This window comes from Pinus tabuliformis, chromosome 6 (genome assembly GCF_031772625.1).
Source record: "Pinus tabuliformis cultivar Carrire ecotype Pingquan chromosome 6, CPIR1, whole genome shotgun sequence".
NCBI classification, from domain to species: Eukaryota; Viridiplantae; Streptophyta; class Pinopsida; order Pinales; family Pinaceae; genus Pinus; species Pinus tabuliformis.
This window is the reverse complement of record NC_142292.1, coordinates 626845822-626917910: the sequence shown is the minus strand read 5'-3', so window position 1 is coordinate 626917910 and position 72089 is coordinate 626845822.

Here is a 72089-nt window from a genome sequence, read left to right as displayed (position 1 = left end):
ACACGTTCTCAGTTTGATAGAGCCTCTTCTTTACTGGCTCAAGCTTTAGCGAATTATGATCCTGACACCTTTGTAGAAGCTTCAGGCCATCGAGATTGGGACGCAGCTATGAATGAAGAATATCGTTCATTATTGGCAAACGATACATGGGATCTTGTTCCTCTACCAAAGGGACAAAAACTTGTTAGATGCAAATGGGTTTACAGAACCAAGTATGGACCAGATGGAAAATTTGATAAAAATAAAGCTCGTCTTGTTGCTAAGGGTTTTTCACAAGTTGAAGGCATTGACTATACTAAAATCTTCTCCCCTGTTGCCAAAATGAACTCTATCCGCCTCGATCTTTCCCTTGCTGCCTCTTTCAAATGGGAAGTCCATCAGATGGATGTTAAATCTGCCTTCTTGCATGGGGACTTGCATGAAGAAATCTATATGGAACAACCTATTGGCTTTATACAAACAAACTCTAGCCTTGTATGTCAGCTTAGAAAATCCCTTTATGGTCTCAAGCAAGCTCCTTGGGCTTGGTATGCCAAAATGGATAGCTTTCTTTTGGAAACTAGCTATTCTAGGTGTCATTCTGACAATACTGTCTACACCAACCAAGTGGGCAAGTCTCTTATCATTCTTGTTCTTTATGTTGATGATCTTATCCTTACTGCTAGTGATCCCAACCTTATAAACCATGTGAAGTCCAGCCTTAAAAAGAAGTTTGAAATGACAGACTTAGGAAACTTGCATTATTTTCTTGGTCTTCAAGTCTTGCGATCCAAGGAAGGTATTTCCCTTTCCTAGTCCAAGTATGTCTGTGATCTTCTATGCCATTTTCACATGGAAGACTGTAAGCCAACCCCTTCTCCCATTCAGTCTGGAGCCAAACTTTCAGTCACTTGTACTTCCCTGAAGTTGATGCTACCTTATACCGTCAACTTGTAGGAAAACTTTTATATCTGACCCATACTCATCCTGACCTTTCCTTTGTTGTTGGCCTTATTGCTCGGTTTATGCAAAACCCACATGAAAGTCATTAGAAAGTAGCTAAAAGAATACTTCGTTATGTTCGAGGTACAGTTCAGTTTGGGATTCATTACAGTGCAGAGGCCTCTACTCTATTGGTTGGTTTCACTGATTTTGATTGGGCCGGTGACCCTGATGATCAGAAGTCTACTGCAGGTTATGTGTTCACTCTTGGTTCAGGACCTATTACATGGGCTTGCAAGAAAAAAAGTGCCATTTCGCTTTCTTCAGCAGAAGCAGAGTATCGTGGTGCCGTAGAAGCTAGTAAGGAAGCCTTGTGGCTTCGACAGATCCTATCAGAGTTTGGCTTTCAGCAGTAGCATCCGACTACACTTTGGTGTGATAATCAAAGTGCCATTCAACTATGCAAAGATCCAGTCCAACATCAACGTAGCAAACACATTGAACTTCACATGCACTTCATTCAGAAAGCTCATTCACGACCATGTTCTTGAAGTGCAATATTGTTCAACAAATGATCAAGTTGCAGACATCTTTACAAAGGCTCTCACAGAGGTGAAGTTTACTAAACTTCGATTTATGGTTGGAATTCAGGAAGTTGTCAATAAGGGGGGATAGGCTCTAGTGCCTCCTTCCTTCTCCTATTGTGTCATATTTGTACATCCTTCAATCCTATCCCAAGTTGTTCTTAAGGGGGGATGTTAGGATATTTCGACACATAAGAAATAGCTAAGTATAACTTGGTCTAATGTAGAGTTAGGTAAAGTGTGTTTCTTTATTATGTACTTTTGTAACTTACAATTTGACGGTCACGATATGTAGTGATCCGATGGTTCATTCTCTCCTCGGTATTACCGACACTTGATCCGTGGCTTAACACCCGATTGGTTCATGATCTCTATTTAAAGAGCATGGAGGGTCATTTGTAGGGTAACCTTTCCTAAGAGAAGCTTATGTAAATTTTCGTTCTTTTATTAATAAATTGCCTGAAGTGGCCGCATTGGCTCAGGCTGTAAACTGTTTCCCTCTTAGAGGGTTTTAACCACATCAACAACACTGGTGTATTGATTTGTGATCTATTTGTGAGCGGTGTCCTTCGGTGTTCTGTCTGAGGAACTTACCCTATAAATTCCTATATAAAGATCCACCTTCTGAAATTTTCATATTAAATAAATGTTGCATAAGAAATACCTTATTTGAGGCCGAGGGATTTTCATATAGTTTGGCCAATGTCAACATTAAACCCTCTGCTGTTGTTTCCTTTGAAATATTAAATGCTACCGACACCGCTAGGCACAGTTGTATTGTTCCAAGTGTCTTTCTATCGAGAATATCCGATTCTGTGTTTGTCATACTCGTCGGCTTCTTTGCCTTTCCGCTCAATGGTTGGTACAAATCTCTCTGATACAGATAATCTTCCATCTGCATCTTCCACAGCTGGTAGTTTTGGCCGTTAAATTTTTCGACCCTAAACCTACCATCTTCCGCCATTTCTCCCACTCAAACCAGGAACCCTTCTCTCCTGCGAGTTTATCAGCCAAACAGACCTTCGACTTTGATACCAGTTGTTAGAAAATTAGATATTATAGAGCAATTGAACACATAAAATATTGCAGAAATATAAACACAGAAAACGCATAAAACAATACAGACACAAATATATGTGGTTCACCCAATTTGGGCTATGTCCACAGAGAAACAGTTTGTCCTTCATATTATCCGACAAACTGAAGAGATACAACCTACAAAAGATCCGCTGTAATTCCCTCTTCTCTATCGCTCAATCTCCTCTCTCTTCTCGCTCAGAATACAGATCTACATAGAGGCAATACAATTTCCACATATATAGTGAGGGGTTGCCTTCTAGGGAAAAAAACCCTAAATTAAACTTAACTTCTACCGTTAGATCTCCACCTAATGAACGACCCAGATTGACTACGAAATTACAACATTTTACAAGGCAATTTTACATCTATTTTTAGCTTCCCCTGATCGCCCACCAGGGGGGGGGCTCCCAAAGGTCGTAGCCGCCCCCCCTGGACCCCCCTGTAGTGCAAATATTACGGGTGGCATTGCCACCCCATTATGAATTGGGGTCCAATGCGGCGATGCCTTTGAATAAAGAAGATAATCAGGCTCCACACCCAACAATAAGAACTTCATTGATTTCTGTGCAAGAGAAGGGATCAAAAGAGAATGGACAACACCTTATAATCCAGAACAAAATGGAGTCAAAGAAAGGAAGAACAGAACTATTATTGGAGCAACAAAGGCAATGTTATATGATCAAAATCTACCCAAGCTTTTATAGGCAGAAGCATGCAACATGGTTGTACACATTCAGAACAGGACTCCTCACAGGGCTTTAGGAAAGAAGACACCAGAGGGAGTTTTGATGAGAAAGAAGCCAGAAGTAAGTCACCTCCGGATATTCAAAAGTGTAGCTTACTACCATATATTCCAGAAGAGAAGCAGAGCAAGTTAGAGCAGACTGTCAAAGTTGGGTATCTAGTAGGTTACAAAGAGACTTCAAAGGCGTTTCAGATCTACATTCTGAGCAGAAGAAAGATTGTAGCAAGGCAGGATGCGAAGTTCATGGAAGATAGAGCCTTCAAAAAATACCGTGAGATGTCATTTGAAGAACAGGATGAGGATCCTCCTTTAGTCCAGCAACAGGGATCAGATCTGGCAAGAAGACAAGCATCTGGTTTAAGCACGGTAACCAGTATTAGCATCTCCTTAAGAGAAGAGGATCCAGGATTGTCACAGCAGGTACAAGAAGAGGAACAAATGGAACCTCCCACCACCAGTGGAAGAACTAGCCGAGAAGTACGACAAACTCTAAGGGACGCAGAGGAATTCTTCGAAGCTCCTAGAGCCAAGAAAAGGCATCATAGACAACCTGACAGGTACCAAGCATTGGTAGCTCAACTCAAAGAACCCTCTAATTTTCAAGAAGCCGTACAAGACTAGGTTTGGGTGGATTCCATGGCAGAAGAGTACAGTTTTATCATGACAAATGATGTCTGGGAAATTGTACCAAGACCAGAGAACAAATCAGTTGTAGGTTCGAGATGGATCTACAAGATCAAGTATGCTGCAGATGGCAGCGTACATAAGTACAAGGCTAGGTTTGTTAGCCTCCCTTGTTGTATTCTTCTTAGCAATGTGTGGTACTACATGTTCTTTGACCCCGTCTAGGATCATGCACTTGGCCTTAGCCTAGTCCTCCTCGTACTTCTTCAACGGATCAACGTCGACCGCCTTAGCAACTACCTTCAAGGCATAGTCCTTGATGCGATTTTTTTCGAGGATGGCCAGGATCCTGGCCTTCCCGATGACAAAATTGGATGCTCCATCCAATCTGTCCTAATCCCTCAACCCACTCATCGCCATCTCTGCTAAAAAATAGAACCTGTTCTCTTCTCCCTCTCCTGTTGTCAATCTAGCAAGACTTGGATCTGGATTTATTTGGCACAAGAAACACTCTAAGGAACAAGCTCCTCTAGACTCCCTCTGAGTCGTGATTTCCTTCATGGAAATCCTCCCGCCAACTGTCGAATCACTTCCTCTCCAATCCTCCTTTGCTACTACAACCCAGATCTAGATTTCTTTGGCCAGAAATATGTCAAGGCAGTGACTCCCTCTACTTCGGCTCTGTCTCTATAGACGCTGTTCTATCCAATTGGAAATAGTGTCCCACCAGCTCCTCAAATCGGAACAATGTCCTACCAACTCCTGCAGTTGCTCCTATGCCTCTGAAACAGTGTTGTCACTCGGGACAATTGCTTCTCTGCAGCAAATTCTTTGGATTTCTCAGCTAGTGTCTTCCATTTCCTATGATTTTCAATGCTCTGATACCATGTGAAAATTTCTGAATCTACACATCAGAAACCCCTACTGCAATTACTGGTTTAACATCTCCTACTTGTTCTTTGCATTAACAAGTTATTTAATTACATAAACATTGATGAAAAACACTATTGCAACCTACACATACATAAAGATCATGAACTGAAATAAACTGAGACAATCACACAATCGTCTCCGGAAAAACCCAATGCGAGAAAACAAGTGTAGCATATAGAGGGTTTGTATTATCAAGCAGATTATTGAATACAACTGGGGTGACAAATGCGGCTCACCCAACAGAGAATAACCCTGGCAAAAGTACCTCTATCTGGAGACAGATATTTCGGCAATCCAACAACTGGATGATCAAACCACAAATGAAAAATGTTGTCCCCAGTGCTGGGCAGCGATGGATGCTCCAAGCTCTGCACTGGAACTGTGTCACCTCCTCTGTAATATTGCTAATTAGCCCCACCTAATTGGAATATTCGATTTTGAAAAATTTTGCATTCTATAATTATTTTGTAAATAAAAAAGTGAGAAAGGGGGACATAACTCACTTTTAGAATAAAAGTCACTTCCTAGTAGCACAACATTGTGACTTAAAGGGAGAGCCAAGGGAGCCAAAAGGGGGATGCAAAAATGGAGCCCACACAGACACATGGAGGGACTGTGCAGGAGCTGAGGAACATGTGGCAAAAGGGGAATCACACAGGAGAAGGTGAGAATTGGGATTGAGAGAGGCAGAAGCTATAAAAGAGAGAGGAGCCCCCTCATTTTGATCATTCGGTTATGTGCATTTGTGATAGTCGTTTTGGCTTAGAGCACGCTGGCTGTTTAGCTAGTCTGCAACACTGTTTAGTGCATTGAGTGTCTCCGTTCGGAGATCTCACCCTTAGCGCTGGGGGACTTCGAGTGCCTACTTGGGCAAGGTATTTTCGTTGGCATTTTAGCAACAGTATCTTCAGCATTTCAACAGTGGTTTTATCAGTGTTCTGGAGGACTGCGCAGCACTGGGAGAGGGACGAAGTTCTTTTTGGGAGCAGTCTGGATTGAGGGTTTGTGGAGGATTTGAGCCGAGGGATTGAGCAAGAGATCTGCTCTTGCATATTGGAGGAATTTGGAAGAGTTCTGGGTCAAGTTTCGGAGGGTTCTATTCAGTGGCAGCGCAGAGCAGTGAGGAACTGCGCAGAACCCCAAGGGGGTGATTTTCGGGGGTCGGCCATTCCAGGAAAGCTTTCTGGATTTTTCTAGGTTTCTTGAGTAGAGTCCGATTCCAGAGTTTCAAATTTTCCTGAGGGGAACAGTCCCAAATGCTCGTTTGATTTCTAACAGCAGCAGCAGCGAAGCAGTTTTCCCAGCAGCTTGGACGCAGATTAGAGAGGGGCCATTCCTTTGCTATTTTGAGTGTATTTCTTCACTTGCCTTGTGCAAGTAGAGGTGCCATCTTCCTGATCAACTCCTGTACTCATTTCATTACTCAGTATAATAAAATGGCTTAGCATTCTCTCTGCATTTCTTGTGAATTTGTTTATTTGATATATATAGTATCATTGTTACTTGTATCTCTGTGAGCATTGTTGGCTGTTATACCACTTGTGTGTTTCTATTATACTCTTAGAGAGAGTCTGGAAAGGGCCAGGTAGCCTCCGGATCTCATCCTCTTTTTAGAGGCGACATATCTGGTAAATGCCCTCGCAGTATATTCCTGATATGGGATATTACAGTGGTATCAGAGCATAGATCTGGCTCATCCTGTGCAGCTAGCAATCTATGACACCGGGGGAGAAACCTTATATCTGTTACAGAGGTTGGAGATACAGAGACGCTGGGCATAGGTTGGAGAATACCTACGAAGAGGGAGACTGTGCTTTGGTGGTGGACGCAAAACAGGAGGAACCTGTGGTGGACGCAGAACAAAGGGAGCCGGTGGTGGACGCAAAGCAGGAGGCTCCAATGGCAAATGATGACGAGAAGAGATTTGCGGATATGATCCTCAAATCAGTGCAGGATCTGTCGAGGCAGATTGAGGTGATGGAGCTGAGATTCACGGCAGTAGATGCTAGACAGCGTGAGAGCCCAAGGGTTTTCCAGGTTGGTGAGGGATCAGGTGCATCCCACCATTTGCCAGAGCAGCGTGATACTACACAGCAGGTGGCCTCACATGCCCCTACACGCTCTACCATGCCCACTTTCTTAGAAGCAGACACGGGGGCCGTAGCCCAACAGGAGGCAGAGCCTGGACACATGGGTGATTATTTTGCAGAGTACCATGCCTATGGGCAGGAATTCAGGGAAGCCCTCTCATTTCGTGATTTTGTTAAGCTCCAGCAAGATAGTAGACCCTGCGAACATCACAGAGGGTACCGACATTATCATGATGGTGACACAACCGTGCAGCGAGTAGATTCCACTTGCCTAAGTTTCATGGCTCATCAAACAGTTCGGCAAGGTCTTGGGTGGAGAAGTTGGACATTTGTTTCCAGCTTAACCAGATGTCGGAGACAGAGGCCATCAAGGTGGCGACATTGCATTTGGATGGTGAGGCCCAAGATTGGTGGTTTCATGGGATGGTTACACTAGGACACTCCATGGTGACGATATATGCCGAGTTCACCAGGAGATTGATGGAGTGATTTGATCGGAGGGATCCAGAGCAGCATTTTGTTGAGCTAACAAGGCTCAGACAGACAGGGAGCCCAGAGACCTACATTGCAAATATCTTGAGGGTCTCAGTGATGGTGCCAAATCTATCCACGACACGAAGGATCTATATGTATTTTGAGGGGTTAGCAGAGCCACTTCGGGGTCTAGTCAGATCCGCTAGACCGACCACCCTTCAGGATGCTATCAGCAGGACCCGGGACCTACAGGATATCTTACCCAGGACCCGGACACCTTACCCACAGAGACAGAATTTCCAGTCTAATGGGAAGGATGTGAGGATTCCACCTCCAAATGGGAATCCTGGATGAGTGCATATTGACGATGATGTCAAGAGGGAGTTGAAGAAGAAGCGGTTGTGCTTCACATGTCAGGAGCCATGGGCACCAGGACATAGATGTGCCGCTAGCAAGGCACATTTCATTGAGGTTTTCTCCGAGAGCAGTGGAGAAGAGGATGATGAGGATGGTGTGGAGGCAGGAGATAGCCATGATGGATAGGGACCTTTGCCACCTCCACTGCCAGCAGCAGGTGGTGCATCTTTTGCACCCACCAGAGGGGCCCTAGTCGCATTGCGAGTAGTTCCCAAGTATCTGACGCTATGTGTACGAGGGACGGTACGTGGCCAGCGAGTGTCAGTTTTGGTTGATAGTGGGGCAACCCACAACTTGATCGATGCACAGATGGTTGAGCGGATAGGCATACAGACAGAGAGCTTCGATGGGTTTTCAATCTTGGTCTCAGGAGATCAGACCATGACGTGTGCTCGATATGTTCCAGAGCTTTCAGTGACGATGGGCACCTACACATTGACTGACCACTCTTCCGTGGTCGATATTCCGAACACCGACATGATACTGGGTGTTCAATGGCTCATCACTCTAGGGAAGGTCATGATGGATTAGAAGACCCTAGAGATGGAGTGGGATGACGAGAAGACAGGGAGGCATGAGAAGATACAGGGACAGCATATGCATTCGCCTCAGATTGTTTTGTCTCATCGGATGGAGGCAGTGTTCCGGAAGGGAGACATAGAGTGGGTAGTAGAGCTACGTGCATAGGAGGCAGGGACTATAGGCCAGGGAGTGCACCGGAGATACAGTCCATCCTTGACCGGTATGCCATAGTATTTGGGGAGATTCTGCCGGGTCAACCACCGGACCGGGTTTTTGAGCACACTATTGAGCTTGAGCAGGGCATACAGGCAGTCATTACTACCCCCTATAGCCATCCCAAGGCCTATCGGGACGAGATAGAGCGGGCCACTCAGGGGTTGCTGGCTCTTGGGCACATCTGACTGAGCACGAGTCCTTTTGCTTCTTTTGTGGTGTTGGTGAAGAAGAAGGACGATACATTGAGGATGTGCATTGACTTCAGGGCCCTGAACAAGAGGACACTGAAGAACAGGTACCCCATACCTAGGATCGATGAGTTGATGGATGAGTTGAGAGGAGCATGGTTCTTCTCAAAGATTGATTTGAGATCAGGATACCAACAGATTCGCGTGAGGGAGCAGGACATTCCCAAGACCGCCTTCAGATGTCACTATGGGCACTTTGAGTTTTTGGTGATGCCCTTCGGGCTAACCAATGCCCTAGCTACATTCCAGTCTTGCATGAATCACATCTTCCATAGTCACTTAAGGAAGTTTGTATTGGTGTTCTTTGATGATGTAATCATTTACAATAGGACGTGGAGGAGCATCTCTAGCATATTGAGACAGTATTACGCATCTTGGAGGAACAACAGTTCTATGCCAAGCTCTCCAAATGTGAGTTCGGGTTGATGGAGATGTTATACTTGGGACACATCATTGGAGTGGATGGAGTGAGGGTCCACGAGGAGAAGATTAGGGCCATCAGAGATTGGCCAGAGCCGAGAAACATGACGGAACTTCGAGGATTCATTGGAATTTGTACTTAGTACCGGAAGTTCGTCAAAGGTTTCTCACAGCTTGTTGCACCCCTGACAGATTTGACGAGGAAGGGGGCATTCAGTTGGTCTGATACAGCGTAGCGAGCCTTTGACAGGCTCAAGGAGGTTATGAGCAGCTGCCCAGTGCTTGCATTGCCAGATTTTACGCAGCCATTTGTTCTGTAGTGTGATGCATCGGGAGAGGGGATTGGCGTAGTATTGATGCAGGGAGGTCACCCTATAGCCTTTGAGAGCCGGAAGCTCCTTCCACACGAAAGGTTGTATTCGATATACGACAAGGAGATGCTGGCCATCATGCATGCATTGGCTAAGTACCGCCAATATTTGGTGGGGAACAGGTTTAGGGTGAGGACTGATCACAACAGCCTCAAGTTCTTTTTGGAGGAGAAGCAGTTGCAGGAGAGGCAGCAGAAATGGATCAGTAAGATCCAAGCATATGACTTTGACATTGAGTATGTCAAGGGTAAGAACAACGTGGTAGCAGATGCCCTTTCACGTAAACCAGCCACGTTGTCTCTTATGAGCTTAGATACAGACTGGAGGGCTCGACTCTTAGTAGCGTACTATAAGGACAGGTTTGCATGTGAGATTCTGGATGGGCAGGTGGCAGATGACAGTTTCAGGGTGATCGATGAGATCATCTATTACAGGGATCAGATCTTCTAGACTGAGGGGTCTCAGCTCAAGAAGAAGATACTCCAGGCATCACATGATTCCTCATTGGCAGGCTATCAGGGTTTTACCAAAACCTACAGGGCCATTAGAGAGAGGTTCTCCTGGAAGGGCCTCAAGGAGGACGTACTCTGGCATATTAGGGAGTGCGATGTTTGCCAACGGAACAAGGGAGAGATGAGCCATCCCGCGGTTTATTGCAACCGCTACTCATTCCGGAGGGGAAATGGGAGAGCATTTCCATGGACTTCATCACAGGATTACCCACGGTACAGGGCAAGGATTGTATCTTTGTCGTCGTTGACCGACTAACAAAGTACATGCATTTCTTTGCCATATCCGCACACTACATAGTAGCACAGGTGGCCGAGCTGTTCTTCAAGGAGATCTTCAGGCTACATGGTCTTCCTAAGACCATCGTCAGTGACAGGGACATCCGTTTCATGGGCGGGTTTTGGCAGGAGCTTTTCCGGTTGGTGGGGACGGAGTTGACTCCAAGTACCATTTATCACCCACAGACGGATGGGCAGACAGAGATAGTTAACAAGTGGCTGGAGGGCTACTTGCGTAACTATGTCAGTGGGCATCAGCGAGCATGGCTGAAGTGGCTGCATCTGGGGGAGTATTGCTACAATACTTCACATCACATATCCATTGGTATGTCACCATTCTATGCCTTATATGGGTATCATCCTTTATCTTTTGTTGACGTTATGTTTGGTGACAGCAGGGCTCCTAGAGCCAAGATTTGGATCCAAGAGAGTCAGGATATCCTCCGAGCTCTCAAGAATAACATGGCTATAGTGCAGAACCAGCAGAAGTTGTATGCCGACAAGGGTCGGGTAGAGAGGCAGTTTGAGGTGGGGGACATGGTCTACCTATGATTACAGCCATACCGACAGTCGTCACTGAAGTAGAAGGGGGATGAAAAGCTCAAGCCCCACTTTTATGGGCCATACAGGGTGATACGCAGGATTGGACAGGTTGCATATGAGTTGGAGCTGCCCCAAGGCAGCAAGATTCATAACATTTTTCATGTATCATGCCTGAAAAAGGCATTGGGGCAGCAGGTAACAGTGACAGATGAGCTACCACCTATGGATGATGAGGGGCATTTGGTATTGCAGCCAAAGGCTATCATTGGTACCAGGGAGAGGCAGCTACGGAGTAGGACGGTCCCGAAATTCTTGGTGAGGTGGAAGAATTTGCCGGATGAGGATGCCACTTGGGAGAATAAGAAGATCTTACATCATCCATCACTTCAGTTGCTTGAGGACAAGCAACATTTTTCCGGGGGAGACTATAATATTCCTAATTAGCCCCAGCTAATTGGAATATTCGATTTTGCCAAATTTTGCCTTCCACAGTTATTTTGTAAATAAAAAAGTGAGAAAGGGGGACATAACTCACTTTTAGAATAAAAGTCACTTCCTAGTAGCACAACGTTGTGACTTAAAGGGAGAGCCAAGGGGGCCAAAAGGGGGACGCAGAAATGGAGCTCACGCAGACACATGGAGGGACTGTGCAGGAGGGGAGCAACACGTGGCAAAAGGGGAATCACGCAGGAGAAGGTGAGCATTGGGATTGAGAGAGGCAGAAGCTATAAAAGAGAGAGGAGCCCCCTCATTTTGATCATTCGGTTATGTGCATTTGTGATAGTCGTTTTGGCTTAGAGCACGCTGGCTGTTTAGCTAGTCTGCAGCACGGTTTAGTGCAGTGTTGATAATATCGGTATCGGGAAAATATCGGCGAGGGTCCGGAAAATATCTTATCGGAAATATCGGCGAAAATATCGGCAAATATCGGCAAGCATAAAAAATGCATAATATATTCATTTTTTTCAGATTTCTAAACATATAAAGCAATAACAACATGAACTAAACACATTGGCACATAAATATGAAGAAAACACTGATATATATGATGTCAAATAGAAATGATACATCAAACTTCAAAGGCGATACCAAATCCTGCTGATCCCTGATAGTGATAAATTGATAATTGTCCAATCAAGGACTCAAACAAAAATTAAAATAACATCAAATATCCTGCTGATCCCTGATAGTGATAATTGTCCAATCAAGGACTCAAACAAAACAACATCACATATATAAAAGTTTAAAAGTATTTCATCATCATGAGTTATAAACTTATATGTAGCAAAAGTTGCAAAACAAATAAAACTAGCAGCTATCTATCTGAGACCATTGGCCTCTCCCTAGCAGCTTTCTTTCTGTCTTGTTCAGCAATTGCTTCACGAGCTTTTTGTATAACCTCTGCACTAGAAACCATACAAGGCATCACATCTGCTGCATCATATGCAGAGAGTTTAGCCAGATGGTATTTCAATCGTGTAATCCCTCCTGACATCTTGGTCCCACACAAGTTGCATGATATATATGCCTGATTTGCCCCACCAACAGCCTCCCCATACTCCCAAAATGGGTCCAAGGCTTTTGGGATATTTGACATTTGTAGTGAACTAATTCAAACCTAGGGCACAAAAAAAACAAAAAATTGGCATTAAATGAGTATAACTATACAGTGCCCAGCAAACACTCAAGAAACTATTTTAATTTTTAAAGCAACATCTTCATGTTCAGAATTTAAACAACAAAAGCAAGCATAAAAAATGCATAATATATTCATTTTTTTCAGATTTTTAAACATATAAAGCAATAACAACATGAAATAAAGTTTAAACACATTGGCACATAAATATGAAGAAAACACTGATATATATGATGTCAAATAGAAATGATATATCAAAGGCGATACCAAATCGTGCTAATCCCTGATAATTGTCCATTCAAGGACTCAAATGTGGAGAACCAATACAAAATAACATCACATATAATAATAAAAGTATCTCATCATCATGAGTTACATGTAGCATAACAAATAAAACTAGCAGCTATCTATCTACTGCCCTCTCCCCCTTTTACGGGAAAACATGATGGGCTGTTTGTCAGGCCTGCCCCTAGTAGTAGAAGGCCCTGACACTGCCTCTGCACCTAATGTCAAATAATGAGTGATAGGCATGGAGCTATGCTCTCCTATATCTATAGCAGATGGTGTTGATGCTGATGCTCTCGCAGTGTCCTCCTCCAGCTCCTCCTGCTCCTCCTCTAAGTGCTGCTGCTCCTCTGACTCCGAGTCCTCCTCTTGCTGCCCCTGCTCTAATGGATCATCTGCCACTGGATCCTCCAACCATGAAGGTGACTCCTCCAATATGGGCTCCTGAGACTCCACCCTCCACGGAGACAATGCATCAATATTGTCTAAGGAAATGGCATCTGGATCCACTGGTGATTCTATTTGCCTCACTCGAAGTCGGATGTTGTAATGCACATACACCAAATCGTTGAGGCGTGCGAACTCCAACCTGTAAGAGTGTCAAAAAAAGTAATGAGTCTTGACTCTCGACTCTTGACACTTGAAGGTCATAAATTAAAAATTAAAAATTACAATAAGTGTAATTGCTCAACTGAAGGCTTGAGTTCAAAGTTATACTTGTTGCGCTTTTTGGCGTGTATTTTCTCAAATACACTCCAATTGCGCTCACCCCTAAAGAGCTACATGTTTGACTCAAGATTCGTATAGCCAAATTTTGCAAATTTGGTACCCTTGCACCATAGCTTCGCCACCAAAGATCTACAACAAAATAATGAAATAAAAAATTCAAAAACTTAAAAGTTAAAAGTTAAAAGTTAAAACATAATTAAATTCAAATTTCTAATTTCTAATGAGTGATGACTTGTCACTTACGTGGCATGAAGAGGGCCCTTTCCTTAATGGCATCATCAAAGCCAAATAGGCCAACACAATCCTGATAATTATGTATCTCGCGGCTGATTTTGCGACGAAGCTCAGAATCAGGTACCATCCTCTCAATACAGGAATGGAGCCCTTCCATCACCTCGCCATCAAAACGAAAATTGCATTTGTATGCAAATGCAGGGTTGAGGAAGAGTGTTGCTGCATGAATGGGTCGATGAAGCATCCCTGTCCACCGACTATCGATCACATCCCATAACATCATCTGCCTATTAAGACCAGCAGAACCCTTGTCTGCATAATAGGAACGAATGGCCTCCTTGGCCCTATCCATGCCCTCATACAAATAAGGCATTGCAGGCTTCTCTCCATCCACCAATCTAAGAACCTTTACTATAGGTTCGCTAACTGCACATGCTTCTTGTACTCCACGCCAAAATGTCTCAGAGTACACCATTTTTTCAATGGCTCTCCCATCAGGTCTCCTGCTGTATCTACAAGCACGCCAATCATCAGACACAAACATTTGCTTCAACTCGAACTGACATCGAAGCAAAGACTGAAGAGTAATAAAGGTTGTGGCAAAACGTGTGATGGCAGGACGCCGCAACTCCTTGTTTTTAGTGAACCTCCTCATAAGGCTAAGAACAAAAGCATGGTTATAAATAAACTTGGGGATGCTCCTAGCCATATCAACTGCCTCCTTGATGAAGGAGAGTTTCCCCATATCCTCAAGCAACAAATCAAGACAATGCGCTGCACATGGAGTCCAGAACAATGTGGGATGCCTCTCCATAAGCATTCTGCCGGCAGACACATAATTAGCTGCATTGTCTGTTACGACTTGCACCACATTCTGCACACCAATCTCCTGAATGAACCCATCTAACAACTCACATATCGTTGCTGCATCTTTGATATGTTCTGATGCATCCAACGATTTAATAAACATGGTACCTTTAGGACAATGTACCAAGAAATTTAGAAGGGTCCTACCCTTCCTATCTGTCCAACCATCAGACATCACTGTGCATCCAGTGACTTCCCATGTCTGTTTCAACTCCGCCAATCTAGAGTTGATGTCCTGTTTTTCTGCTTGAAGAATTGGCCCCCGCAACTCCTCATATGTGGCACTTTTGTACCCTGGGCCCACAACAGCAATAGCATCACACATTGGTTGCCAAAATGGATTGGTTTTTGTGATGCTGAGAGGTAAGTCGCTCCAAAAAATACACCTCCCCATGACTCTATCTGCTTCTTCCTTCTCCTTTTTTTTATAAAGGGATTTTATGCCAGGTTGTGCTCCAGCTCCTGTTCGTGGAACAAAAAATGATGACCTCGCATTCACACTAGCAGTAGCGCTAGCATGTGATGGTGTGCCAGTTGTGGAGCCCCTCCCACTACGGCCAGTAGGGCCACTACCCTGAACATCAAAATCAGGAGAAGATATCCCAAAAGATCTACCTGCACGTTCAGCTTTGTTTCTTTCCGCCTCTTCCTTCTTTCTGTCCTTTTCTTCAATTGCCTCAAGAGCTTTTCGTATAAGCTCCGGACTAGAAACTTGACAAATGCCAACATCATGTCCAGGGAGTCTAGCAAGATGGTATTTCAGTCGTGTAACCCCACCTGTCATCTTGTCCCCACACAATTTGCATGAAAGATATGCACGATTTGTCTCACCATCAGGGATCCCATACTCCCAAAATGGGTCCAAGTTTTTTGGCATATTTGTATTTTGTAGTGGGCTAACTCAAAAGGAAACCTACAGCACCAAAAAAAATTTGGAATTAGTAACTTAATAAGTAATAATAAATATATAATATTATAAGTTTTTATTAAACTTATTATATTTTTAAATTCAAAATTAAATCATATTTTTAAATTTAAATTAAATATAAAAATGAATTTTTTTAATTATTTAATTTTTATTTTGTATTTATAATTTTATAGAACTGTCCAGAGAATTTTTAAAGTATTAAATTAATAACAATAATAAAAACAAAATTTTATTTAAAATAAAATAATTCATTTTTAAAATAAAAAATTACAAATACACCTCCAAAATAAATCTATATTTATTATTTATAATTTTATAATATATATTTTTGAGTTAAAGTTTAACAATTTAAATATATACAGAGCATTAATTTTAACATAAGTCGGTAATAAATTATAATAATAATAAGATTTATTTAGTTTTGAATCTTGATTATGAATAGGTTCACCGTTCTACTGTCTTTTTCAATGGAGATACTTAGATAAAGATTTGCAGCGCCACATATGGCGATTGCAGAAGACTTGCAGTGTCTTTTTTCTCTCGAAATCGTCCTTGAGATACACAGTATTATAAGTTTTTATTAAAAATAAAGACAACGATTACAGACTACAGTCTTCGTGGATTTGTCGACGGTTATATATATTATATATTATAGTGGTAGCGGTGATTAAAATTTAAAACGAAAACTGGTAGCGGATTGCAGAGACTGTAGGTACTAGGGCCACAGACAGCGTGGTAATACGTTAACGGTTATGTAATATCAATATGTATTATGAAGTTTGAACTTTAAACTATATGCATTGTATACACTGCCATACAGTAAACGCAGCCGCACTGAACAGTGAAGAGTGTGAAGAGTCAAGACGATGTCGGATTCAATGTTCATACCTTTTAAGATTTCTTGGCAGCCAAACGGTAAACCCTCCTTCGCAGCACCGACCGGTTCCGTCTCACTCTCCAGCTCGCACGAAAACAGAATGACGGGCATCGAAAACTCAAAAACCTTTTTATAAATCGATAAAACCTAACCTGGCGATATTTACCCTGTTCTCGCGATTTTTGCTAAAATATCGCCGAAATTTCGGAATTCTCGCGAGAAAATGAAAACATGAAAATATCGCGATTTTTCTGTGGCGATATTTCGGCTCAGAGAAAATATCGCGATTTTTGCGAATATCGCCGATTTTTCGGCGATATTATCAACACTGATTTCTGCAGCTCCATTGTATTTTCTTGCACGGATGTAATTCTATTGATGAAAATAATAAAGATTGGTGTCATGTTCAGTTTCTAAATCTTGTTCTCCTCCATAGGTCTTTGATTTTCCTTGGGCTTGGCCATCCAAGGAACCTTAGAGCCCTTTTGTATCATTTTCTTTCCTCATTGCTTATTCACATGCATCTCTAGTTTTTATGTCTTTCTATTTTTGCATTTAGGATTAATAATTTCTTGTTGTAGGATTGAGTTAGATGGTTGATGTAAGTTCTTTTGCAATATCACGAGCATTATTTCATCCTTGGAAAAGTTTTGGAAGTTCATAATAATCATTGAGTTGCTTGGATTAGTCTTCTCATTCCCAAATCTAGATTGTTAGACCTCCTTTTTAGCAAAGAACAGTAAATTTCTGCTATTTTTTAGAGCATGCTAACGAGCTTCAATAGAATTGATTCCACTTGCATTAGATCACAAAAACATTTTAGTTCATAACAAAAATTACTCCATTACATTTGCACTTGATTTGGTTAGGTATTTCTTAGATTCATTAGCTCACTAGTTCTCAAATTTCTAGATTTTCGACTAGTAATGTTTTTTTTATTTTTTTTGCATGGGTTAACATAGGTCTTTTTGAGTGATTCCACTTGGAATAGGGACTTAAGACATCCTAGTTAATAACAAAATTTGTCCCATCCAATTTGGATTTGATTTTCTTGGTCATTAAACCCTCACCAATTTCATCATTTCACAAGGAAACTTCTCCAAGCTTTTTTGAGCGAATCCATCCATCTCCCAACTTTGGTTTTGAGTTCTGAGTGATCCTAGGCATTTTCTCACTCCATTCCACCCATCTACCACCTTCCCTAAGTGTTCCATCACCTCCAACACCTCACATTTTTCTCTCGGCTATATCCTGTAGGTTTCCTGTAATTCCTACAGGATCATCCTGTAGGTTTCTAGTACATCCTGTAGGTTTTCCTAAAACAGCCTGTTTTGAGGCTGAATTGATGGAAAACCTCTAGGAAGTCACCAAAAGCCTCCCAAAGGTCTCCCACACCATCCAACCATCTCCTAACCCTTCCATCCAACCTCCAACATCCTTAAATTCACTTGCCACATCACCAAAGGAAATTAGTTTGCATACTTGATTTTGCATAAAAAGACAAAAAAGCAAAAATAGATTTAGTTCAGTCTCTTTACTTGCACGTTAGTGATGTTTGATGCTTCTTACTTCCATGCTTAGATAGTAGCATTTGGTTCATGATAATTTAGCATTATTGCAAAGCATAGTTTCTTGGCAGTTAATTAGGAAATGGTGTGATTTAGTATTGAATTTCTGTCTCTTTTCTTGTACTCTCTTTCTTGCAATAGGTTAAGGTTCCATTTCGAACATTTCATTTTCTAGAATTAGTTTAGGTTTTGACTTCAGTACATGCACTCCATTACATCATGATAGCAAAGGAAGTGTCACGATTTTCAAAAGCGTGTCGCGAATTTGGGAAACGTGTCCTGTTCATGGTAATGTTAATCTTCATTTTCATCCTTTTACTTAAATTTTTAACATTACCATGAAATGACTCAGGATGTTTGAGAGTGGTTCCGGCCTCATTGGATTTCATATGGAGAAAGTAGAATTTTAGATTTCATTCAAAATCTAGCAGACTTATCAGTTTTTCAGGATTTTAGGATTGGGGGATTGCAACGTTTCCATTGAATTTTGTCATGTATTAGGGTATGGAACTCGTATTTAATCAAGAGCACCAATCCCTCTATGTACCTTGATGTTTGTGACATTGGTTGTCGAACTCCTGTATCGTGACCCTCCTAAAAATGTACGCATCACTCAAACAAAATCTTGACTTGACATGTTATGCTTGTTCTATCTTATGTTAATGCTTAAAGGGTGATATTAATGACAAAGATCCCTATACAGATACAGAGGTAATGACAAAGATACCTCTGGATATTAATGCTTAGAGGGTGATATTAATGACAAAGATCCTGATTTTCCAACAAGACTAAAAAATTAGACATTTCTCGTGGTGGCAAGAGGGCCAAGCATAAGAAATAGATAATAGATTGATATGTATTTGAATTTTGTATGTACTATGCATGCTAATAGCTATAGATGAAGATCTACGTTTGAAATCAATAAATTTGTATCATTAATTAAAATTTGTGTAAGAAATATGATAATATCTAATTTTTAATATATATATATATATATATTTTAAATATATATCTATATATATATATATATATATATATATATAAAATAATAGGTAACGTGTCTTAACGTGTCCTGTTCCAGGGGGTCAGCGTGTCTGAATCCGACACCACGAATCTCGAATCCTACGTGTCCCAAATCCCCGTGTCAGGTGACTTAGAGCGCAAACAGTTTTCCCAGCAGCGTGGATGCAAATCAGAGAGGGGCCATTCCTTTGCTATTCTGAGTATATTTCTTCACTTGCCTTGTGCAAGTAGAGGTGCCATCTTCCTGATCACCTCCTGTACTCATTTTCTTACTCAGTATAATAAAATGTCTTAGCATTCTCTCTGCATTTCTTGTGTATCTGTTTATTTGATATATATAGTATCATTGTTACTTGTATCTCTGTGAGCATTCTCAGCTATTATACCACTTGTGTGTTTCTATTATACTCTTAGACAAAGCCTGGAAAGGGCCAGGTAGCCTCCGAATCTCGCCCTCTTTTTAGAGGCGACATATCTGGTAAATGCCCTCCCAGTCCATCTTTGGTTGGAGTTTGCTTGTATTTGGGGTATATTCCTGATATGGGATATTACATCCTCTAGGAGTTGTGTCACCCTCTCAGTGAGCCTCCATTGCTCAGAAAGTTGATGTTCTGAACTGCTCTCTCTGCCCCACAGACAAACCCCAACGCTGCTTCTAAGGGCCTGCGTCAGCCCCTCTAGCTTCTCTGTCACCCTCTCTGGCCTCTGTTGCACCCTCTCTGCAATTGCGCTCTCTCCTGTTGCTGCTCTACCTCTCTGCTATGTATTCTTCGGCCTTGGACTAAAGTCCATCTACCGAATTTCCCCTCTCCCTGCAACTCAGATCACTTAGCTCGACTTTCTCAGCAAACCATGCCCCAGAAAAATCAAACTCTTTGATCTCTTGGTGTGTCTCCAACTAACCCTCAAACCTCCTCTTATACTTTTTCTATTGATGAATCAACGATCCTGATCTAATCTCTAATAAACGACTAAAATTAAAACAGGCTTGATCCTCGTCACTTAGAACCTTCTCACCCATATTTTTTTTAATACACATTAATATTTTTATTTTCCTAAGTTTGGACTTAGAAACCCATTAAAAATATTAATTATTTTAATAACTCCTCATCCGAGTGGAATTTCTCTAAACGATTTCCAGGTTCTGGAGATCTCATGTGTTCTAGCCCCTCCACCAAATTTCGGAGCTAGAGCCCATCCGATGCTACCCATAATCAACACTCCCTCTTAGCAAGGAATGTGCTCTAGGCTCTAGCAATACTTCCCCATGGAAGATTTACACAGATCCACTGCATCGGTTGTCTGTGCTGCTAATGCTTGGCCTGCTGCCCTTCATCCACTGCACCGCTACTTCTTGTACTACTTCCCATGACTCTGCCACTGCCACTACTACATCTGTACTGCAGCTCTCTCTCAAAATGTTGCATCATGTTGCCCATAGCAGTGCCACTGCTAACTGTTGCACTGCATCTCAGTTGCTGAGAAGTAAGCAGCTGAAACTTCACCCAAAAATTGACATCATGGGTAGTATGGATGCCTCGTGATCCTGAAGCTACCTCTGCTACTAGTCTGTGCTGACCCTCTACTGTCACTGCGCTGATGCAAACTGCTCTGTGCTTCTCACGTTGCTACAACATCCACTGTGCTACCTCAGACTTTGGCACTCTAGCTCTACCACTGTCGCTCCATCAGACCTCCCTCCAACCGACACCCGTCATTATGCTACTGTCCTTAAGGGCTCCCGCAGCTGTATATGATCCAAGAGTTTGGGCACCTCAAGGATCCTGCCCCCATGTAGTCTCTTGACTACAACTCTATATCACCCCACCTCTTCTCCAGAGGCGCATGAGCACTCATAGCACAATCATCATCCTCGCCTTCTCGGTCAGCTTTCAATGGAGCAGCCTTCGATTCAGAACCTTCTCCCTTGCCCTTCTTTCGAGGACACTGAGTGGCATAATGTCCCAGCTCCCCACAGTTGAAGCATCTAATCTTGGTGATGTCTTTCTTCTTCCTCTTCCACTGCACTTGCTGTCCCGACGATGCGAGAGCTGCATCCTCCTCCTCCTCCTTCTTGACTCGGGCTCCCTTGCCGCTACTCCCTGTCTTGGTCATCCTCCTGAGCTCTTCTTGTCAAAGAGATGCCCACATCGCCTCCCAACTGGGCAGAGTCGCTCTGCCCAAGATACTTTGGAAAAAAGTCTCCGAGTCCTTAGTGATTGCATTTAGGGTAGTCATGACCATGAACTTAGGACCTGGTGTAGATCGCTCGAAAGTTAACTCGTCATGAATTCCTTGCAACCTTAGAAGGAAGATATTGATCTCTTATCCCTTCTGCATCTGGTACTGTCTCAGCTAATTTTCTAATAGCATCTTCCGTTGGACATAAGATCCCTGATACAAGGTGGTCAACACCTCCCACATTTCCCTTGTTGTATTCTTCTCAGCAATGTGTGGTACTACATGTTCTTTGACTCCGTCTAGGATCATGCACTTGCCCTTAGGGCCTCCTCATACCTCTTCAATGGATCAACGTAACCGGTTTAGCAACTACTTTCAAGGCATAGTCCTTGATGCGATTTCTTTCTAGGATTGCCAAGATCCTGGCCTTCCCGATGACCAAATTGGATGCTTCATCCAATATGTCTTGATCCCTCAACCCATTCATTGCCATCTCTGCTCAAAACTAAGACTGGTTCTCTTCTCCCTCTCGTGCTATCAATCTAGCAAGACTTGGATCTGGATTTCTTTGGCGCAAGAAACCCTCTTCGGAACAAGCTCCTCTAGACTCCCTCTGAGTCCTGATTTCCTTCACGGAAATCCTCCTGCCAACTATCGAATCACTTCCTCTCCAATCCTCCTTTGCCACTGCAACCAAAATCTATATTTCCTTGGCTAGAAATATGTCAAGGCAGTGACTCCCTCTGCCTCGGCTCTGTCACTATAGACATTGTTCTGTACCAATCGGAAACAACGTCCCACCAGCTCCTCAAATCGAATTTGCTCTGCTCCCTCAGCCCGGAAATTGACTATTTCAAACCTCTCAGGCTCTACGCTAGCCTAGAGAGCTGACGCAATCACTGTGTAGGTTCCTCTCCAGCTCTGCGTCATCCTCTATAGGCTCAAAATGTTGATGCAAGCACTGCGTGAAGCTTTGCGTCACTCCTACAACTGCTCCTATGCCTCTGAAACAGTGTTGTCACTCAAGACAACTGCTTCTCTGCAACAAATTCTCTGGATTTCTCAGCTGGTGTCTTCAGTCTCCTATGATCTGCAATGCTCTGATACCATGTGAAAAATTTTGAATCTACATATCATAAACCCCTACTGCAATTACTGGTTTAACATCTCCTACTTGTTCTTTGCATTAAAAAGTTATTTAATTACATAAACATCGATGAAAAACACTATTGCAACCTATACATATATACAGATCATGAACTAAAATAAACTGAGACAATCACACAAGGGACACCTTTATTTTTGGACAATCGTCCCCAGAAAAACCCAATGCAGGCAAACTAGTGCAGCATATAGAGGGCTCGTATTATTAAGTAGATTCTTGAATACAACTAGGGTGCCAAATGCGGCTCACCCAACAAAGAATAACCTTGGCAAAAGCACCTCTCTTTGGAGACAAATATTTCGGCAATCCAACAACTGGATGATCAAACCACAGATGAAAAATGTTGTCCCCAGTGCTGGGCAGGGACTCCATTAAAAATATTAATTATTTTAATATTTCTCAAACTGTTTAGAATCTGCCCAAACCCTTTCTGGGTATTGGAGATCTCATGTGCCCCAACCTCTCCACCAAATTTCTTGGCTAGAACACATCTAATGCTACACCAAATCAATAGTTTTCAGCAAGGATACTGCCCGACAGATGTGGGAAACATTGGCCACGTTATAAAAAGGATCTTTCGAGCAACAAAAGATGTCCTGGAGCAGAAGATTAGATCCACGCAGATGCAGAAGGGGGAAGGCATTGATCCATTCCTAATGAAGCTTTAGGAGATCCTAGACTCGTTGGTAGCTGCGGGCTCAACACCTCAGCCTACCAAGATGGTGAAGCTGGCCCTGAAATCAGTATAAGAAGAATGGAAAGTGTTTGTCCATAGTATCCTGGGTAAAGAGAGATTGTCGGATTGGGAAGGAATGTGGGCTGCTCTTCAGTAGAAAGAGATGAGGAGAGACTTAGTCAAGTGCAAACTTGATAGTAGAAGCAATAACAGTGTTACGAAGCCAAAGGAGGAGGAAGAGAATGCAACCTTTGCATCTAAGGGGCATTAGGAGCAACGAAAGAAAAAGAAAGATGTTTCGAAGATCAAGTGCTTCCGGCGTGGTGAACTTGGTCACTACGCTACATAGTGTCCTTTCAAGAAGAAGGCCAAAAATGAGAAGCATGATCCAAAGGCTGCATCCGCAAAGATCGAGTTGGAGGTGTTTGCTATGGTTGCCCAGATACCTCTAGGGGAGAGGTGGAGTGATCTAGAACTGTAGTTTGAAAGAACTACAGATGGACAGGATCCTTGAGGAGTCCACCTCTTGGATCAATACCTTGCTACGGGAGCCTAGATCAAAAGTAACAGGATGGACCAATGCCAGTTGGTAAAGAGGAGTGTCGGAGTGACAGTCGCAGTGGCTAGGAATGCCAGAGACTGAGCAACGCAGAGAAGAATTGGCAGCAGTGTAGTAGGCACAGTGCATAGTTAGCAATAACGAGAGGCTTCAGAGGGTCAGCACAGAGACTAGCATCAATCAGAACTCTAACAACAGATGCATCATGCTGAACGCCTGTTCAGTAATTTTGGATGCTTTTCCGTTGCTGATGCAACAACAACAACAGTTGGAGAAGGATGCAGTGCAGATGCAGTGTTGGCAGTGGTAGTGCCAGCAGCAACACAGATGCAGAACTTATTAGGGTTGCAATATAGGTGCAGTGTTGGCAGTGGCAGGGTTAGCAACAGTATAGATGCAACATTTGCACAGTAGTTGATGGGCAGCAATGTCAGACATCATCGGCGCAAAGGGAGATGTTACAAAGAAGGGTGATGCTTCAGCAGGTTGCATTACTAGAGAACATTCCTCACTAATAGGGAGTGTTGATTTATGGTAGCATCAAATGTGATCTTAGCCTCAAAATTTGCGGGGAGGCTAAGCACATGCATTCCACAATACCCATAAATCGTTTTGGGAAATTCCACACAGAGACAGTTTTATTAAAATAATTAACTATTTTTAATGGTGCCTAAGTCTAAGCTTAGGAAATTAAAATAATTAAAAGGTATTAATCAAACTGTGGGTGAAACTTCTAGAAGAAGACGAGGATCAAGCCAAAATGATCAAAGCCATTGATTATAATCTAATTTGGGTCGTTGGTTCTCAACTAGAAGACTATAAGAGGAGGCTTGATGGGCATTTGGAAGACACATCGTGTAAGAGATCAGAGATCAAATTTTGTAAATAAAAAAGTGAGAAAGGGGGACATAACTCACTTTTAGAATAAAAAGTCACTTCCTAGTAGCACAACGTTATGACTTAAAGGGGAGCCAAGGGGGCCAAAGGGGGATGCAGAGATGGATCCCACGCAGACACATGGAGGGACTGCGCAGAAAGGAAAAGAAAACGTGGCAAGAGGGGAATCATGGAGGACGAGGTGAGCCTTGGGATTGAGAGAGGCAAGGGCTATAAAAGAGAGAGGAACCCTCTCATTTGGATCATTCAGATATGAGCATTTGTGATAGTCATTTCGACTTATAGCACGTTGGCTATTTAGTTAGTCTGCAACACTGTTTAGTGCATTGAGTGTCTTTGTTCGGAGATCTCACCCTTAGCCTTGGGGGACTTCGAGTGACTGCTCGGGCAAGGTATTTCTATTGGCATTTCAGCAATAGATTCATCAGTAGTGTTATCAGCGTGTTGTCGCACAGATTGACACGACAACGCTCAGACCGGGCGCTGTCACCCTGATCCCCGATCTCTTCGTTTAAGCCTGTCTCCCACGGCTAAGGGGGGTAGACCCTATAGGAAAATGAGTGACCAACTGTGAACCAGTTGGGTTGGGAGACACGAAAATAAAACAACACTTAATTGATTTAGAAGTTAATGGACCAGTGCCTTGTGAGAGTGATGTTTAAACGATTACTTGCTAGATAATGTAAAATTATAAACCATGAACAGCAATCATTTGTCATCAAATAACCATAAAGATCCTGTAATGACCCAGTCTCAACAAAAGATATTTAGCATTTAAGAAAATTTCGATCAATGTTTTGAACAACCACGCAATTATGAATCATTAACCAAATATCATATGCAGCTAATCTTTAAGATGGTCATTCATGTACAGACTTGTCTAAAATGATAAACATTCATTCAATATCAATAAATTTGAATCTCAGCATGATAATTTCCCAAAAATAACTGAATTTTGGCAAAAATTTCCCACAAAATTTATGCTTTTCAAATATGGCAATTTTTTTTTTTTTTTTATAATAAAACTAAATAAAAGAAACTAAATCTACACTTCAAATATATATATATATATATATATATATATATATATATATATATATATATATATTTATCTATATATATATATATTTATCTATATATATATATATTTTTAATTAATAAAATAAAAAGAAATGAAACTATTTAAAATAAAACTAGAACTCAATCGAAAATAAAAATTAAACTATCTAAACGCAAAAGGGTAAATTAAAATTGAATAACAAAATCATTCCCTACGCTAAACCCTGATCTAGAGAAACCTAACACGTAACTACGTATATCATGATATTGAATTTAAGACAATAAAAAAAAAAAATCTAATGAAACACTTTAATACTAATATCTGAGTTAGCGAAGGAGGAAAAAAAAATCGTAAACCCTGATACTGAACGCGTAGAGCAGTTTCGACCAGAACACAGCTGACGGCGAAAAAAGAAATTGAAATCGATTCGAAGCTTGCTTGCTGAAGGGGACAAAATTTCGACTGAGCTCGGGTTTGGTTTTGTTACCTGGCGTTTGCTGAGTCAAGGAACTGGTACCTGATGCCTACACGCAGTAAACGTACCGTCGTTTTTTTTTAAAGTGATATGCTGCGGCAACGTGGATGGACTTGCTCGCAAATATCTTGCTCGTCAATCATACACAGTCACGCCCTTAGTAAATCGAGACCTGGAGCTGGACGCAGTGAAGGTAGATGGGGTAAACGTTTTGTCCAGCCAATTCACCGGGACAATCAGGCGTTCGATGGAGAGAAACGGTTTTCACGTGAAAGATTTTTTTAATCTATACTTCTCTTTGCCTGTAGATTGCACGCAGTCACGCCCTCAGGAAAATGAAACCGAGACCACAAATCGACGGCATGAAACCTGATCACAAAACTTTCTACTTTCTCGCTCAGAAACCCCTGAAGAAGAACCCTGTACCTGCAATTGCAAGGAAACAAAACCCTAATGAAAACTGTATAAAGCAAAAATTTGAAACCCCAAAAAGCTGATTACTTTACAGATTGTGACCCTTTAACAGCCAGATTTAGCAATAACAGCATTAATATTTTCAGAATATCAGAAACTTCAAATTTGCTGTGAAAAGGCTTAGAAAAATCTCTCATGCAAACTAGAGAAGTAAATTTAAATGATTAACCCAGGGTACAAATTAGCTGGGCTCTGCAAGGAAGAGCCTCTCGGAGTTGGCTGGTTTAGCCTAGAACTTCCCCAAACGCCCACCAATCTTCTTCAGTAAGGGTTTTCTGCACAGCTTGAATCAACCATCAGTAAAGAGAGCAAAAATGATGCTAGATCTCAAAAAGCAATGGAGATACCTGCCATTACTTCAGAGACCCTAACACCACTCAAACCCTAGCAAGTGAACAAGATACTTGTGCTCACAATACTCTAAAAATAAGCTGTTATTAATGGCTGAAAAATAAAATATGCAGAAAATAAAACAGCGCACAGCACTTCCAGAGAGTAACACCAGCAAGATTTGAACCCCAAAGTCTTCTTTTATTAACCAGAAAACAGATTACACAAGAGCTTCTTCAACACAAGACTCACAGATCCAATCATCTCAAATGACTCCTAGCACCCTATTTAAAGGAAAAGATCCCAACGGCTAGTTTGAGTGATCCATGTCGAAATGATCTCGACCGTCGATGAGAATCAAGACATCTCTTAATCTCATCCGTCGATTTATTAAAAAATGATATTTTTCATGCATCCACTCAAAGTATTATTATTTTATTATTTTAGGGTTTTTGCTTTATTTTATAATTTTATTATTATTATTATTATTTTTTTTATAATTTTTTTATTTATTTATTATTATTATTTTTTAATGTTTTTAATTTTTAATTCATTTTAAAATGGATCCTCGAACTTAGCCTTTGGAAAAATCTCCTAGGACCTAGGACTTAAGACTTATGAGGGGATTTGAAACATTTTTCAACCCTCAAGACACTTTACATCATGACTTTTACAATTTACATCTTAAGGGGGAAAACCCCTTTATCATAAACCCTCATAAACCACCCAGTTCTGTGACACAACTATAATCTAGCAGATTAACACACTAGGATTCTCCTAAAATTCTAATGACAAAATCCATCCCGGCTTTGGGGTCAGGCTGAAGGAAAACTCTGCCGATCATGGATCGGTGAGACGAAAAACCTTCCGGGACGTAGATTACCATTAGAAAGTTAGGTCCACCTAGGCAATTTACATACACGACTCATATCTGCTAAGATTATTTACATTTCATATATGCAGACTGGGTTTACAACATAAATCGATCAAGCTGCTGATGACTGCAGGATGGCACGGTCATGTCGATCAAGCGCTACCCCTTTTTGTAAAGAAAAGGGGGTGTATTGCATGGGTAGTTGACCGGTAGTGGTCAACATCTGGCTCTACTTGGGGACACGTTGCTGCACTGTAGGAATGTGAGAATCCAAAATCTGCATCCACGCAACACACAGATAAAAATAAGTAGCGTCCATCCAAAAATCATCATATACATTAAGCACAGGAAAGATAAAAGCTCTTCATTTATTAACTATCTAGTAACATGAAAAGTAAATCTAATCCTAAGACAAAAATGAAATGCTGAAAAGACAAGGAGTAGGGATAGAAATACAATACAAAGGATGCCCCATGGCATCAGATATCATCTTTGAACAACTTGAGCATTTGGCCATTCGCTGGTAAATCAAGTGGTTCGCCATCCAATCTGCTCAAGTGGAATGAGTTTGGTCCAGCGATATCTCGAATAATGTAAGGTCCCAGCCACAAACTGTCAAACTTCTTATGTTTTCCTGGTTTCTCATTCTTGCGATCCCAAAGCAATACCATATCTCCCACCTGCAAAGATCTAGATCGAGAAAATTTATCAAAGCTTTTCTTAATGTTAGATTGATTTTTACATATGGCATCAAAATCTGTCCTACGAGCTTCATCTAACTCGACAATCTGATCTATTCTATTTTGAACAACATCTTTATTAGTAGAAAAATTCTGGAGAAGCTGATAAGCTTGCAACTTCAGGTGCACAGGTAAAGTAACATCCAAGCCATAAACTAATTCAAAGGGAGATTTACATACACGACTCATATCTGCTAAGATTATTTACATTTCATATATGCAACTGGGTTTACAACATAAATCGATCAAGCTGCTGATGACTGCAGGATGGCACGGTCATGTCGATCAAGCGCTACCCCTTTCTGTAAAGAAAAGGGGGTGTACTGCATGGGTAGTTGACCGGTAGTGGTCAACATCTGGCTCTACTTGGGGACACGTTGCTGAACTATAGGAATGTGAGAATCCAGAATCTGCATCCACGCAACACACAGATAAAAATAAGTAGCGTCCATCCAAAAATCATCATATACATTAAGCACAGGAAAGATAAAAGCTCTTCATTTATTAACTATCTAGTAACATGAAAAGTAAATCTAATCCTAAGACAAAAATGAAATGCTGAAAAGACAAGGAGTAGGGATAGAAATACAATACAAAGGATGCCCCATGGCATCAGATATCATCTCTGAACAGCTTGAGCATTTGGCCATTCGCTGGTAAATCAAGTGGTTCGCCATCCAATCTGCTCAAGTGGAATGAGTTTGGTCCAGCTATATCTCGAATAATGTAAGGTCCCAGCCACAAACTGTCAAACTTCTTATGTTTTCCTGGTTTCTCATTCTTGCGATCCCAAAGCAATACCATATCTCCCACCTGCAAAGATCTAGATCGAGAAAATTTATCAAAGCTTTTCTTAATGTTAGATTGATTTTTACATATGGCATCAAAAGCTGTCCTACGAGCTTCATCTAACTCGACAATCTGATCTATTCTATTTTGAACAACATCTTTATTAGTAGAAAAATTCTGGAGAAGCTGATAAGCTTGCAACTTCAGGTGCACAGGTAAAGTAACATCCAAGCCATAAACTAATTCAAAGGGAGATTTACTAGTAACCTTTTTCTTAGTGATTCTATCTGCCCATAAAGCATACTTGATTTTGTTGTCCCAGGATCTCTTATTATCTCCTACTATCTTCTTGATAATGGTTATGAGATTTTTGTTACTTGATTCAGCCAAACCATTACCCTGAGGATAGTAATTTGACGAATGAGATAAGACAATGCCATACTTGAAACAAAAAGATGAAAACTCTAAGGAACTAAAAGCCTTGGCATTGTCAGTAGTGATCTTAGCGGGGACACCAAATCTAGTAATGATGTTATTTTCAATGAAATCCATAATAACCTTTTCAGTGGCATTCTTAGCAGGAATGGCTTCAACCCATTTAGTAAAATAATCCGTAGCAGTCAAAATCCATGAGTAGCCATTGCTAGAATTTTCATGGAACTTCCCTATGAAGTCCAGACCCCAATGCTAAAAAGGTGCCTCTACAATGACAGGTTGTAGAGGAAGGGCAGCAAGCTTCTGTTTCCCAGTGAATAGTTGACAGGCTTGACACGCTCTAACAGACTTGTGCACATCAGGAAAAATCGAAGGCCAATAATAGCCAGCTCTCAGGATTTTGTGGGCGGTAGTTCTAGCAGCATAATGACCACCACAAAATCCTGAATGAAACTCAGAAATTAATTTCTTGGACTCAACGTCATCAACACACCTAAGCACTAAGCCTTCAGGATTTCTCCATCCAAGGCCATCCTTCATAAGGCAATACTTAGTGGCTTTTAGTCTAAGAGCCCTTCTCTTATGAGCAACTAAATGGTTAGGACATGCAAGATTCATCAAGTAATAAACTATGTCCTTATACCACTCATGCTCCGCTAATCTTTGCAACTCTGGCGAAGATAGATCGCTAAGACATAACAAACCAAGAGTCTTTTCATTACCTTCAGTTAACATCTGAGCTAAGCCTTGGCCTTTGATCAACTTGGTGGGTCTGATTTCCAAATCATACTCCTGTATTTTAGTAACCCACCTAGCACGAGTCCCTAAGCAATCGGTTTGAGTTAATATGTCCTTAACAGCAGAATGTGGGACGAAAGCAATGATCTTAGAATAACCCACATAAGTTTTAAAATGCTTAAGAGACTTAACCAGGGCATAGGCCTGCTTTTCCATGGTATTGTACTTCAATTCGGAATTTTGAAATGCTCTACTCATGAAAGCAATAGGCTGCTCGTGACCATCTTTATTCTTTTGAAGTAAGACACAGGCAATGGTATCTTCGGAAGCGAAAGAAAAAATCATGAAATCCTTGGAATAATCAGGACTCACTAAGACAGGAGCTTTTGCGATAGCAGATTTGATTTCTTGGAAAGCCTTTTTGCCGTCTTCTTGCCAAACAAATTTTGCATCTTTTTTCAGAAGACTTTGAATAGGCTTGGCTATTTCTGCGTAATTTGGAATAAATCTTCTAATAAAATTTATCTTTCCAAGGAAAGACTGAAGGGACTTAAGATTATGCGGAAGAGGAATCTTTTGGATTGCTTCAATTCTTTCAGGATCAATCTTGATTCCTTCTTTAGAAATAATATGGCCCAGTAATTTCCCTTTGGTTACCCCAAAAATAGACTTAGCCGGATTCAAAGAAATCCCATACTCTCTACATCTATCGAAGACTTGCCTAAGATGATCTATATGACTGATACCATCTTTAGAGAAAACAGTAAGATCATCTTGGTAAATTTCAATAAACTTCCCGATTAACCCTTTGAAGGCATAATCCATAGCCCTTTGGAAAGTAGCCCCAGCGTTTGTTAATCCAAACGGCATTCTAATGTATTCAAAAATACCCCATGGCGTTGTGAATGTGGTTTTGTGACGATCTTCCTTTTTGACCCATACTTGATTGTACCCAGAAAAACCGTCTAGCAGCGACATCATTCCCGACCCAGTTACTCTTTGCAACAAAGTTTCCATGTTTGGCAAAGGGTAATTATCCTTTTTGCATGCTAGATTAAGGTTCGGAAATCAAAACAAAGTCTTATTGTACTGTTCTTTTTGCTAACAATCACCAAATTCGAACACCATGTCGAATGCCTAGTTTGAGCGATGATCCCTGCTGCAAGCATTTTTGCAAGTTCTTTCTAGACCAAGGGGGCTAACTTAAGATTAATTTGCATAAGTTTCTGACGAAAGGGCTTAGCATTTTCATCTTTTAGGGGAATAGTATGTTCCATAACATCCTCCCTATAGCCCTTTAATTCATCATAAGAAAAAGCTAAAACATCTCGATATTCGCGAAGTAAATTAGTTAACTTCTTTCTTTCCTCCAAACTAGTACCTTTACCAATTTTAACCATTTTCGGGTTTTCAGAAGTACCAATATTAATCTCGAGATATTCGCTTGGGTCCATCTTGTTTTCTTCTTTCAGCTTCGTAGCATCATGCCGATCAAAATGTTGCTCTAGAGCAACCACATTCCTAGGAGTAGGATTTATGATATGCTCATGATTTAAAACTCCCTCCTCCTCAGAAACTATCCGGAAATCCTCAAACTCATCTAAACTATTAAGGAAACGAATGACTTGTTTTTCGTCATTAAAAACTTGCCAATGCTCTGAGTTGTCTAGAACAGATGGTCTGAATATTACTTCCATTTTAATCTTATCATTAATTAGTTCATCCGACAACTGGAAAGTAGTAGCAGCCACGGCAAGTTCATCCGCCAAACTATTTTGCTCTCTTGGAATTGCTTCGAGGTCAAGGGCATCAAAATGCCCCATAGTATCCCACACAGCATTTCTGTAGTTTCTTAATCTTTGATTTCTGCATGTGAATTTATTCTTAAGCTGCATGATAACCAAATCAGAATCTCCTTTAATGCTAAGCAATCTAACCCTCAAGGACTTGGCCAATTCAAGACCCAACAATATAGCCTCATATTCAGCGACATTGTTGGTTGCCTCAAATTCTAATCGATAGGAAAACTTGAAAATGTGACCAAGGGGAGATTTAAGCACTATTCCTGCACCTTTACCAGCCCTAGATGATGCACCATCAAAGTACATATACCAAACTTTATCCTTGAGACCCCTAATCTTATCATCGGGAGGAATTATAAAATTAGACATGATGGCATAGTTCCCAATGTCAGATTGCTCTTTGATTATTTCGTTATGAGGTCTCCTAGGATCTTCAACATGAAATTTTCTTTCGGGCTCTCTATTTAGTCTTACAAAACCATCACCACTAGGAGAAGGAATCATGGCATATGACCAATTCATTTGAATACTTCCTCCTAGATCAGAGGCCCACTTTCTAGATAACAGCATACCCCAGGCATCAGGCACATCCACAACAACAATATCCATGATAACCATGATGTCTGGGTAAACTGAAAGATGAACTTGCAAATCTTTGATTAAACCATGTACTTCGATTTTCTTAGAATCCATGGCGCATATGTTATAATAGGGTCTAGAAACTCTTAAGTTAAGCTGTTCCATGACCCTTTTAGTCATTACACAAGCAGATGCACCAGAATCCAAAATGCAATTATTCAATTTATACCCATTAACTAATAAGGTGATGAAGAAAGGCTGGTGATCTTTGTTATCAGCATCTAAGCTTTGCAGATATATGGGAGCATCATGATAGCCAACTTCCCAAGTCTTATGTTGAGAAGTATTGACTTGAGGACCTTGAATCGCTTTTAGTAACTTGTCTCTTTGGGAAGGGATTTTAGCAATCTCGGAGACAGGAACCCAGATTTTAGCATTGTTATACGAACTTCCCAAATCGACATCTATTCCAGAGTTTACACCAAGGTAAAAGTTCGAAGGGGCATTTGATTCCCACTTTGATCTTTATCCTTTCTCTGATAGGTCAAACCCTTATCTCTAGCAATTTCCAAGATTTTCTCAGGAGAGGGTTTTTCACCATATAACCTAGCCAAAATATCATCTTCGTTTTCAAGGTTATTTATACTAAAAGCTGATGAAAGATTTACAACATCACGACTCCTTTCCTTGACCTCTATCCAATCATCCATAGACAAAGGAAACTTGCTGCCTACTACATTAATTTGATCACCTGTTCCAAACATTCCATTATCTAAAATTCTTCTAACAATGGGACAAGTGGCCTCTTCATGAAGAGCATCACAAACCCGACAGTAAGGAGGAGCATTATCAACCAAATTAGTCAGCGGATTAGGAGGTCTCTGCTCACTAGTTTGACCCTTCCTTTGCCAATTGTTATTTCTATTATTATTGTTTCGAGGTTGAAAATTCTGTGTTTGCGATCTTTCCATTTGAATCAACCTATTCTGCAAAGTGGTTATCTCCTTATTATGATTAATTTCCATAGTTTCAATTTTTTGAAGCAATTTGAGAACAAGCTCACTTTTAGGCTCTTGGACTGCTTTTCCCTTAGGTTCTTTTAGTTTCGTAGCAGCTCTATCGAAACCTGGGATCTCAAACTTTCCAGATGCGGCCTTGTCCTTTTCAAGTTCTATAGCTAAGGATTGGCAATCTCTATAATCATTAAGTTTAGCACGCCTTAATTCATAAGATGGTTCAGGACTAAAGGCATCAATGTAAAAATCTTGGAGAGTTTTATCTGTAGGTTTATAGTCTTGAGGTAATTCTCTAACAATACCGTTAAACCTTTTATTAAATTCTTCAACATTTTCATCCTCTCTCTTTTTTATTAGGCTAAGAGCTTTTACGAGGTGTCTTCCTTCTCTCTTATCTCCATATTTTTCTTTAAATGCATTAATGATTGACTGTAAGGAGTTAAATGAATTCTGAGGTTTTTTTGCAAACCAATCATAAGCATCGCCTCCTAGAGTTAAGATGAAAAGAGTCATTCTGACATCTTCATGATCAAAATCAGCAGATCTTGCGTACTTAGCCATCCATATGCTAAAATCTCGCAAATGAGAGTTAGCACTAATCGCATTATTTCCTTGAAAATTAGGCAATTTATTGATCCCAACAGATGGAATATCGTTGGGATATCCTGGAATGTTAGAAAAATCACAAGGGGCATACATATCCATGATGTTGTGCCTAGCTTAACCTTTAAATAACAAATGGATATCAGAGAGGGCTTCTTGTCCAAGGTCTACAAGAAGTGTACGAGAAGCGAGTTTGTGTAATCGTATCCTGAGGACCTTTTCAGGATCAGGAGTAGGGTTGCACAGACTGCTTGGATGTCTTCTAGTGTACACTCTTGAAGATAATATATGAAGTGGAGTCGCCACCTGAACAAGAAGTAAAACACGAAATAGCTTGAGATGAAAGAACCAAGGACAGAAAAACTCTATCCCCGGCAACGGCGCCAAAAAATGTTGTCGCACAGATTGACATGACAATGCTCAGACCAGGGGCTGTCACCTTGATCCTCGATCTCTCCGTTTAAGCCTATCTCCCACGGCTAAGGGGGGTAGACCCTATAGGAAAATGAGTGACCAACTGTGAACCAGTTGGGTTGGGAGACGCGAAAAGAAAACAACACTTATTTGATTTAGAAGTTAATGTACCAGTGCCTTGTGAGAGTGATGTTTAAACGATTACTTGCTAGATAATGTAAAATTATAAACCATGAACAGCAATCATTTGTCATCAAATAACCATAAAGATCCTATAATGACCCAGTCTCAACAAAAGATATTTAGCATTTAAGAAAATTTCGATCAATGTTTTGAACAACCACGCAATTATGAATCATTAACCAAATATCATATGCAGCTAATCTTTAAGATGGTCATTCATGTACAGACTTGTCTAAAATGATAAACATTCATTCAATATCAATAAATTTGAATCTCAGCATGATAATTTCCCAAAAATAACTGAATTTTGGCAAAAATTTCCCACAAAATTTATGCTTTTCAAATATGGCAATTTTTTTTTTTTAATAAAACTAAATAAAAGAAACTAAATCTACACTTCAAAAATATATATATATTTATATATATTTAATTAATAAAATAAAAAAATGAAACTATTTAAAATAAAACTAGAACTCAATCGAAAATAAAAATTAAACTATCTAAACGCAAAAGGGTAAATTAAAATTGAATAACAAAATCATTCCCTAAGCTAAGCCCTGATCTAGAGAAACCTAACACGTAACTACGTATATCATGATATTGAATTTAAGACAATAAAAAAAATAAATCTAATGAAATACTTTAATACTAATATCTGAGTTAGCGAAGGAGGAAAAAAGAAAATCGTAAACCCTGATACTAAACGCGTAGAGCAGTTTCGACCAGAACACAGCTGACGGCGAAAAAAGAAATTGAAATCGATTCGAAGCTTGCTTGCTGAAGGGGACAAAATTTCTACTAAGCTCGGGTTTGGTTTTGTTACCTGGCGTTTGCTGAGTCAAGGAACTGGTACCTGATGCCTACACGCAGTAAAGTACCGTCGTTTTTTTTTAAAGTGATATGCTGCGGCAGCGTGGATGGACTTGCTCGCAAATATCTTGCCCGTCGATCATACACAGTCACGCCCTTAGTAAATCGAGACCTGGAGCTGGACGCAGTGAAGGTAGATGGGGTAAACGTTTTGTCCAGCCAATGCACCGGGACAATCAGGCGTTCGATGGAGAGAAACGGTTTTCACATGAAAGATTTTTTTAATCTATACTTCTCTTTGCCTGTAGATCGCATGCAGTCACGCCCTCAGGAAAATGAAACCGAGACCACAAATCGACGGCATGAAACCTGATCACAAAACTTTCTACTTTCTCGCTCAGAAACCCCTGAAGAAGAACCCTGTACCTGCAATTGTAAGGAAACAAAACCCTAATGAAAACTGTATAAAGCAAAAATTTGAAACCCCAAAAAGCTAATTAATTTACAGATTGTGACCCTTTAACAGCCAGATTTAGCAATAACAGCATTAATATTTTCAGAGTATCAGAAACTTCAAATTTGCTGTGAAAAGGCTTAGAAAAATCTCTCATGCAAACTAGAGAAGTAAATTTAAATGATTAACCCAGGGTACAAATTAGCTGGGCTCTGCAAGGAAGAGCCTGTGGGAGTTGGCTGGTTCAGCCTAGAACTTCCCCAAACGCCCACCAATCTTCTTCAGTAAGGGTTTTCTGCACAGCTTGAATCAACCATCAGTAAAGAGAGCAAAAATGATGCTAGATTTCAAAAAGCAATGGAGATACCTGCCATTACTTCAGAAACCCTAACACCACTCAAACCCTAGCAAGTGAACAAGATACCCGTGCTCACAATACTCTAAAAATACGCTGTTATTAATGGCTGAAAAATAAAATATGCAGAAAATAAAACAGCTCACAGCACTTCCAGAGAGTAACACCAACAAGATTTGAACCCCAAAGTCTTCTTTTATTAACCAGAAAACAGATTACACAAGAGCTTCTTCAGCACAAGACTCACAGATCCAATCATCTCAAATGACTCCTAGCACCCTATTTAAAGGAAAAGATCCCAACGGCTAATTCGAGTGATCCATGTCGAAATGATCTCGACCGTCGATGAGAATCAAGACATCTCTTAATCTCATCTGTCGATTTATTAAAAAATGATATTTTGCATGCATTCACTCAAAGTATTATTATTTTATTATTTTAGGGTTTTTGCTTTATTTTATAATTTTATTATTATTATTATTATTTTTTTTATAATTTATTTATTTATTTATTATTATTATTTTTTAATTTTTTTAATTTTTAATTCATTTTAAAATGGATCCTCGAACTTAGCCTTTGGAAAAATCTCCTAGGACCTAGGACTTAAGACTTATGAGGGGATTTAAAACATTTTTCAACCCTCAAGACACTTTACATCATGACTTTTACAATTTACATCTTAAGGGGGAAAACCCCTTTATCATAGACCCTCATAAACCACCCAGTTCTGCGACACAACTATAATCTAGCAGATTAACACACTAGGATTCTCCTAAAATTCTAATGACAAAATCCATCCCGGCTTTGGGGTCAGGCTGAAGGAAAACTCTGCCGATCACGGATCGGTGAGACGAAAAACCTTCCGGGACGTAGATTACCATTAGAAAGTTAGGTCCACCTAGGCAATTTACATACACGACTCATATCTGCTAAGATTATTTACATTTCATATATGCAGACTAGGTTTACAACATAAATCGATCAAGTTGCTGATGACTGCCGGATGGCACGGTCATGTCGATCAAGCGCTACCCCTTTTTGTAAAGAAAAAGGGGATGTACTGCATGGGTAGTTGACCGGTAGTGGTCAACACAGCGTTTGGAGGACTGCGCAACACTGAGAGAGGGACACAGTTCTGGAGGACTGCGCAGCACTGAGAGAGGGATGCAGTTCTAGGTTGAGGATTTGCAGTGGGATTTGTGTTGGGAGATAGAGCAGGGGATCAGCCCTTGCATATGGAGAGTTTTTGGCAGGGGTTTCAGGCATATTTCTGGAGGGTTTCATTCAGTGGCAGCGCAGAGCACTGAGAGACTGCGCAAAACCCCAAGGGGGTGATTTTCGAAGGTCGGCCATTTCAGAAACGCTTTCTGGGCTTTTATGGGTTTCTTGACTAGAGTCCGATTCCAAAGTTTCAGCCATTTCTGAGGAGGGGAGCAGCTCCAAATCCTCATTTGATTTCTAGCAGCAGCAATAGCACAACAGTTCTCCAGCAGCTGGGACGCAGTTCAGAGAGGAGCCATTCTTTTGTTATTCTAAGTGTATTTTTTCACTTGCCTTGTGCAATTCGAGGTGCCATCTTCCTGATCACCTCCTGTACTCATTCTATTACTCAGTATAATAAAATGGCTTAGCATTCTCTCTGCATTTCTTGAGTATCTGCTTATGGTTTTATTGTTATACGTTGCATCATTATTTGTATCTCTTTGAGCATTCTTGGCTATTATACCACTTGGGTGTTTCTCTTATACTCTTAGACAGAGTTTGGAGAGGGCCAGGTAGCCTTCGGATCTTGTCCTCTTTTTAGAGGCGACATATCTGGTAAATTCCCTCCCAATCCATCTCCGGTTGGAGTTTTCTTGAGTTTGGGGCATATTCTTGATAAGGGATATTACAGTGGTATCGGAGCATAGATCTGGCTCAGCCTGTTGAGCTAGCAATCTATGACACTGGGGAAAAACTTTATATCTGTTACAGAGGTTGGAGATACAGAGACTCTGGGCATAGGTTGGAGAACACTTACGGAGAGCGAGACTGTGTTCCGGTTGTAGACGCAGAACAGGAGGAGCTTGTGGTGGACGCAGAGCAGGGGGCTCTAATGGCAGATGATGACGGGAAGAGATTTACGGATATGCTCCTCAAATCAGTGCAGGATCTGTCGAGGCAGATTAAGGTGATGGGGCAGAGATTCACAGCAGTAGAGGCCAGACAGCGTGAGAGCCCACCGGTTTTCCAGGTTGGTGAGGGATTGGGCGCATCCCACCATTTGCCAGAGCAGCGTGATACTGCACAGCAGCAGGTGGCCTCACATGCCCCTACACGCTCTACCATGCCCACTTTCTTACGAGCAGACACCGGGTTCGTAGCCCAGCAGGAGGCAGAGCCCGGACATATGGGCGATTATTTTGCAGAGTACCAGGCCTATGGGCAGGGGTTCAGGGAAGCCCTCTCATTCAGAGATTTTGCTCAGCTCCAGCGGGATAGCAGACCCTGCAACCATCACAGAGGGTACCGGCATTACCATGATCGTGACACCCACCGTGCAGCAAGTAGATTCCACCGTGCAGTTCGGCAAAGTCTTGGGTGGAGAAGCTGGACATTTATTGCCAGCTTAACCAGATGTCGGAGACAGAGGCCATCAAGGTGGCAACATTGCATTTGGATGGTGAGGCCCAGGATTGGTGGTTTCATGGGATGGTTACACTCAGGCACTCTACAGTGACGACATATGCTGATTTTACCAGGAGATTGATGGAGCGATTTGACCAGAGGGATCCAGAGCAGCATTTTTTTGAATTGACGAGGCTCAGATAGACAGAGAGCCCAGAGACCTACATTGCAGATTTCTTGAGGGTCTTCGTGATGGTGTCAGTTCTATCCACGACGTGGAGGGTCTATATGTATGTTGAGGAGTTAGCAGAGCCACTTTGGGGTCTAGTCCGATCCGTTAGACCAGCCACACTCCAGGATGCTATCAGCAGGACCGGGACTTACAGGATGTCTTACCCAGGACCCAGACACCTTACCCCAGAGACAAATTTTCCAGTCTAAAGGGAAGGACGTGAGGATTCCACCTCCAAAGGGGAATCCAGGGCGAGTACACCTTGATGATGATGCTAGGAGGGAGTTGAAGAAGAATGCTTCACATGTCAGGAGCCGTGGGCACCGGGACATAGATGTGCCAGGAGTTCAGGGAACTCATTCAGAGATTTTGCTCAGCTATAGCAGACAACCATCACAGAGGGTTTACCATGATCGTGACACCCACCGTGCAGCAAGTAGAGTTCGGAGTCTTGGGTGGAGAAGCTGGACATTTATTGCCAGCTTAACCAGATGTCGGAGACAGAGGCCATCAAGGTGGCAACATTGCATTTGGATGGTCCATGGGATGGTTACACTCAGGCACTCTACAGTGACGACATATGCTGATTTTACAGGAGATTGATGGAGGATTTGACCAGAGGGATCCAGGCAGCATTTTTTTGAATTGACGAGGCTCAGATAGACAGAGAGCCCAGAGACCTCAGATTTCTTGAGGGTCTTCGTGATGGTGTCAGTTCTATCCACGACGTGGAGGGTCTATATGTATGTTGAGGAGTTAGCAGAGCCACTTTGGGGTCTAGTCCGATCCGTTAGACCAGCCACACTCCAGGATGCTATCAGCAGGACCCGGGACTTACAGGATGTCTTACCCAGGACCCAGACACCTTACCCCCAGAGACAAATTTTCCAGTCTAAAGGGAAGGACGTGAGGATTCCACCTCCAAAGGGGAATCCAGGGCGAGTACACCTTGATGATGATGCTAGGAGGGAGTTGAAGAAGAAGCGGTTGTGCTTCACATGTCAGGAGCCGTGGGCACCGGGACATAGATGTGCTGCTGGCAAAGCACATTTTATTGAGGTCTTCTCTGAGAGCAGTGGAGAAGAGGATGATGAGGATGATGGGGAGGCAAGAGATAGCCATGCCGTACAAGGACCTTTACCACCTCCACCACCAGTGGTAGGAGATGCATCATTTGCACCCACCGCGGGGGCCCTTGCAGCATTGCGAGGAGTTCCCAAGTATTTGACGCTATGTGTACGAGGGACAATGCGTGGCCAGCGGGTATTAGTTTTTGTCGACAGTGTGGCGACCCACAACTTCATCAGTGCACAGATGGTTGAGCGGAGAGGTATACAGACAAAGAGCTTTGATGGGTTTTCAGTTTTGGTCCTAGGAGATCAAACCATGATGTGTGCTCATTATGTTCCAGAGCTTTCAGTGACGATGGGCACCTACACTTTGATTGACCACTTTTTCGTGGTCGATATTCCGAACACCAACATGATATTGGGTGTTCAGTGGCTTATCACTCTAGGTAAGGTCACGGTAGATTGGAGGACCCTAGAGATGGAGTGGGATGATGAGAAGACAGGGAGGCATGAGAAGATACGGGGACAGCACACGTATCCGCCTCAGACTGTTTCGGCGGATGGAGGCAGTCTTCCGAAAGGGAGATAAGAGTGGGCAGTGGAGCTGCGTGCATTAGAGGCAGTATCTATAGGGCAGACGATACATCCAGAGATGCACTCTATCCTTGATCGGTATGCCATAGTGTTTGGGGAGATTCTACCAGGACAGCCATCGGATCGGGGGTTTGAGCACACCATCGACCTAGAGCAGGGCATACAGGTAGTGATCACTACCCCCTATAGGCACCCCAAGGCCTATCGGGATGAGATTGAGAGGGCTATCCAGGAGTTGCTGGCTCTTGGGCACATTCGACCGAGCACAAGTCCTTTTGCTTCTTCTGTGGTGTTGGTGAAGAAGAAGAACGGTACATTGAGGATGTGCATTGACTAAAAGGCCTTGAACAAGAAGACCCTGAAGAACAGATACCCCATACCCAGGATCGATGCGCTGATGGACGAGTTGAGAGGGGCACGTTTCTTCTCAAAGATTGATTTGAGATCGGGGTACCATCAGATTCGTGTGAGGGAGCAGGACATTCCCAAGACCGCCTTCGGGTGTCACTATGGGCACTTTGAGTTCTTGGTGATGCCTTTTGGGCTAACCAACACCCCAGCTACATTTCAGTCCTTCATGAATCACATCTTCCGTAGTCACTTGAGGAAGTTTGTGTTGGTATTCTTCGATGATATTTTCATTTACAACAGGACTTGGGAGGAGCATCTCTAGCACAATGAGACAATATTGCGTATCTTACAGGAGCAACAGTTCTGTGCCAAACTCTCCAAGTGTGAGTTTGGGTTGACGAAGATGTTATATTTGGGACACACCATAGGGGTGGACGGAGTGAGTGTCCACGAGGAGAAGATCAGGGCTATCAGAGAATGGCCGGAGCTGAGAAACGTGACGGAACTTCGAGGATTCATTGGCATTTGTACTTACTACCGGAAGTTCGTCAAAGGTTTCTCACAGCTTGCTGTACCCCTGACAGATTTGACGAGGAAGGGGGCATTCAGTTGGTCGGACACAGTGCAGCGAGCCTTTGACAGGGTCAAGGAGGTTATGAGCAGCTACCCAGTGCTTGCATTGCCAGATTTTACGCATCCAATTGTTTTGGAGTGTGATGCGTCAGGAGAGGGGATTGGCGCAGTATTGATGCAGGGAAGTCACCCTATAGCCTTTGAGAGCCGGAAGCTCCTTCCGCACGAGAGGTTGTATTCTATATACGACAAGGAGATGATGGCCATCATGCATGCATTGGCTAAGTACCGACAGTATTTGGTGGGTAACAGGTTTAGGGTGAGGACTGATCACAACAACCTCAAGTTCTTTTTGGAACTGAAGCAGCTATAGGAGAGGCAGCAGAAGTGGATCAGTAAGATCCAAGCATATGACTTTGACATTGAGTATGTCAAGGGTAAAAACAACGTGGTAGCAGATGCCCTTTCTCGTAGACCAGCCACGTTGTCTCTTATGAGCTTAGATACAGACTGGAGGGCTCGACTCATAGTAGAATACTCCAAGGACAGGTTTGCATGGGAGGTTCTGGATGGGCAGGTGGCAGATGACAGGTACAGGGTTGTCGATGAGATCATCTATTACAAGGACCGGATCTTCTTGACTGAGGGGTCTCAGCTCAAGAAGAAGATACTCTAGGCATCACATGATTCACCTTTGGCAGGACATCAGGGGTTTACCAAAACCTATAGGGCCTTTAAAGAGAGGTTCTCATGGAAGGGCCTCAAGGAAGACGTACTCCAGCACATCCGGGAGTGCGATGTTTCCTAGAGGAACAAGGGAGAGATGAGCCATCCTGCGGGTTTATTGCAACCTCTTCCCATTCTGGAAGGGAAATGGGAGAGTATTTCGATGGACTTCATCACAAGATTGCCCATGGTACAGAGCAAGGATTGTATCTTTGTCGTCGTTGATCGACTGACAAAGTACGCACATTTTTTTGCCATATCCACACACTATATAGCAGCACAGGTGGCCAAGCTGTTCTTCAGGGAGATCTTCAGGCTACATGGTCTTCCTAAGACCATCGTCAGTGATAGGGACAACCGTTTCATGGGCGGGTTTTGGTAGGAGCTTTTCCAGTTGGTGGGGACGAAGTTGACACTGAGTACCAGTTATCATCCACAGACGGATGGGCAAACAGAGATAGTTAACAAGTGGATGGAGGGCTACTTGTGTAACTATGTCAGCGGGCAGCAGCGAGGATGGCTGAAGTCGCTGTATCTGGGGGAGTACTGCTACAATACTTCACATCACATCTCCATTGGTATGTCACCATTCTATGCCTTGTATGGTTATCATCCTTTATCTTTTGTTGATGTGATGTTTGGTGATAACAGGGCTCCTAGAGCTAAGATTTGGATCCAAGAGAGTCACGATATCCTCCGAGCTCTCAAGGATAACATGGCTACAGCAGAATCAACAGAAGTTGTATGCCGATAGGGATTGGGTGGAGAGACAGTTCGAGGTAGGGTACATGGTCTACCTACTATTACAGCGATACCGACAGTCTTCATTGAAGCAGAAGGGGGATGAGAAGCTCAAGCCCCGCTTTTATGGGCCATACAGGGTGATACGCAGGATTGGACAGGTTGCATATGAGTTGGAGCTGCCCCAAGGCAGCAAGATTCATAACATTTTTCATGTATCATGCCTGAAGAAGGCATTGGGGCAGCAGGTGACGGTGACAGATGAGCTACCACCCATGGATGATGAGGGGCATTTGATATTGCAGCCGGAGGCTATCATTGATACCAGGGAGAAGCAGCTGTGGAGCAGGATGGTCCGGGAATTCTTGGTGAGGTGGAAGAATTTTCTGGATGAAGATGCCACTTGGGAGAGTGAGAAGATCTTACAACATCCATCACTTCAGTTGCTTGAGGACAAGCAACATTTTGCCGGGGGAGACTATAATATTCCTAATTAGCCATGGCTAATTGGAATATTCGATTTTGTTCAATTTTTGCCTTCTATAGTTATTTGTAAATAAAAAAGTGAGGAAGGGGGACATAACTCACTTTTAGAATAAAAAGTCACTTCCTAGTAGCACAACGTTGTGACTTAAAGGGGAGCCAAGGGGGCCAAAGGGGGACGCAGAAATGGAGCCCACGCAGACACATGGAGGAACTGCGCAGGAAGGAAAAGAACACATGGCAAGAGGGGAATCACGCAGGAGGAGGTGAGCCTTGGGATTGAGAGAGGCAAGGGCTATAAAAGAGAGAGGAACCCCCTCATTTGGATCATTCACATATGAGCATTTGTGATAGTCATTTTGACTTAGAGCACACTGGATGTTTAGCTATTCTGCAGCACTGTTTAGTGCATTGAGTGTCTTCGTTTGGAGATCTCACCCTTAGCCCCAGGGGACTTCGAGTGTCTGCTCGGGCAAGGTATTTCCATTGGCATTTTAGCAGTAGATTCATTAGCATTTCAACAGCAGTTTTATCAGCGTTTGGAGGACTGCGCAGCACTGAGAGAGGGACGCAGTTCTGGGTTGAGGGTTTGCAGTGGTATTTGTGCTGAGAGATAGAGCAGGGGATTAGCCCTTGCATCTGGAGAGTTTTTGGCAGGGGTTTCAGGCATATTTCTGTAGGGTTTCATTCAATGGCAGCGCAGAGCATTGAGAGACTACGCAGAACCCCAAGGGGGTGATTTTCTGGGGTTGGCCATTTCAGAAACGCTTCCTGGTCTTTTTTGGGTTTCTTGAGTAGAGTCCAATTCCAAAGTTTCAGCCATTTCCGAGGAGGGGAGCAGCCCCAAATCCTCATTTGATTTCTAGCAGCAGCTGGGACACAGTTCAGAGAGGAGCCATTCCTCTGCTATTCTGAGTGTATTTCTTCACTTGCCTTGTGCAAGTCGAGGTGCCATCTTCTTGATCACCTCCTGTACTCATACTATTACTCAGTATAATAAAATGGCTTAGCATTCTCTCTGCATTTCTTGAGTATCTACTTATGGTTTTATTGTTATACGTTGCATCATTATTTGTATCTCTTTGAGCATTCTTGGCTATTATACCACTTGGGTGTTTCTCTTATACTCTTAGACAAAGTCTGGAAAGGGCCAGGTAGCCTCCGGATCTCATCCTCTTTTTAGAGGCGACATATCTGGTAAATGCCCTCCCAGTCCATCTCTGGTTGGAGTTTGCTTGAGTTTGGGGTATATTCCTGATGAGGGATATTACAATATTACAACAAATATATAGATCATGCACTGAAATAAGCTGAGACAATAACACAAAGGACACTGTTATTTTTGGATAATCGTCCTTGGAAAAACCGGTGCAACATATAGAGGTTTTGTATTATTAAGTGGATTTCTTGAGTGCAACTAGGGTGCCATAAATGGCTCACCCAACAGAGAATATCCTTGGCAGTAGTACCTCTATCTGGAGACAAATATTCCGGCAAACCAGCAACTGGATGATTAAACCCCATAGTGACTTCGGTTGTTCCCTATGCTGGTCAGCGAAAGACGCTCCAAGCACTGTTCAGGAACTGCGTCACTCTTCCAGAAGCTGCGTCACCCTATCCTGAGTCAAAATCTGTTGATCTACTCCCAGTCTGTCCCACAAAATCTCCCCAGTGCTGCCTACGAAGCCCTCTACGATTTTTGCGTTAGCCTCTACGGCTTCTACGTCAGCCTCTACATCCCTCTGTGGCCTCTGCTTCAGCTCCTACAGCCTCTGTGTCAGCCCTTCTAGGGCCTGTGTTGTCTCTCCCGGCACTTCATTGCCTCTCTGCTATGTATTCTTCGGCCTCAGATGGAAATCCCTTGCTGAACTGCCCCTCAAATGCATTTGAGCACTAACTCATTTTCCTTAGCAAACGCTGCCCCAGAAAATCGAATTCTTGACCTCTCTTGGTGTGTCTCCAACTGACCCTCAAGCCTTCTCTTATACTTTTTCTATTGACACTTCAACGACCGAGATTAAGTCCCTAATCAACTACTAAGATTAGAACTGGCTTGATCCTCGTCGCTTAGAATTTTCTCACCCATTTTATATTAATACACATTAATATTTTTATTTTCCTAAGTTTAGAGTTAGGGACCTGTTGTCGCGCAGATTGACACGACAACGCTCAGACCGGGGGCTATCACTCTGATCCCCGATCTCTCCGTTTAAGCCTGTCTCCCACGGCTAAGGGGGGTAGACCCTATGAGGTGAAGGAGACCAACTGTTGGTCAGTTGGTTTGGGAGACACAAAGCACTAAAATGATTTTATTAATTTAGCGGACCAGTGCCTTACAAGATTTATGTTTAAATGATTACTCGCTAGATGATATAGAAATACAAATAATGAAAAGCAATCATTTATCATTAAACGACTAGAACGACGCAAGATATCAGTTAAAAAGCACAAAGTTTTTATAATGACCAAATCTCAATAACGATATCCAGCAATTAAAAATTTCTAAAAGATCAATGCTTTAAACAACCACGCAATTATGAAACATTAACCAGATATCATATGCAGCTAATCTTTAAGATAATCATTCATGCGCAGACTTGTCTAAGATGATAAACATTCATTCCACATAAATTTAAATCTCAGCGTGAAAAAATATGACGTGACGATTTCCCGAGGAAAACTGAAACTGGCAAAATTTCCCACGATACTTTTTATGCTTTTCAATCAAAAATAAAATTTTAAAATCTAAACTGAAACAAAACTTTGAAATTTAAATCTAAATCTAAAGCTTAAAAAGGGGAAACTTTTTATTGTCTTTTTTGTTTTTATATTTTTAAATTTTTTTTTTTTTTTTTTTTTTTTTTTTTTTTTTTATAACAAAATTTAAAATTAAAATCTACTCTAAATATAAACTAAAACTACCAAAATTTTAAATCTAAATTAAAACTAAAATCGAAACTTGAAATAATTAATAACGGATGTCTAAAATTATAGAAGAGACTATGCCAAACTAAACGGATTTTATTACCTGAGCATTTTTACGTTGAATGACTTCGATTTGGATCGGATTTGCTGCCTGATCGAAATGTACCTTTTGCTTTTGCGTGCAGGCTCAGACTAAGACGTCAGCGGAGATGAACACGCAGTGGCTAGTGTGGACGGCGACAGGAGAAAATACCCACGATATATACAAATCGATTTTGGTCTAACGTTTGCAGGTTAGCATGCGGGTTCAAGAGAGAAGACGCGTGAAGATGGAGGGGTCTCCCGATTTAGTGTGGAGAAGAGCCGTCGAAAACAACAAGTGAGAAACGCATGAATCAGCTGAAAACTTCTTATCTTTCTCGCTCTAAAACCCCTGAAGAAAAAAAAACCCTGTACCTGCAATTGCAACGAAACAAAACCCTAATGAAAACTGTATAAAGCAAAATTTGAAACCCCAGATTAGCTGAGTAATTTACAGATTTTGACCCTTTAACAGTCAGATTTAGCAATAACAACAGTAATATTTCAGAATATCCGATTCATTATGAAGGCTTCAGAAAATCTCTCATGTAAATTCAGAAAATAAAACTGAATGATTAACCTAGGGTAAAAATTCGCTGAGCCCTGTGTTGTCGCGCAGATTGGCACGACAACGTTCGGACCGGGGGCTGTCACTCTGATCCCCGGTCCCTCCGTTTAAGCCTGTCTCCCGCGGCTAAGGGGGGTAGTCCCTGAGAGATGATGAGACCAACTGTCGACCAGTTGGTTGGGAGACACGAGACACGATATGAAAAGCACTAGATAGATTTGATTAACTTAGCAGACCAGTGCCTTAAGAGATTGTTGTGAAAGCGATTACTTGTTAAATGATATAGAGACATGAACCATGAACAGCAATCATCTATCATCAGCTAAATCATAATGCTCAAAACGATATCTGGCAACTGAAAATTTCGAAGAGATAAGTGCCTTAAAACACCACGAGAATCGTAAATCATTAACCAGATATCAAATTTCGTGTTTCGACATTGAAAATTTCATATCTCAGCATGAAAGATATATCGCGAAAGCAACTGAAACTGGCAAAATAATTTTCCACAAAATTTTAATATTTTTTCAAAATTTTTTAAATCTTTTTCAATTTTTTTTTTTTATTTTTCAATATTATAAAAAATAAAATTTAAAAAAAATCTAAAAAATAATTTAAAAAATAAAAATAAAAAATTAAAATCTATTCTAAAACAAAAATATAACTCTAAGTCTAAAACTAAATAAAATCTTTTTTATTGTTATTTCTTTTTATTTAAAAAAAAAAAAAACCACACTAAAAAAAATAAAAAAACAAAAAGTTTAATTAAAATCTAATATTTACGAAATCAAACTAATCCTAAACATAAACACATTTTATTTTGATTTTTTCCTTTTTATAGAAAATAAAATGAAACTATTTTTAAAAAAGATTAAAATCTAAATACATAACAAAACCCTAAGCTAAACTAATAAAAATAAATTTAAAATCTAAATTTAAATCTACCATACAAATTTTAAGTCTAAGGTTAAAGCTAAAACATAAAAAAGAATCCGTCAAACGCATCGAAATTCCACCGAAACTATACGCTAAGCTCAAAATTGGAAATCTAAATACGTGAATGCCGTAAAAAAAAAAAATTACGAAACTGTATAACCCTGCTACCCCGCGTATTTTTCGAATTTGAATGGCATAAATGGAGCACGATATTTCAATGGCGGCGATGGAATACCTGCGTATGTTGAAACCGAAGTTACCTCAGCCGCAGAGAAGCGTGAAACATGACCCAGCCTCAGAAACACTGGAATTTTGACGTGCTGAGGAAAGAATGGATCAGCTTGAAGCACACACCAGACAAACGATGATATACTGAATCGTGAACCTGGCTCAGCGAAAGGATGAATGCACAAAATCGAATAGCGTAACGACAGGACCATAACCCGTGGCTCAGATAAATCGTAACGGCGTGTAACAGTTTGGACGAGAATCATAGCCCTGGACAGAAGCTTGATTGCATATTGCATATACGATGAAGAAAGAACCAAATTTGAATCGAAACCCCTGTCACATACTCAGAACTTCAAAGCACGTTACGTGACCAAAAAAATCGATTTTTCCTGCTACGGATTATGCCCAAGCCGCTGAGGGTTTGCGAATGGAGCAGTGACGCGTTGGAAGATCATAGTCTATGGGAAGAGAAATACCGTGAACGCAGATGTATATGCTGGCCAAATGATAGACCAAGCAAATGCACGTATATTTCCCACGCTGACAGTCGATGCTAAATCCACAGGCAGGTCACTTGTTTATCTTTGTTTGTATGCAGAGAAATCATTGGATGTTCGCAGCAGGATTTGTCGACAGCAACAGATATTATCACCCATGCACGCAGCCTTTTTTGAAAACTGATTTTGCAGCTACGCTCTGATAGATAGCCTCTGAAAACCCTGTAGCTGAAAACACAAAAATACAAAACCCTAATGAAAAAATTGTGAAAAGCAAAAGTTTGAAAACCCTAAAAAAAAAAAAAAAAAAAAATGAAACCCTAAGACAGCTTAATAATTTACAGATTTGGCCCCTGAAATGCCAGATTTGACAATAATTGCAGTAATGTTTTCAGTATATCAGAAATTTTGAACTTCACTGTGAACAGAAAGAAAATCTCTCAATGTAAAACAGAAAAGAAACTTTGAATGATTAACCCAGGGAACAATCAGCTGGGCTCTGCACAGAAAAGCCAGTGGGAGTCGGCTGGTTCAGCCTAGAACTTCCCCTAACGCCCACAAATACCCTTCACCTAAAGATTTCCTGCACACCTCAAGCAAACATCAGTAAAGAGGGCAAGAAATGTTGCTAGATTTCAAGAAATAATGGAGATACCTGCCATTATTCCAGAAACCCTACAACATTCAAACCCTAGCACATGAGCAAGATACCTGTACTCACAATACTCTGAAAACCAGCTATTATTAACTGCTGAAAACTGAAATATGCAGAAAAGCAAACATCTCACAGCAATTCCAGAGAGTAACACCTGCCAGTTTTGAACCCCAAAGTCTTTTTATTAACCAGAAAATTAGATTACAAGAGAGATTTTTCAGTCCAGACTCACAGATCAGATGAATTGAAATAACCCCCTAAGACCCTATATAAAGGAAATGATCCTAACGGCTAGTTCGAGTGATCCATGTAGAAATGATCTCGACCGTTGATGAGGATCAAGACATCTCTTGATCTCATCCGTCGATTTATTAACTTAAAATATTATTATTTTATTAGTTAGGGTTTTTGCTTCATTTTTTAAATTTTTTATTTTTTTTTATTATTCATTTTTTAATTTTTTATTTCATTTAACATGGATCACTGAACTAAGCTTTCGGAAACATCACCTAGGACCTAGGACTTTGGACTCATGAGGGGATTTAAAACATTTCTCGACCCTCAGGACACATTACATCATGACTTTTACAATTTACATCTCAAGGGGACAAGCCCACTTAATACAGACCCTCATAAATCACCCAACTTTGCGACACTATGATAATCTAGCAGACCAACATACTAGGATTCTCCTAAAGTTCTAATGACAAAATCAATCCCGGCTTTGGGGTCAGGTTTGAAGGAAAACTCTGCCGATCCGTGGATCGGTGAGACGAAAAACCTTCCGGGACGTAGATTATCATCAGAAAGTTAGGTCCACCTAGGCAAAATACATACATGACTCATGTCTGCTAAGATTATTTACAATTAATACATGCAGACTGGGTTTACAATCAAAAAGATCAAGCTACTGATGATGGCAGGATGGCACGGACATGCTGATCAGGTGCTGCTTCTTTCTGTCAAGAAAAACGGGGTGCACTGCATGGGTGGTTGACTAGTAGAGGTCAACATCTGGCTCTACTTGGGGACACGTTGTTGCTTGCAGGAATGTGAGAATCCAGAATCTGCATCCATACAACACACAAAAATAAGTAGCGTCCATCCAAAAAATCAGCATATACATTAAGCACATAAAAGCTCTTCATTTATTAACTATCTAATAACATGAAAAGTAAATCTAATCCTAAAACAGAAATGAAATGCTGAAAAGACGAGGAGTAGAGTTAGAAATACAATACAAAAAATGCCCCACGGCATCAGATGTGTTCAATATAGTGCATACTGAGCATTTGCCTGCTTTCAGGCAAATCTGTCGGCTGCTTGTCGGATGTGCCATGTCCAATTTTGCATATGGTAGGACTTTTTCCTATCCGAAAATCAAGCAGCTCGCGGCCGTCTGATGCGTCAAATCTTCTTCTCATTTTCTTCCTCTTGCGTTTTTTCTTTCTGGCAGGATGAATTACTAATGAGTTGGAACTTTCTGTCTCGAAACTATCAGATGAAGCATGTAAGATATGCATGCTAAGTCTTTTTGTGTCTTGCATCTGATTTTTATCGTTTTTAAGCTTATCTGGATCACCTTCAATTATCCACCTAATGACCTCCTCATAGTAAGATGGAACTTGTTGCGGCAAATGAGAAGGCTCCTGGTTTCTCTTATCATCTGACCATTGTTGAATCTTTTGAACTTGTATTCTAATGGCATCCATATGACTAGAGCATTCATCCCTCATAGCACTGATTTGCATGGCATGGTGTTCTTGCATGTTTTTTATTACTCTATCATTCTTTTCCTCTATGTCCATCAAGCAATGTTGCATGAAATTTATTGCTTCTTTATGATTCGCTTGCATGTCAGCCAACTGTTTGTTATGATTGAATGTCATAGAGTCAATTTCCCTATCATGATCAGCTTTCATGGTCACCATATTCTCCTCTAAGACTGACATCTTGCTTTGCATGCTTCTAATTTCTGTTTCATATTTAATTTTCATGGCCTCAATTTCCTTAGCATGCTGATTTTGCGTGACCTCCATCTCTCTATTACGTTTCTCCAGGTGAGTGCATAAAGTTTTCACATCATTGACATAATTAGTTTGATTGATTTCCATATTTCTTACCAGCATCATTAGATCTCGTATAATTTGCTTTTGCTCTTCTTTTTCATTGTCATTTGTCCCTGGTTTTTCACTATCATGAACTTGATCTGCAATATTTTCGGTGGATGACACATTTTGACATGAAGAATCGTCCTGGGATCTTTCAGCTGGACCCCCTATCAAATTACTTACATTCTGTTGCACAATTTTGGAGGAAGAAGGCAAGCTGTTTGGATAACCATATCTATCTTCAAAAGCATTGATAATATCAACCAAAGAAGAGAAAGAATCCTTAGGAAAATTGTTAAACCAATTCAAAGCATTATCTTCTAAAGAAAGGACAAATAGACGCATTTTGATATCACCATGATGAAACTGAGGGGGTCTGCAATATATGATCATGAAGCGAATAAACAAGTCAATATGCCTTTTAGCAGCGATTGGATCACCATCTGAAAAAATAGGCAATTCAGGAAGGGCCTCCTCCGGAAAATCATGGAGACGGTGAGTAAAACTACATGGTTAAAATGAATAATCCATGATGTAAGGGATGATAGAACTAGATCTTTGCTCAAGAAAATCAAAAGATGAAAGAAGTGGAGTCGCCACTTGAACAACAAATCTGATTCTAAGATCCGAGAAGCAATCAACAAACAGATATGCGGTAGGCTTCTTGTTTGGGAAAAATAAGAAAAATGGAGTCGCCACCCAAAAAGGAAACAAACCCAAGAGGTACTGCTGATACGTGATGAAAAGATGCAAAATATTGAATCTGCCAGCTCAAATGAGAGATGAGAAGATGAGAAGATGCATGAAAAGTCGTTGAAACACCGAGAAAAAGTATCCCCGGCAACGGCGCCAAAAATGTTGTCGCGCAGATTGGCACGACAACGCTTGGACCGGGGGCTGTCACTCTGATCCCCGGTCCCTCCGTTTAAGCCTGTCTCCCGTGGCTAAGGGGGGTAGTCCCTGAGAGATGATGAGACCAACTGTCGACCAGTTGGTTGGGAGACACGAGACATGATATGAAAAGCACTAGATAGATTTGATTAACTTAGCAGACCAGTGCCTTAAGAGATTGTTGTGAAAGCGATTACTTGTTAAATGATATAGAGACATGAACCATGAACAGCAATCATCTATCATCAGCTAAATCATAATGCTCAAAACGATATCTGGCAACTGAAAATTTCGAAGAGATAAGTGCCTTAAAACACCACGAGAATCGTAAATCATTAACCAGATATCAAATTTCGTGTTTCGACATTGAAAATTTCATATCTCAGCATGAAAGATATATCGCGAAAGCAACTGAAACTGGCAAAATAATTTTCCACAAAATTTTAATATTTTTTCAAAAAATTTTAAATCTTTTTCAATTTTTTTTTTTATTTTTCAATATTATAAAAAATAAAATTTAAAAAAAATCTAAAAAATAATTAAAAAAAAAAAAAAAATTAAAATCTATTCTAAAACAAAAATATAACTCTAAGTCTAAAACTAAATAAAATCTTTTTTATTGTTATTTCTTTTTATTTAAAAAAAAAAAAACCACACTAAAAAAAATAAAAACAAAAAGTTTAATTAAAATCTAATATTTACAGAATCAAACTAATCCTAAACATAAACACATTTTATTTTGATTTTTTTCCTTTTATAGAAAATAAAATGAAACTATTTTTTAAAAAAGATTAAAATCTAAATACATAACAAAACCCTAAGCTAAACTAATAAAAATAAATTTAAAATCTAAATTTAAATCTACCATACGAATTTTAAGTCTAAGGTTAAAGCTAAAACATAAAAAAGAATCCGTCAAACGCATCGAAATTCCACCGAAACTATACGCTAAGCTCAAAATTGGAAATCTAAATACGTGAATGCCGTAAAAAAAAATTACGAAACTGTATAACCCTGCTACCCTGCGTATTTTTCGAATTTGAATGGCATAAATGGAGCACGATATTTCAATGGCGGCGATGGAATACCTGCGTATGTTGAAACCGAAGTTACCTCAGCCGCAGAGAAGCGTGAAACGTGACCCAGCCTCAGAAACACTGGAATTTTGACGTGCTGAGGAAAGAATGGATCGACTTGAAGCACACACCAGACAAACGATGATATACTGAATCGTGAACCTGGCTCAGCGAAAGGATGAATGCACAAAATCGAATAGCGTAACGACATGACCATAACCCGTGGCTCAGATAAATCGTAACGGCGTGTAACAGTTTGGACGAGAATCATAGCCCTGGACAGAAGCTTGATTGCATATTGCATATACGATGAAGAAAGAACCAAATTTGAATCGAAACCCCTGTCACATACTCAGAACTTCAAAGCACGTTATGTGACCAAAAAAATCGATTTTTCCTGCTACGGATTATGCCCAAGCCGCTGAGGGTTTGCGAATGGAGCAGTGACGCGTTGAAAGATCATAGTCAATGGGAAGAGAAATACCGTGAACGCAGATGTATATGCTGGCCAAATTATAGACCAAGCAAATCCACGTATATTTCCCACGCTGACAGTCGATGCTAAATCTGCAGGCAGGTCACTTGTTTATCTTTGTTTGTATGCAGAGAAATCATTGGATGTTCGCAGCAGGATTTGTCGACAGCAACAGATATTATCACCCATGCACGCAGCCTTTTTTGAAAACTGATTTTGCAGCTACGCTCTGACAGATAGCCTCTGAAAACCCTGTAGCTGAAAACACAAAAATACAAAACCCTAATGAAAAAATTGTGAAAAGCAGAAGTTTGAAAACCCTAAAAAAAAAAAAAAAAAAAAAAATGAAACCCTAAGACAGCTTAATAATTTACAGATTTGGCCCCTGAAATGCCAGATTTGACAATAATTGTAGTAATGTTTTCAGTATATCAGAAATTTTGAACTTCACTGTGAACAGAAAGAAAATCTCTCAATGTAAAACAGAAAAGAAACTTTGAATGATTAACCCAGGGAACAATCAGCTGGGCTCTGCACAGAAAAGCCAGTGGGAGTCGGCTGGTTCAGCCTAGAACTTCCCCTAACGCCCACAAATACCCTTCACCTAAAGATTTCCTGCACACCTCAAGCAAACATCAGTAAAGAGGGCAAGAAATGCTGCTAGATTTCAAGAAATAATGGAGATACTTGCCATTATTCCAGAAACTCTACAACATTCAAACCCTAGCACATGAGCAAGATACCTGTACTCACCATACTCTGAAAACCAGCTATTATTAACTGTTGAAAACTGAAATATGCAGAAAAACAAACATCTCACAGCAATTCCAGAGAGTAACACCAGCCAGTTTTGAACCCCAAAGTCTTTTTATTAACCAGAAAATCAGATTACAAGAGAGCTTTTTCAGTCCAGACTCACAGATCAGATGAATTGAAATGACCCCCTAAGACCCTATATAAAGGAAATGATCCTAACGGCTAGTTCGAGTGATCCATGTAGAAATGATCTCGACCGTTGATGAGGATCAAGACATCTCTTGATCTCATCCGTCGATTTATTAACTTAAAATATTATTATTTTATTAGTTAGGGTTTTTGCTTCATTTTTTAAATTTTTTATTATTTTTTATTATTCATTTTTTATTTTTTTATTTCATTTAACATGGATCACTGAACTAAGCTTTCGGAAACATCACCTAGGACCTAGGACTTAGGACTCATGAGGGGATTTAAAACATTTCTCGACCCTCAGGACACATTACATCATGACTTTTACAATTTACATCTCAAGGGGACAAGCCCACTTAATACAGACCCTCATAAATCACCCAGCTCTGCGACACCATGATAATCTAGCAGACCAACATACTAGGATTCTCCTAAAGTTCTAATGACAAAATCAATCCCGGCTTTGGGGTCAGGTTTGAAGGAAAACTCTGCCGATCCGTGGATCGGTGAGACGAAAAACCTTCCGGGACGTAGATTATCATCAGAAAGTTAGGTCCACCTAGGCAAAATACATACATGACTCATGTCTACTAAGATTATTTACAATTAATACATGCAGACTGGGTTTACAATCAAAAAGATCAAGCTGCTGATGATGGCAGGATGGCACGGACATGCTGATCAGGTGCTGCTTCTTTCTGTCAAGAAAAGCGGGGTGCACTGCATGGGTGGTTGACCAGTAGAGGTCAACACCCTGCAAGAAAGAGCTCGTGGGAGTTGGCTGGTTTAGCCTAGAACTTCCCCAAACGCCCACTATTCTTCTTCAGTAAGGGTTTTCTGCACAGCTTAAATCAACCATCAGTAAAGAGAGAAAAAATGATGCTAGATCTCAAAAAGCAATGGAGATACCTGCCATTACTTCAGAAACCCTAACGCCACTCAAACCCTAGCAAGTGAACAAGATACCTGTGCTCACAATACTCTAAAATAAGCTATTATTAATGGCTGAAAATTAAAATATGCAGAAAATAAAATAGCTCACAGCACTTCCAGAGAGTAACACCAGCAAGATTTGGACCCCAAAGTCTTCTTTTATTAACCAGAAACAGATTACACAAGAGTTTCTTTAGCACAAGACTCACAGATCGAATGATCTCAGATGACCCCTAGCACCCTATTTAAAGGAAAAGATCCCAACGGCTAGTTCGAGTGATCCATGACGAAATGATCTCGACCGTCGATGAGGATCAAGACATCTCTTAATCTCATCCGTCAAAATTGTTTATTCATTAAAAAATGAAATTTTGCATGTATTTACTCAAAATATTATTATTTTATTATTTTTTAGGGTTTTTGCTTTATTTTATAATTTATTATTTTTTATTATTTTTATTTTTAATTTTTCAATTATTTATTAATTTTTTTTTTTAATTTTTTAATTCATTTTAAAATGGATCTTCGAACTTAGCCTTTGGAAAAATCACCTAGGACCTAGGACTTAGGACTCAGGACTCATGAGGGGATTTAAAACAATTTCCAACCCTCAAGACACTTTACATCATGACTTTTACAATTTACATCTTAAGGGGAGAAACCCATTTAACACAGATCCTCACAAACCACCCAGTTCTGCGACACAACTATAATCTAGCAGATTAACACACTATGATTCTCCTAAAATTCTAATGACAAAATCAATCCCGGCTTTGGGGTTAGGCTGAAGGAAAACTCTGCCGATCATGGATCGGTGAGACGAAAAACCTTCCGGGACGTAGATTATCATTAGAAAGTTAGGTCCACCCAGGCAATTTACATACACGACTCATATCTGCTAAGATTATTTACATTTCATATATGCAGACTGGGTTTACAACATAAATCGATCAAGCTATTGATGACTGCAGGATGGCACAGTCATGTCGATCAAGCGCTACCCCTTTTTGTAAAGAAAAGGGGGTGTACTGCTGGGAAGTTGACACGTAGTGGTCAACATCTGGCTCCACTTGGGGACACGTTGCTGCACTGTAGGAATGTGAGAATCTAGAATCTGCACCCATGCAACACACAAATAAAAATAAGTAGCGTCCATCCAAAAATCATCATATACATTAAGCACAGGAAAGATAAAAGCTCTTCATTTATTAACTATCTAGTAACATGAAAAGTAAATCTAATCCTAAAACATAAATGAAATGCTGAAAAGACAATGAGTAGGGATAGAAATACAATACAAAGGATGCCCTATGGCATCAGATATCATCTCTGAAGAATAGCTTGAGCATTTGGCCATTCGCTGGTAGATCAAGTGGTTCGCCATCCAATCTGCTCAAGTGGAATGAGTTTGGTCCAGCTATATCTCGAATGATGTAAGGTCCCAGCCACAAACTGTCAAACTTCTTATGTTTTCCTGGTTTCTCATTCTTGCGATCCTAAAGCAATACCATATCTCCAACCTGCAAAGATCTAGATCGAGAGCATTTATCAAAGCTTTTCTTAATGTTAGATTGATTTTTACATATAGCATCAAAAGTTGTCCTACGATTTTCATCTAACTCCACAATCTGATCTATTCTATTCTGAACAACATCTTTATTAGTAGAAAAATTCTGGAGAAGCTGATAAGCTGGCAACTTCAGGTGCACAGGTAAAGTAACATCCAAGCCATAAACTAATTCAAAGGGAGATTTACCAGTAGCCTTCTTCTTAGTGATTCTATCTGCCCATAAAGCATATTTGATTTTGCTGTCCCATGATTTCTTGTTATCTCCTACTATCTTCTTGATAATGGTTATGAGATTTTTGTTACTTGATTCAGCCAAACCATTACCTTGAGGATAGTAATTTGACGAATGAGATAAGACAATGCCATACTTGAAACAAAAAGATGAAAACTCTAAGGAACTAAAAGCCTTGGCATTGTCGGTAGTGATCTTAGCAGGGACACCAAATCTAGTAATGATGTTATTTTCAATGAAATCCATAATAACCTTTTCAGTGGCATTCTTAGCAGGAATGGCTTCGACCCATTTAGTAAAATAATCCGTAGCAGTCAAAATCCATGAGTAGCCATTGCTAGAATTTTCATGGAACTTCCCTATGAAGTCCAGACCCCAATGCTGAAAAGGTGCCTCTACAATGACAAGTTGTAGAGGAAGGGCAGCAAGCTTTTGTTTCCCAGTGAATAGTTGACAAGCTTGACACGCTCTAACAAACTTGTGCACATCAGAAAAAATCGAAGGCCAATAATAGCCAACTCTCAGGATTTTGTGGGCGGTAGTTCTAGCAGCATAATGACCACCACAAAATCCTGAATGAAACTCAGAGATTAATTTCTTGGACTCAACGTCATCAACACACCTAAGCACTATGCCCTCAGGATTTCTCCATCCAAGGCCATCCTTCATAAGGCAATACTTAGTGGCTTTTAGTCTAAGAGCCCTTCGCTTATGAGCGACTAAATGGTTAGGACATGCAAGATTCATCAAGTAATAAACTATGTCCTTGTACCACTCATGCTCTCCTAATATTTGCAACTCTGGCGAAGATAAATCACTAAGACAGAACAAACCAAGAGTCTTTTCATTTCCTTCAGTTAACCTCTGAGCTAAACCTTGACCTTTGATCAGCTTGGTGGGTCTGATCTCTAAATCATACTCTTGTATTTTGTTAAAATTGGAAACTAGGGCAAAACTTCATGTGGGTCATCTTATTCATGGCTAATAATATTTTTATTAGATTCCTCTCGTCGAGAGGTGTAGGATTGATATAAAGATCATCCAATTCCGATAAGTATTCATGGAGATATGAATTTATTTTGATTATGGAGTTATTATCAAGCGACCTACAACTCATGTAGGCTCAGAAGCCCAACAGTCGCATCTATTCACCCACCAACGTTGTGTATAAATATAAGAGGACTTTTCCTCATTTGGACTCACTCATCTCATCACATCTCTCTCTCTCTCTACTGCGCAGATATGAGTCTCTTCTCTACTGCGTTGAAATGGGTCTCTCTCTCTCACACATGTGAAGCCGAAAGCTGTTGAATTTGAAGCTGCAACTGCAGAAGTAAAGATTGACTTGCGTGGCCTAGAAGATCTCCTCTTTGGAACTGCGCTGTAGGTTCATCTGTACCTCCTTTGAAAGCCGCAACTTTTGGTGGTGGAATGAAGTCAATCCGACGAACGGTTTGCAAGATATCGACCGCCCTAGTTTGAAGCCGGAAACTGCTGAAACTGAAGCTGCAACTGCAGAAGTAAAGATTGACTTGCGTGGCCTAGAAGATCTCCTCATCTGAACTGCGCTGTAGGTTCATCTGAACCTCCTCTGGAAGCGAAAACTTTTGGTGGTGGAATGAAGTCAATCCGACTGTCGGTTTGTGAGATGTGGTTTGCCCTAGTTTGATAATGAAGCCGCTAATGCTGATGCTACTGATCTAGGGTTTGCTACTGCTAATATGAATCAGATTTATTGTATTATTTCTCTCTGCTGAATTATTGAAGATAAAAGAAGATTTGATCAAAGGGTTTCTCCACACATTGTGGGGTTTGTCCCTGGCTAGCCGCCACATCTTGTGTCTCTTGTCTTGGCTTGTTTTCTATCGATCGTTTAATGTTCTATCTGCACTCTACTTTATGTACATGTGATTGCTAATCGGTGAAATATAATAAGAAAAAGAAGTAAACTGTTATAAGCATAGAACATACCATAACTTAACATGGTATCAGAGCTGAGGTGAAGACAAAGCCCGAGCAAGAGCAAGAGCAATCATTGAAGAGAAGATTGGCAAGGCTATCCTAAAAGAACTATGGGTCCTCAACACTCTTTCCTGCAGAAGACAAGCTCCGTGAGAAAGCTGACTATCACGGATGGAAGATGTCTATTGATCTAACCCTTGAAGATCAAGGAGTGTTGGACCATGTAAGAGGCAATATTGTTGAGCCTTCATCAAATGCATCTGCTGCTGCCTGGAACAAATGGAAAAATGGAGAAGTCAAAACAAAGAAGATCATCCGGGACTCTATCAACAAGTGCTTGGTGGCCTACATCTCTGATCTAGACACCTCCAAGGAAATCTACGACAGACTGGTGAGTTTATTTAAAGTTAATGATGCAAATCAAGTTTTGTTTCTTAGAAATAAGTTGAGGGAAATCAAGAAGGGTAAAGATGAAAGTATGCAAGCATACTTCTTAAGAATCACCGAGATCAAAAACGATCTCCTATCTATTGGGGAAACTATTACTGACAGAGAAATGGCACTCACAACTCTTGGAGGATTGCCATTTGAATGGTATGTGTTCAGGACTACTCTTTTGAACTATAATGTAATTCCTGGTTTCGAGGAATTAATGGCTAGATGCATTCAAGAAGAAACAAGGGAAGAAGTGCAAGAAATGCCCATGCCTAAAGGTCCTCCTGCTACCTTTTCTTCTTATGCAAAGAAAAGAAATAATTCCGGGACTAAATCAAAAGGAAAGGCTGGACCTAAGGCTAGAAGAAAATGACGATGTTACATTTGCGATAAAGCAAGTCACTATGTATGAGATCATGAGCATCATGATGAATGAGATCATGGACATAAAGGGCAACATGAGATCATGGACATATAGTATAGCATGATGATGATGCACACTAGTTTGAGCAGCATTATGATGGATAAAATCATGGACATGGGCAGCATGATGATAATCATGGTTAGAGAAGCATGGTACAGTATGCAGTGGTGCAACTCGAAATCCCTCTGATGGCAATCAAAGGAATGACAAATTCAATAGCCAAGGTAAGAGGAGAGCTGGGAATCAAGGAAGAGGACAAGCATTCAAGAAGGCTAGAAATTCCAGGTATGAATCTAACATTGTTGACGATAAGCAGGCTGAATATTATCTACCAGCTGCTCTATCTACCTCCGCTCCTTCGGACTCAATGGGAGTTTGACTCATTGATAGTGGTGCCTCAAGACACTTCACTGGTTACAAAGAAGTACTCTATAATCTGGTAGAGAAAGAAACTAACCTGGAAATTGTCCTTGGAGATGACATGAAATACCCAGTGAAAGGTGTAGGCAATGTTTCTCTTAAACTGAATCAAGGTAATACGATTCACTTACAAGATGTATTATATGTACCTGATCTCAAAAAGAACCTGGTATCCATCTCGGCAATGGAAGACAAAGGCTATAAGGTAACCTTCAGCGATGGTAAGGTACGCATATGGAAAAATAATGTTAAAGATGCTTTCACTCTTGGGTTTCGAGTTGATTCTTTATATCAAGTCGGTGGAAGTCCGCTAGGTGTCATGTCTTGTGACACAACGCTTCAGTCCAAACTTTGGCATCGGAGGTTTGCCCACCTTCATTACAAAGCTCTACCCGATGTAAGACAGATGGTAACAAGGATGCCTGAATTCCAAGTAGAGAAAGAAGGTGTATGTCTGGGATGTGCCGAAGGAAAGCTCAAAAGGGGACCATTCCCTTCAAGTCAAAGCAAGACCTCCGATATATTACAACTAGTTCACTCAGACATATCAGGTATGATTGTGAACTCCTTGGGAGGATACTCATATTATCTCACTTTTACAGATGACCATTCTCGAAAGACCTGGATATACTTCTTGAAAAAGAAGGATGAAGTGTTCCCTTGGTTCCGACACTTCAAATCCCTAATCGAGAATCAAACCGAAAAGAAGATCAAGATCTTAAGAAATGACAATGGGACTGAATATGAATCTAATGAGTTCCATGATTTTTGTAAAGAGGCTGGCATCAAGAGGGAGACTACTACACCATATACTCCTGAACAAAATGGTGTGGCAGAAAGGAAGAACTGCACAATTATGGAAGCTGTCCGAGCCATGCTACATGATCAAAGTCTTCCTAAGTTTCTATGGGCTGAAGTTGCAAACGCTGCCGTATATATACAAAATTGATGCCCTCATCAAGCATTGGATTCCAAGACTCCTGAAGAAAAATTCACCGGTAAGAAACCTGATGTTTCTCATTTTAAAATTTTTGGAAGCCCTGTATACTTTCATGTGCCGAAAGAGAAAAGAAATAAATTGGGAGCATCTGGAAAGAAGGGAATTTTCGTGGGCTATGGTGAAAAAACTAAAGGCTATAGAATCTATGTAGCCGGTCAAAGGGAAGTCATAATTAGTCATGATGTCACCTTTGACGAAGATATGGCTCTCAGCAAGGTGGACAATCTGCTGACTTTGAGTAGCTCTCAAGAAGCCGACACTAGGGAACCGAAAGAAAAGGATGATGAATCAATGCCTGATGTAGAAGAACCCATGGATCCGATTGATCCTCATCCACATGAGCCTTCCTCTTCTAGGAAGAGTCCTTCATGGATTAGGGGGATACTTGATGATGCTAAAGGACATGCTGCACCCTGAGGAACCTTCCATCAAAGTAAGAAACTTAACAGGTATCAGGGATACCTGACCATCATGAGCACGATCATACAAAATGAACCTTCATCATTCTCAGGTGTCATCAAGCATTAAATATGGAAGGATGCTATGACCATAGAATATGAGTCTATTATGGAGAATGATGTCTGGGAAGTAGTTCCCAGACCCTGGACAAGACAATTGTTACTTCAAAATGGCTTTACAAGATAAAGCATGCAGCAAATGGAAGTATGGAAAAGTATAAGGTTCATTTTGTTGCTCATGGTTTATCCCAGAAGGGAGGTATAGACTATGATACTTGCACCTATTGCCAGATATACGACCATCCGCTTGATCATAGCCCTTGTGGCTTCACAAGGATGGAACCTACATCAGATTGATGGTAAGACCGCGTTCTTGCATGGTTCTATCAAAGAAGAGGTCTATGTGGAGCAACCCGAAGGATTTGAGATTTATGATTGAAAATCTCATGTATGCACGTTGAAGAAGGCTCTCTATGGGCTGAAGCAAGCATCCCGAGCATGGTATGAGAGGATCGATAGCTACTTGATGAAGCGGGATTCACTAGAAGTGAAGCTGATCCTAACCTTTACTTTAAGGTTGAAGATGACAAGCCTCTCATACTGGTGTTGTATGTGGATGACCTCTTTCTAACAGGTGCAAACCCTCTCATTCACAAATGTAAGAGGGAGATGGCTTTTGAATTTGAAATGAAGGACCAAGGAATTGAAGTGTGGTAGAAGCCAAGGGAAATTTTCCTGTCTCAAGGAAAATATGTGGTAAATATATTGGAAAGATTTTGTATGATGGACTACAAGCCTGTGACTACCTCGAGGATCTTAACTTTTAGAAGTTATATGGTAGTGATGTCAAACCAGACTTGGGAAATGCCTCTGAGTTTCAAAAACTCATTCGCATTGATGTTCTTGGTGAACCTTCGTCCGAACATATGTTTTGCAGTTAGCATTGTGAGCTCATATTTGGTTGAGCCTCACTAGATTGATGCCAGGAATCTTCTGAGATGTCTTCAGGACACAATCTCTCATGGATTAAGATACACTGCCGGAGATGTGAGCCTACTTGGATATACTGATGTTGATTGGGCAGGCAGTGTGGTGGACCGTAAGAGCACTTTCGGGTACTGTTTCACCTTGGGATCTGCTTCGATATCCTGGATGAGCAGGAACCAGAAGTCGGTGGCTTTGAGCACCACCGAAGCAAGATATATTGTTGCTAGCATAACCTTGTAGAGGCAGTCTGGTTGCGAAAGCTCTTCAGTGAGCTGTTTGGATTTACATTGGATACCACTGTGATTCTCTGTAACAACTAGAGGTGGGATTCGATTATTGAGGAATCTCGTATTCGTCAATTGCTCCAGCAGATAGACATCATCTGGGATATTGTAAGTCGATGAGCAAGGAAGCTCCATCACATTAAGATGATGTACAGGTTGATACACCTTATCAAAGCCCCGAGGAAAGATCTAATCTGTGATTTTCCCAAACGACTTGGAGTCGGCAAGAAACCTTTGTACAAGGGTCCTGCATGTTGCATACATTGAGCTCTGGGAGCTCTGAGGGCTTGTGGTTCCTACTGGAGCAACATATGACCACAGGGTGACTCACCCTCCCTGGTGGTGCACACTGGAACAAGATGATTCGCTCTCTTGTGGGACAAGATGATTCACTCTCTTGTGGAATAGGATGATTCGCTCTCCTGTGTAGCAGGATGATTAGTTCTCCTGTGAGGCCTGGATTGATGTGTTCTCCATGGCAGCCTGGATTGATGTGTTCTCCACGGCGATTGTAGCAGGATTGATGTGTTCTCCACGGCGATTGTAGCAGGATTGATGTGTTCTCCTGTGAGGCCTGGATTGATGTGTTCTCCATGGAAATTGTAGCAGGATTGATGTGTTCTCCTGTGAGGACAGGATTGATTAGTTCTCCTGTCGAGGCATCCTACCCATGCAGTCTGGGACTCATGGGAAGTACCTCTCATCTGATCAATGAGCAGGGAAATGAAGTTAGGAACCATAGTAGTACCGATGGACGCATCGTTGTAACTACCGTACTCCCTACGCTAGGATGACCTCCATTGATCTGGGATCAATGATACTGGTCTGGGACCAGTGGTAGGAGTTGTACCATACTATGACGCTGACTTCGGGTCGGTTGAGACTGGTCTGGGATCAGTGGTACATACTCTGAGACTGACTTTGAGTCAGTGGAGGATGATATTGGTCTGGGACCATTGGAGTTGTACTCACTATGACGCGGACTTTGGGTTGGTTGAGACTGGTCTGGGACCAGTGGTACATACTCTGAGACTGACTTTGAGTCAGTATGATACATCCTCGATCATTTCTTCTTCTTCATAATTCGGACAAAAGCAGAGTAGAACAGAACAATGCAAGAGCAGAGCAGAACAGAACAAAACAGTACAGATCAGTGCAAGGCAGAACAAGGCAAAGCAGAACAGGCAAAATAGAGCAGAGCAGGGCAAGGGTCAGGCTGTACAAGGCAGTGCATTTGATGGATGAATAGTAACGACCGATAGACAGATTGCAGATGAAGTTCTCCATGGTTGAGAGGGAGTGTTAAAATTGGCAACCAGGGCAAAACTTCGTGTGGGTCATCTTATTCATGGCTAATAATATTTTTATTAGATTCCTCTCGTCGAGAGGTGTAGGATTGATATAAAGATCATCCAATTCCGATAAGTATTCATGGAGATATGAATTTATTTTGATTATGGAGTTATTATCAAGCCGACCTACAACTCATGTAGGCTCAGAAGCCCAACAGTCGCATCTATTCACCCACCAACGTTGTGTATAAATATAAGAGGACTTTTCCTCATTTGGACTCACTCATCTCATCACATCTCTCTCTCTACTGCGCAGATATGAGTCTCTTCTCTACTGCGCTGAAATGGGTCTCTCTCTCTCACACATGTGAAGCCGGAAGCTGTTGAATTTGAAGCTGCAACTGCAGAAGTAAAGATTGACTTGCGTGGCCTAGAAGATCTCCTCTTTGGAACTGCGCTGTAGGTTCATCTGAACCTCCTTTGAAAGCTGCAACTTTTGGTGGTGGAATGAAGTCAATCCGACGAACAGTTTGCAAGATATCGACTGCCCTAGTTTGAAGCTGGAAACTGCTGAAACTGAAGCTGCAACTGCAGAAGTAAAGATTGAATTGCGTGGCCTAGAAGATCTCATCTGAACTGCGCTGTAGGTTCACCTGAACCTCCTCTGGAAGCCGAAACTTTTGGTGGTGGAATGAAGTCAATCCGACTGTCGGTTTATGAGATATGGTCTGCCCTAGTTTGATAATGAAGCCACTAATGCTGATGCTACTGATCTAGGGTTTGCTACTGCTGATATGAATCAGATTTATTGTACTATTTCTCTCTGCTGAATTATTGAAGATAAAAGAAGATTTGATCAAAGGGTTTCCCCACACATTGTGGGGTTTGTCCCTGGCTAGCTGCCACATCTTGTGTCTCTTGTCTTGGCTTGTTTTCTGTCGATCGTTTAATGTTCTATCTGCACTTTACTTTATGTACATGTGATTGCCAATCGGTGGAATATAATAAGAAAAAGAAGTAAACTGTTATAAGCATAGAACATACCATAACTTAACATATTTTAGTAACCCACCTAGCACGAGTCCCTAAGCAATCGGTTTGAGTTAATATATCCTTAACAGCAGAATGTAGGATGAAAGCAATGATCTTAGAATAACCCACATAAGTTTTAAAGTGCTTAAGAGACTTGACCAGGGTGTAGGCCTGCTTTTCCATGGTATTTTACTTCAATTCGGAATTTTGAAGCGCTCTACTCATGAAAGCAATAGGCTGCTCGTGACCATCTTTATTCTTTTGAAGCAGGACACTGGCAATGGTATCTTCGGAAGCGAAAGAAAAAATCATGAAATCCTTGGAATAATCAGGACTAACTAAGACAGGAGCTTTTGCGATAGCAGATTTGATTTCTTGAAAAGCCCTTTTGCCGTCTTCTTGCCAAACAAATCTTGCATCTTTCTTCAGAAGAATTTGAATAGGCTTAGCTATTTCTGCGTAATTTGGAATAAATCTTCTAATAAAATTTATCTTTCCAAGGAAAGACTGAAGGGATTTAAGATTATGAGGGAGAGGAATCTTTTGGATTGCTTCAATTCTTTCAGGATCAATCTTGATTCCTTCCTTAGAAATAATACGGCCCAGTAATTTCCCTTCCGTCACCCCAAAAACAGACTTAGCCGGATTCAAAGAAATCCCATGTTCTCTACATCTATCGAAGACTTGCCTAAGATGATCTATATGACTGATACCATCTTTAGAGAAAACAATAAGATCATCTTGGTAAATTTCAATAATTTTCCCGATTAACTCCTTGAAGGCATAATCCATAGCCCTTTGGAATGTAGCCCTAGCGTTCGTTAATCCAAATGGCATTCTGATGTATTCAAAAGTACCCCATGGTGTCGTGAATGTGGTTTTGTGACAATCTTCCTTTTTAACCCATACTTGATTGTACCCAGAAAAACCGTCTAGCAGTGACAACATTCCAGAACCAGTTACTCTTTGCAACAAATTTTCCATGTTTGGCAAAGGGTAATTATCGTTTTTGCATGCTAGATTAAGGTTTCTAAAATCGACACAAAGTCTTATTGTACCATTCTTTTTCCTAATAATCACCAAATTCGAACACCATGTCGAATGCCTAGTTGGAGCGATGATCCCTGCTGCAAGCTTTTTTGCAAGTTCTTTCTGGACCAAGGGGGCTAACTTAGGATTAATTTGCCTAAGTTTCTGACGAAAAGGCCTAGCATTTTCATCTTTTAGGGGAATAGTATGTTCCATAACATCCTCCCTATAGCCCTTTAATTCATCATAAGAAAAAGCTAAAACATCTCGATATTCGCGAAGTAAATTAGTTAACTTTTTTCTTTCCTCCAAACTAGTACCTTTACCAATTTTAACCATTTTCGGGTTTTCAGAAGTACCAATATTAATCTCGAGATATTCGCGTGGGTCCATCTTGTTTTCTTCTTTAAGCTTCGTAGCATCATGCCAATCAAAATGTTGCTCTAGAGCAACCACATTCCTAGGAGTAGGATTTATGATATGCTCATGATTTAAAACTCCCTCCTCCTCAGAAACTATCCGGAAATCCTCAAACTCATCTAAACCATTAAGGAAACGAATGACTTGTTTTTCGTCATTAAAAACTTGCCAATGCTCTGAGTTGTCTGGAACAGATGGTCTGAAAATTACTTCCATTTTAATCTTATCGTTAATTAGTTCATCCGACAACTGGAAAGTAGTAGCAGCCACGACAAGTTCATCCGCCAAACTATTTTGTTCTCTTGGAATTGCTTCGAGGTCAAGGGCATCAAAATGCCCCATAGTATCCCATACAGCATTTCTGTAGTTTCTTAATCTTTGATTTCTGCATGTGAATTTATTCTTAAGCTGCATGATAACTAAATCAGAATCTCCTTTAATGCTAAGCAATCTAACCTTCAAGGACTTGGCCAATTCAAGACCCAACAATATGGCCTCATATTCAGCGACATTGTTGGTTGCCTCAAATTCTAATCGATAGGCAAACTTGAAAATGTGACCAAGGGGAGATTTAAGCATTATTCCCGCACCTTTACCAGCCCTAGATGATGCACCATCAAAGTACATATACCAAACTTTATCCTTCAGACCCCTAATCTTATCATCGGGAGGAATTATAAAATTAGACATGATGGCGTAGTTCCCAATGTCAGATTGCTCTTTGATTATTTCGTTATGAGGTCTCTTAGGATCTTCAACATGAAATTTTCTTTCGGGCTCTCTATTTAGTCTTACAAAACCATCACCACTAGGAGAAGGAATCATGGCATATGACCAATTAATTTGAATACTTCCTCCTAGATCAGAGGCCCACTTTCTAGATAACAGCATACCCCAGGCATCAGGCACATCCACAACAACAATATCCATGACAACCATGATGTCTGGGTAAACTGAAAGATGAACTTGCAAATCTTTGATTAAACCATGTACTTCGATTTTCTTAGAATCCATGGTGCATATGTTATAATAGGGTCTAGACACTCTTAAGTTAAGTTGTTCCATGACCCTTTTAGTCATTACACAAGCAGATGCACCAGAATCCAACATGCAATTATTCAATTTATACCCATTAACTAATAAGGTGATGAAGAAAGGCTGGTGATCTTTGTTATCAGCATCTAAGCTTTGCAGATATATGGGAGCATCATGATAGCCAACTTCCCGAGTCTTATGTTGAGAAGTATTGACTTGAGGACCTTGAATCGCTTTTAGTAACTTGTCTCTTTGGGAAGGGATTTTAGCAATCTCGGAGACAGGAACCCAGATTTTAGCGTTGTTATACCAACTTCCCAAATCGACATCTATTCCAGAGTTTACAGAAGGGTTAAAAGTTCGAAGGGGTATTTGATTCCCGCTTTGATCTTTATCCTTTCTCTGATAGGTCAAACCCTTATCTCTAGCAATTTCCAAGATTTGCTCAGGAGAGGGTTTTTCACCATATAACCTTGCCAAAATATCATCTTCGTTTTCAAGGTTATTTATACTAAAAGCGGATGAAAGATTCACAACATCATGACTCATTTCCTTGACCCCTACCCAATCATCCATAGACAAAGGAAACTTGCTTCCTACTACATTAATTTGATCACCTGTTCCAAACATTCCATTATCTAAAATTCTTCTAACAATGGGACAAGTGGCCTCTTCATGAAGAGCATCACAAACCCGACAATAAGGAGGAGCATTATCAACCAAATTAGTCAGCGGATTAGGAGGTCTCTGCTCACTAGTTTGACCCTTCCTTTGCCAATTGTTATTTCTATTATTATTGTTTCGAGGTTGAAAATTATGCGTTTGCGATCTTTCCATTTGAATCAACCTATTCTGCAAAGTGGTTATCTCCTTATTATGATTAATTTCCATAGTTTCAATTTTTTGAAGCAATTTGAGAACAAGCTCACTTTCAGGTTCCTGGGCTGCTTTTCCCTTAGGTTCTTTTAGTTTTGTAGCAGCCCTATCGAAACCTGGGATCTCAGACATTCTAGATGCGGCTTTGTCCTTTTCAAGTTCTATAGCTAAGGATTGGAAATCTCTATAATCATTAAGTTTAGCACGCCTTAATTCATAAGATGGTTCAGGACTAAAGGCATCAATGTAAAAATCTTGGAGATCTTTATCTGTAGGTTTATAGTCTTGAGGTAATTCTCTAACAATTCCGTTAAACCTTTTATTAAATTCTTCAACATTTTCATCCTCTCTCTTTTTTATTAGGCTAAGAGCTTTTACTAGGTGTCTTCCTTCTCTCTTATCTCCATATTTTTCTTTAAATGCATTAATGATTGACTGTAAAGAGTTAAATGAATTCTGAGGTTTTTCTGCAAACCAATCATAAGCATCGCCTCCTAGAGTTAAGATGAAAAGAGTCATTCTGACATCCTCATGATCAAAATCAGCAGATCTTGCGTATTTAGCCATCCACATGCTAAAATCTCACAAATGAGAGTTAGCACTAATTGCATTATTTCCTTGAAAATTAGGCAATTTATTGATCCCAACAGATGGAATATCGTTGGGATATCCTGAAATGTTAGAAAAATCACAAGGGGCATACATATCCATGATGTTGTGCCTAGCTTGAACTTTAAATAACAAATGAATATCAGAGAGGGCTTCTTGTCCAAGGTCTACAAGAAGTATACGAGAAGCGAGTTTGTGTAATTGTACCCTGAGGACCTTTTCAGGATCAGGAGTAGGGTTGCACAGACTGCTTGGATGTCTTCTAGTGTACACTCTTGAAGATAATATATGAAGTGGAGTCGCCACCTGAACAAGAAGTAAAACATGAAATAGCTTGAGATGAAAGAACCAAGGACAGAAAAACTCTATCCCCGGCAACGGCGCCAAAAAATGTTGTCGCGCAGATTGACACGACAACGCTCAGACCAGGGGTTGTCACTTTGATCCCCGATCTCTCCGTTTAAGCCTGTCTCCCGCGGCTAACGGGGGTAGACCCTATGAGGTGAAGGAGACCAACTGTTGGTCAGTTGGTTTGGGAGACACGAAGCACTAAAATGATTTTATTAATTTAGCGGACCAGTGCCTTACAAGATTTATGTTTAAATGATTACTCGCTAGATGATATAGAAATACAAACAATGAAAAGCAATCATTTATCATTAAACGACTAGAACGATGCAAGATATCAGTTAAAAAGCACAAAGTTCTTATAATGACCAAATCTCAATAACGATATCCAGCAATTAAAAATTTCTAAAAGATCAATGCTTTAAACAACCACGCAATTATGAAACATTAACCAGATATCATATGTAGCTAATCTTTAAGATAATCATTCATGCGCAGACTTGTCTAATATGATAAACATTCATTCCACATAAATTTAAATCTCAGCGTGAAAAAATATGACATGACGATTTCCCGAGGAAAACTGAAACTGGCAAAATTTCCCACGATACTTTTTATGCTTTTCAATCAAAAATAAAATTTTAAAATCTAAACTGAAACAAAACTTTGAAATTTAAATCTAAATCTAAAGCTTAAAAAGGGGAAACTTTTTATTGTCTTTTTTGTTTTTATATTTTTTTTTTTTTTTTTTTTTTTTTTAATAACAAAATTTAAAATTAAAATCTACTCTAAATATAAACTAAAACTACCAAAATTTTAAATCTAAATTAAAACTAAAATCGAAACTTGAAATAATTAATAACGGATGTCTAAAATTATAGAAGAGACTATGCCAAACTAAATCTAATACGCAGCGTATTAAATCTAAAGCAATAAAAATAGCGCAGACACTGAGCGTATGACGGAAGAAAGCGTGACCAAGGCTCAGACACAAAAAAAAATGAACGCGTACCAAAACAACTGCAACGATAGCACAGTCGATGGCGGCTTGAGGCTTACCTGAGAAATTTCGACTGATCCTGACGAGGAAAGGCTCACGTTAAATGCTGCGTCTCGATTGAGACCCTTTGCATAAACGGATTTTATTACCTGAGCATTTTTGCGTTGAATGACTTCGATTTGGATCGGATTTGCTGCCTGATCGAAATGTACCTTTTGCTTTTGTGTGCAGGCTCAGACT